Source organism: Terrapene carolina, unplaced genomic scaffold (genome assembly GCF_002925995.2).
Source record: "Terrapene carolina triunguis isolate 2854851 unplaced genomic scaffold, T_m_triunguis-2.0 Scaffold95, whole genome shotgun sequence".
NCBI lineage: Eukaryota > Metazoa > Chordata > Testudines > Emydidae > Terrapene > Terrapene triunguis.
The window spans coordinates 19,386,103-19,458,191 of record NW_020664446.1 but is presented as its reverse complement, the minus strand read 5'-3'; the positions used below and the strand labels follow the sequence as shown (position 1 = coordinate 19,458,191).

At 41.2% G+C, this 72,089-nt stretch overlaps 2 protein-coding genes across 3 annotated transcripts; both read right to left on the bottom strand.

Moving 5' to 3' along the window:
• Window positions 1-40,594: 40,594 nt before the first annotated feature.
• Window positions 40,595-62,757, bottom strand: BUB3 (BUB3 mitotic checkpoint protein). Of its 2 annotated transcripts, XM_024206052.1 has the most exons (8): window positions 62,673-62,757; window positions 58,648-58,842; window positions 53,690-53,759; window positions 51,886-52,037; window positions 47,952-48,110; window positions 45,203-45,380; window positions 44,612-44,828; window positions 40,595-40,947 (listed from the first exon to the last, which is right to left on the bottom strand). In XM_024206052.1, the coding sequence occupies exons 2-8, from the start codon at window positions 58,840-58,842 to the stop codon at window positions 40,938-40,940; spliced, it is 981 nt and encodes a 326-aa protein (XP_024061820.1). In that variant the 5' UTR covers window positions 62,673-62,757; the 3' UTR covers window positions 40,595-40,937. The 2 variants fall into 2 exon arrangements, with proteins under 2 accessions (XP_024061820.1, XP_024061821.1); XM_024206053.1 differs by lacking the exon at window positions 40,595-40,947 and having other exon boundaries at window positions 44,608-44,828.
• Window positions 62,758-66,958: 4,201 nt separating this feature from the next.
• HMX2 (H6 family homeobox 2) lies at window positions 66,959-68,735 on the bottom strand. Its single transcript, XM_024206055.1, has 2 exons — window positions 68,456-68,735; window positions 66,959-67,506 (listed from the first exon to the last, which is right to left on the bottom strand). Exons 1-2 carry the CDS (start codon window positions 68,733-68,735, stop codon window positions 66,959-66,961), a joined length of 828 nt encoding a protein of 275 aa, XP_024061823.1.
• Between the last annotated feature and the right edge of the window lie 3,354 nt (window positions 68,736-72,089).

Below are 72,089 nucleotides of genomic sequence, written 5' to 3'. Positions count from 1 at the left end.
CTTAGCCTGACAATCCCATGTAAAAATGTTTTCTCCTACCATTTTAGAGCTTTTCTGGGTTTCCGCTGTACTACATCTATTAGCATCTGTGGTAATCACTGGGAAAATCCTGCACAACTCTTTCAGAACTCTACATGCTCCATAATATCTGTAGCACAATGGGGTGCCTGGGGTAGCCCTCACTGAAAATGCCAAGGTCAGGGCAGGAAGCAAAAGGGAGAGCAGATACTCCCAAGACTGGTAGGAAGTTAAACTCCCCAACTAGTCACAAACTGTGCGTCTGATCCCCACACTGGTTATCAAGAAGCAAAAAAAGAAATCACAGAGCCCCCTCTATTGCATTCCAGTTCTCTGGCTCCCAATCAGCACCTAGGTGCAGTACAGTGAGAAGTTATTTTAAAAACTCTGCTCACATATACAAAATGTTCTTCTGACCCCAAAGGGTCAGCCACGTTACCAGGTCAGTATAGGTTTGGGACGTACCCAAAACACCACGCTGCCAGCCAATCCTTTAGTGGCTAAAACTAAACGTTTGTTATAAAGGGGGAAAAGAACAAGAAGAGAGTTGTTAAATGATAAAGCAATCAAATACATACAGAGACTTTAAAGCCCATATAGCCGATTCTTAGCAGTATTAATGAGTTTGCTGGCTTGAAAGTCCCTCTGGAATACATCCACAGGTTGGATGGGTCATTCAGTCCTTTCTTCAGAGCTTCGTTTGTAGAAAAGTTACTCCAGAGGTAAGAAGCAGGAATGAAGACAAAATGGAGAAAATGTAGCTTCCTTTTATAGTCGTTTGCCATGTGTCTTGTACTTCCTTTGCCCCAAACAAGCTGCCCAGCACATGGCATGGAAGCCTTAGAGTTCTCTGTTCACAGGCATATCACATGCCTTGCTGAATCATAAGGTGTATCCCCTGGTTCCTTTCAATGGGTTCAGTGTACAGTTGTTGACTCTTGATGGGCCATCGAACAGGCTAGGCAGTGCTGATGCCAATCTGTCTGGGGGTGTCACTCAGAAACACAGCACAAGTTTGGAAATATAGATATACCATACATATCTATAATTCATAATACGAAGGTGATGCAAACATATAAACAAAATTATCACATTTGGCAAATTATAATGTTTTCACAGATACCTTACATGGCATATCTGGCACAATTCATTGCAATTTTATAATTATGATATTACTGATACCAGTAAGTGTCGCCCATATTCCAAACAGCGTCACAATATCAATGCAGGGTGTGTGTAAAGACCGCATTGTATGGTCATGTGGACAGTTGTGACTTTGTCTGAGGCATAGATGGTGAATGAAATGCTGGCAAATTTTCAAAAAGACTTCTTAATACACATAGCAAATTTTGTTGGATGTCTCTGGAGCCCTCATTATGCTTTACCAATAGAGCCAAATTTTGACCATGAAGAGTCCATAAGGAAGGGATTCGCATTTATCAGGCATTTATCAGGTCTCTGTGTATTGTAAAATAGCATGATACCTGAAAAGGTGAACTTTTAATAACAGATGAGGCCAAGATTTTCAAAAGTGACTATTGATTTTTGGAGCCCTGGATTTTGGATGACCAACTTGAGACAACTGAAAGGCACTTGATTTTCAGTGTGGGTGCTCAGCACTTTCTGAAAATGAGACCCTTTTAAGGCATCCCAGATTGGGCACCCACAAACAGACACATCCCAAATCACTTTTGAAAATCTTGGCTGAACATGCATTTCCTTCTCTCCATGGTCTAATGAATAATTATGCTAATCCTATAAATGCCAGCTCTATGATCGCTATCAACCGTTAGAGGAAAGCAGTTGGCAAACATCTAATACATTATGGGAAAGAGGGAGAGCTTGCACTTCAGGATCAAAGGAAAAGGAACTAAGTGTCATGTTACTGTTATCCTCTATGTCTATGTGGAAAGGGAAAGACACGATGATTTATTCTTTAAACAAATTTTGGTACTCTCTGTCTTGTAATTTTTCCCTGGAAGTACATAGCCTTGCATGGAAATACTATATGAAGTAGTTTTTAGAATTTTCTGATGTGGGGACAGGACTTGCAAAAGTCCTCTGTGCTGCCTGAACTCTGCTCCCCATTCAAGTCAATGATAAAACTAGCATTGCTTTCTAGGCCAATGCTGTGTTGCTTTTGAAAATTCTGTCCATTAGTTACAACTTTTCTCTCACCTTGACACCTGTACAGTGGGACTCATGGTAACTAAGACAAGTAGGAAAAAAACACCTGCCTACAACATTTCTAACATAATGTTTCTGTAAAATTGTCGCTTCTACGGAATACATGATGGTTTGGAGTGGCAAACAGGTTAGATGGTAGCTGTTCCAATTTCAATAGACTCATGGGAGTTTTGCCAGGCGGACAGAGTAGGAAAAAAATCAGGCTGTAACCACCGTATAGATAGAGTGGAAGATCAACATTTGCCTTGAGGTTGGAAAGAAATAATTTGTCTTCCAGCTTTACTAAGGGAACTGACAAGCTAAGAACCAGAAACAGTAGTTGCTGCCTGATCTAGAGAGAATGGATAACCCAAATAAAAGAAGAGGAAGAAATATGCAAGGATAGTAAATTGCATTGATAAAGGATAGAACTGTTTTTAGAAATGTATATGCATGTAAGTTAGTGAAATATTATTGGTACTTGATGGTGACCATGCCTGAACAAATTTTTATAGAACTTTGGATTTTTTAAATTTATTATTTAAAAAAATTGCAGCTGAGTTTTTCCACTTTCCTTGCAGTACTTGGATCAGTACAATTGCAGTGCTTAAAATGACATTTATATGACTGCTTTAATGGCTGATCAATTAATGAGATAGGGTGCAGATAAAAGGTCCAATTAGGCTTTAACTGTTTGCTTAATAGAAAGACCTGTTAGTAAAAAAGGATTGGCCAGTGAGCAGAATAACAGAACTTTTTCAGGTGGCAGATTATAAGTATTCTTTAGATTCACACATAAACAAGACTGAAATGCAATTACATATTCCACAAGGACCAAAATGCTTTTAATCTTTTCAAGGTAAAAATAAGTAAATAAATAAAATACAGATCCTGACACTGATGTTGAAACAGGTCCAAATGGATTTTTTTTTGTTAAGTTTTTTTGTTTTGTTTTTTTCATTTTAATAATGATGTAGTCTGTTTCACAGTCTGTGGCCTCTTCTGGTCTTAAAGATACTGAGACAGCAGATGCTTCCTAAATGGAAAGGAAATTGTAATGATGTAAATCCCTATTCACATTATTTTTCAAATAGGTTTGAGCACTACAAGTTGTATAGGGCAGGTGGGATAGTGCTGCTGACTGCTTAAAAAGGTAAACTTGAATACAAATAGACAAATCGAGCACACATGTTGATTTGAAAGTTTATCATCGGTTCCTCAATACACTGCAGTTAAAATAAAGCCATTACCATCACTGAGTGTCCTTCTCAGCAGCAAAAAGCTAGGAATTAACTTAATTGCTGAACTGCACCTAAAAACAGCTGCTATAAACATTACAATTTGGCTTTTAGTCTCATCAAAATTCCAAATATGTTAAAAAACTAATTTGCAAACGTGCTTAAATTAACACTTTGAAACCACAATATTTAACCTGATGTCTAATCTGATGTCAAGTGAAAACAAGCCAAACAACATGGAAATTGTATATAGTACAAAAAGTCTGAGCAATTTAATTGAAAATCTTAATTATAGAGGTGCCATCAGAAATGCTGTCATTCTATTGATGTTTCATTACAGGTCCTAGTTTTTTTCCACATACTAAAACTCAGATGAATTAATCTGAATCAAGATGAGATTTAAGTGTTTGGAAATGTTGTTTCATTTTTGTTTGCTTTGGAAAAATATAATGAATTTTACAAATATTCGTAGCTTCATGTAAACAGTTGACGTTTGCTTCAAGAGGCTAATTGGTGCAATGTGTTACCGTATTGATCTTTCCTCAGGTGGAAAGTATTCTTGTATCTTTATCCTTGTCTTAGATCACAAGTGAAAATGTGCTTGATATCTCCATGCCAGTCCTTGCTTGTCATCTGTAGGGCTCGTCAACAAACCAGGAAAAATACTTCAGAAGAATGTTTAGGTTTTTTTTAATTTAAAATTTTCACAAGAAGGTGAAATGTCTTGATCATTGACTATTTCAACCAGCTCTATACGTGATCAAAAAACCTGAAAAAAATTCAATGAAAAAAAAATTGGGGCAGGGGGATTGACAATCAATTTTTAGACAAAAAATTAATCAAAAACTCAAAAATTGTAACATTTTAATCAACTCTAGCCATATGTACATATCACATAATCACTTGTCAAGAAAGGCCCAGGACTACTATTACAGGCGTCTCAAACGCAAAGCAGATACTCATTTGCATGGGTGCAAATATGCAACTGCCTAGGGACAGAATGCCAGGGCTGCAAAATTTCCTTCACATGTTTTACAAATGGGGACCTGCCTGTGCAAGATTTGTACAAATCTGCACTTCAGAAACACAGAGTTAGCATCCAGGTACAGACTATCCCCTTACCTGAGACAGATGTAATCATTTGTCAGGCCTCCTTCTGACTTCAAAACATAGAATGGGCTTGAGATGAAGTGGGAATTTTCTATAATATTTTTATGAATGATGTGCATAGTAATGACTTACTTGACCGGGGATTCCTACTCCGTGGGTGCAAAGGGTTAAAAAGCTGCTCTTAGGGCAGAGCTGGAAACCTGAGGTGTTTGTTTCATGGAACTGTCTCACGTGGTATGAACTGGTCATTAAAGGTCCTGATGAAAATGACCAGTATCAAGAGAGGATTCCGAAAGACAATGGGAGCCCCAGGGAATGAACAATCAATACTTGTTCATGGGAAACTCCAACAGGCAGAACAGGTGAACTCAGCATAGGTCTGCAGGAAGAGAACAATGGACCCAGAGGTGACAAGAGGCTATGACATGAGCTGGCCTTTGGAGAGGCACAACGGCTGACTTGGGACTGACAGACTAGGGACAGAGACAGACAGAAGAAACCAAGATGTTTCAAAGAGAGGTCTGGCTTGGCCAGCATGGACTATGTGTCTTAACCTTTCCTTCTCTATGCTAACCTAAGGACTTCCCAATGCTGTGTTCCAGTTAACTAATAAATCCTATTCTGTTTTGAAATGGCTGCCTGGTGTCACTGGAAGTACTTGTGGAGGTGCACTGATCCCTGAGGAGGGCAAATACTTTATAAACAGGAGTATATCTCAGTTGGACTTGCTGGGCAGAACTCAAAGGAGTGCTGGAGCCAGAGGCTCAGTCTCATGGCATTATGACCAGGTGGCCTACTCTTAGTGAAGAGTGGGACAATACGGGGGGGTCTGGCACCCTGAAAGGGCTCCACCAAAGGACTGTTTAAAAGCAGAGGCATAGCACAGATCCTGTGGATCCATGACAGGACTTTCTCCTAATTATCTTCCCTGAAAGTGCACTGATTTTTTTCCCTAACTGGAAATAAAATTATCTGTTTCTGCCAAAGATCAGGATCCCAAATGTAATTGAAATGATTGGCGTTCCTGAGAGTATTTACCAGAATTGCCACATATCACAAATACAGACCACCCATACTAATTACATAACTGATTATTATTTATATACATAAAATAGACACCTGGATAAAGAAGAACCAAATGATACCCTTCATTTGGACCCACAGAAAGCCTTTGACAAAGTCACAAGAGCCAATTAAGGAAACTAAGGAGTCATGGGGCAAAGTATTATCACGGATTAGAAATTGGCTGAGACTGAAATCAAAAAGGGGAAATAAATGGTCAATTTTTAACATGGCAAAAGGTTACCAGCGGGGTGTTCCAAGGTTCCACACTGGGAAACGTGCTGCTTAGTGTATTAATTAATGATCCAAAGAAGGGGGTGAACAGTGAAGTGGCAAAATTTGCAGATACTACAAAATTATTTAAATTAGTCAAGATCAGAGTAGGTTATTGAGGGACTTCAGAGAGTTAGATAGAGGTAGATAAACTGGCCGCATGATGGCAGGTAAAAGATAATGTTGACAAATGCAAGGTAATGCACATTGGAAGGAATAATCTGAACTCATACAACATGCTGAGTTTTAAGTTAATTGTAATCACATATTAAAAAAAGACCTGATGCCACTGTGGCAGCCCATTTTTAATTTTTTTTTAAATCTACTCAATATACAGTAAGCAGTGGTGGTAAATATGTACATAAGATCTAAAAGGAATAGTATAGAAAATACTGGACATATTATAAAGACTTTATACAAATTGATAGCATGACCGTACCTGGAGTACTGTATACAGTTATGGTCACCAAATCTCAAAATAGATATAGCAGAAATAGAGAGGGGTGATGGAAATGATGAGTGGGCAGGAAAGACTGCCATGCGAATAGAGATTGAAATGATTGGAACTATTTAGCTTTGAGAGGAGATGAATAAAAGGGGACATGATTGAAAAAATACAAAATGATGGCATACAGAAGAAGATAAATTGGATGCTCTATTTACCCCTTTCCATAATATGAGAACAAAGGGGCATTCAATTAAATAGCCATATAACAAATTTAAGCTTGAAAAAAAGACTTTTTTTAGCAAAAGGGAACTTGGTTTATGATGCAAAAGGCCTACCGAAAATCTCCCTAAAATTATCAGCTACCACCATGCAGAGCTTTGATTTAGCTGAGAAAAGTGTAAAAGCAGATATAGCCAGCAAATTCCCTTGTGACACATCTGAGCTGATCAAGCATATAACATATTCCTATAGGTCTCATAACATTTCAGGGCAATTACTACATGTCCATACTGAGATTTGTTTCATGACTAATTGACTAATTATACAGCATAGGATCACTGGGTCTGAAACGTCTTCATCTGATGTGTCTCACACAAGGTATGTCTCAAAAGTATTTTTGTAACAATATTATGTTTTCAAAGGCCTTGGGCCCCTCATCATTCTGTGCAATTTCAGCTTTGCAAGTGCAACTCATCTTCATGTATAATTCTTCGTGTTATCACTTGTGCACCCAAATGATGGAATTTATAAAGCCAAAACCAGTTTGTGCTTGATTTGCTCTTTACTTGCACATGAAACTGGATTATTTGTGTGCACAAGTGACAGCATGCAGAAATTTTGCATGGAAAGTTGTGCAAACACACAGGACATGTGTTGAAAATTCAATCCATCGGGTCAAAATGAGGTGTACATTTCGTACAGTGACCATGATTTAATGGTTATCTTGTCCATTTACTTTATCATCAATGAGAGACTCCTTGTTTAACTTGAGATATAACTTGTGTTTAGCATTTTCTATTTTTATTATGGACAAAAATGGCAGTTGCATATGGGCAAGATACTAAAATAAATGTAAGTATTTGACTTAAATGATAGCAACAAAATGCAATCCCATATGGCTATGAAGCTCACCAAATTATGTCTAGGTAATGCAGTCCATATTTTTACATGAAATCTTATTCTCGTTTCTGAGGTTCCTGAAACAAAAGAAGGAGCTGGAAGTGTAAGAGCAAACTCAGACCTTAATCCTTAAACCCTTATGCATATAAATAACTTTACTCACTTAAGTAAGTATACTAAGAGCAATGAGGCTAGTTCATGGTCACATACATAACTATTTGCAGAATCAAACTCTTAATAAGCAGCTGAGACTAAAAAAATTCTGTGTCCATAATTGGAGGATCCCTATGGAACTGAAAATTCTCATGGATTTTTTTACTTTATAATCTTGCATTGACAGAGAAATGAACAAGACTTCCTAGTAAATCTTTTCTTGCTTTTATTTATGTGATTCTATGAGATCCTGATTCTTTACCAAATCAGATTCGTAATTCTGAAGGTCAGAAATTATTCTTGTTCATTCCCCAAAATCTTTATAATTTTTCATTCTGAGGCAAATTCTTAAGTAGGTACTTATAGCACATAACATATAGATACAGTATTTGGAAAATGTACTAAACTTTCCCATTTCATGAGTTTTATAGAAATTGTGTTGACAAGATACATGAATTTTATACACTCATCTCCTTTCAGAATATTTATTTTAATACACCTCTACCCTGATATAACGCTGTCCTCGGGAGCCAAAAAATCTTACCGCGTTATAGGTGAAACTGCGTTATATCGAACTTGCTTTGATCCGACGGAGTGCGCAGCCCCGCCCCTGGGGAGCACTGCTTTACCACGTTATATCCAAATTCGTGTTATATCAGGTCGCGTTATATCGGGGTAGAGGTGTATGTGCATATGGGCTAGTTGGATCTCACGGCATTTCTTTTTTTATAACAAATGATCACAGCTGAAGCCATTGTTAACCTATTGTGTAATGGTATTTCAATGTTTGAGAGATGAATTGCTTTCGGTGTAAAATATGGCAGTGGATCTATACTCCTAAGCACTGCTAATTAGTTTCTAACGTAACAACAATTTTTTTGAAGAGAGGTTTTTCAATTTCAAATCTCTCTAAAAGCATCCCTTAGGCCGAAATTAAGTTGTAAAGGGTGTCACTGAAGTCTGTGCTGAGGTACTGGGACAAGCTCAGGTTACTCTCCAACCCCACATGACTCAGGATCAGTGGGACTGAAAATTCACTAGCCAAGCCTCCCCCAGCCATGATTATACTATGTGTGCAGCTACTGAGGCAAAGGGTGAAAATACCCTTCATCACAAAACATGACACCAAACTAATGGTTACAAATGTGTTTTCAGGGGGGGGAAGCTTTAGAATATTCTGCTGTATATAAGAACTTTTGTCTATGCAAGACACGGTATTTTTAAACAGCTCTAAAGATTTTCGGGTTCAATGTTGCTATGTTTAGAACTGGCGGTGAAGCTGATAGGGATTCGTTTTCTATGCCAAAATTGACAGCAAGATTTTGTAAGCGATGGCCAATACAGAACACGGAAAGAAAATGTAAACACTAACAAAGTCAATTTAACACACAGTTGGTTTTATGATAACAATTCCTAGAGATGGGTTTAGTTTGGTTTTTCCTGTTGCTTTCATTGCTTATTCCTTTGAGGTCCTATTTCAGTTTCACAGTGCTACAGCTGATATTTTGAATACTCAGCATCATTTAGTAGTGGTGAGAAGCTACAAGAATGATCAAAAATTTTCCATAAGCCTGATCAAACAGAAATAGGAGACCAGATAAATATACATGGCCCATTTCTGGCTGAGTTGGTTCAGACATATATGCTGGAGAAACTGTAGTAAAAGCACAGGGCAGAAACAGGATGCTTCCTATCCCAGAGACTGCAGGTTCTCTCAGGTGTAGGGTATTGCAAGGCATGGCATTAGATTCAGGAGGAATGTTTATGGGTAGATGTATATGTAGCCACTCTGCCCAGGGAATGATGCCTATACACAGCCCTCTCCTTCCACTCTCCAATTATTCATGCCATCAGCAGAAAGGTAAAAGAATGAGGAGGGTCTTTGCAAAGTCTCAGCCAACTAATTAGCCCACGTTAACACAGGGTTAGCAGCATATTGTCATACCAGTTAGTACCATTTTAAGAATCTGGCCTGTGACTATTATTTGTAAATCTATTAGGCTCAAAATCATAGGCCTAGTCGTAGGAAAGTAATTGTTCTTACTGATGTCCCAGAATACTGCTCTCAAACTCCATGACTTTTTGGGGGAGTCAGGATCAGATTGCAACAAATGAACCCCATCATGGTTCTCCTCCTGGCCACCTCCTCCTCTGTTTTTGCACAAGTAGATAAGCTAGGCAGAATTTGGTTCCAAAGTTATAAACATCACCAATAGCTTTTTCTAAATCCCCAGACACCAGATGATGGAATGCAACTTGCCAATATTCCATCGATAGCTATAGAGGGCCAGATCGCTGGCCATGTTAAAGCTGCTTCATGCCATTCCAGTGATGCAATGCTGATTTAAGTGGAAAGAGGAGGATTTGCTCTTCATAAGGGAATGAATACTCCTGCGAGGTGGGGCATTTCCTTACGATCAGCCCCTTTCCCCCTTTTGCAAACCCTTAATTCAGTTTTTAAAATAAAAGATTTTTTTATTAGTATTTAGAAAATCATTACCCAAAACTTTGATGTTTCCTTCTTCACTGATGTTTGATGTGTTATATACAAAAATTGTACCCAACATTTTGCAAAAGGGAAGTTAGATCACAAGGGCAGACGTTATCAACTGAGCTTGCCAGGGGTGAAATCTTAGCCCCATTGAAGTAATGGGAAAACCCCTATTGACTTCACTGGTGGTTAATGACATTCTAAAAGACAAGTAAGAAATCAGAGGGCAAAATTCCAGATGGTGACAATGTAAACTCTCATAGTTCCATTAATGTCTATCAGGGATGGTCTAAACAGTATTTGGTCCTGCCATGCGGGCAGGGGACTGGACTCGATGACCTCTCGAGGTCCCTTCCAGTCCTAGAATCTATGTATGTATCTATGTATCTATATGTATTGAAGTCAAAGGAACTATGACCACTGACACCAGCTGATGATCTGACTCCTGAACTTGAACCTACATGTCACAAGGTTCTCTGAGTTCATCATATTATTTGGGAGTCACTCCAGTCTTCAGACTGAATGACACAGCACATCTACTAGCTGCTTCTTCTTCTTCTCTGATACAAACATTTGCTTGTGAGGGCTGTCCCAGACTGACTACATCTGGTTTCCCCTAACCATAATATTGAGTACTTGGGAAAGGATATAGAGGGGCTTTTTGGTGAAGACAAGTTGGCTGCACAATGAAAAGCTAGAAGAATCAAGCACAGGAAGTGCTTTTTCTCTTTTTTTTCCCCCTCCCAGCTAGATCAAATCACCCTAGAGGCAGGAAGCCACTGCCTTGAAAGCAATGTCATGTGCAATTCATTCTTCGGTAGTAGTGCATTCACAATGAGATGTAAAGTGACATCCAGCTTGATTTAAAGCTGCTCATGAGCCATCAGGATGCTGAGCAGATCTTGGAAACAATCCAAAAGTGATGATTGTGCACTGACAGGCTTTAGAAACATGTCCCAAGATCACAGCTCTCTCCTGTCTGCCAATAAGTAAAATATGTCCCAGAGGCTTCTTTTGTTATACAGCAATCAGGGTCTCCAAATCCATTTGCTGAATTCAGTGCATCTCATTTTCCTGTTCTTTCTCTCCTGAGGAGCTTACAGGTCCAATCCCTATAGCTGCATCCCAGCCAAAATTAAACTTTCTGCAGTAACACTAAGCTACAGAAAGGTGAAGGCCTACGAAACATTAAAGACAAGTCCTCTACAATTCCACCCAACTTTAACATAGCAATTGGAGGTTATCTTTGATGCTAGCTCTTACCTCTTTTCACAGGTACTATTGAGAGCTATTTGGTTTAAGCTAACTCATATATTTCTGCTCAGTATTTTTTTCTGTTGAACTTTTAGTCTGGCTTCAAGATCACTTGTAAATAAGGCACAGAATTTATCCAGGACATGCTAGGCAACCAGCTACTCCGGAAGTGTATGCATTACATCAAAATTGAACTCTGTGTTTATTTATTTTTAAATACATCTCATTATTTTTTTGGTGCATGCATGTTGCACTTCCATATTATCTCAGTTTAGAACTGCTGGGGAAAATCTTCGAAATGGGCAACATTGGCAATGCAATAAGACAGACAGACTGTCTGCAGTAAAACTATTTAATTTGAGCTGGTTGCCCTTTCTGAAAAATGATGTCGACAGAAGATAAGGAGACAGGCAGTTTTAAATTGTTCTATCAGAACCATTTGCCTGTTACGAAGCTTTTTCGAGGCAATTCAAAACTGTTCACTTTTTATAAGGCAACTGTCCATCATGAAGACTGTTTGTAACCAAAGTACAGGCTAAAATGGTTTATACAGCACAAGCAGCTACTGGGGAATTGTATATATTCTGTGCAACTAGATTGTATGTGCATATTCCTCCTATTTTGACTCCTTTTTAGTTTGCTGTTGAACTTTTTGTCCATCTGGGAAATTGTTTAGCACTAAAAAACAGATTTTTGTATTAATATTCTTTTCAAGGACAGCTCGTACAAATAACTCTAGAAAGGTCCTTGCCTATTCAGTTAGGCTGTGTGATAATGCAGGGCCTAATCCTGCCAGAGCATTAATGAGGTAAACGTCCCATTGATATCAGGGAGTTTTGTCTGAGGTGGGAGTTTTGCTTTGGGCACCTCCTCTTCATTTCTAAATTTCAGTGTAGTGGTCTATCCTGTTTAACCTGCTTTACGGTAAAGGGTGGTTGCATTTATTTTAGAGATATCTGTACATATGGGACTGATTTTCCAGTATATTATTCCAGTGTTACTCTGGTGTAAGTACACTGAAACAAATGGAATTACACCAGCATAAAACTGGAGATTGATAAATCCAATCCAACTTGTTCTGGAGACCGTATGCCTCAGAGCAGCATTTCTCAAATTGGGGTCCGAGAAGGTACTCCAGGGGGTGCATGGGCCCCCTGATTAACTCCTCCCCCTCCCTCCCTTAACTCTACCCTTCCCTCCTAGTTCCCCAGCATGAAGGAGGCTCTGGGAGAGAGGGGTAGGAGCGGGGATGGGGTGTGCCTGGGGCAGAGAGCGGAATCATGTCCAGGCCGCTGGCTCCGCTGATCAACTCCACCCCCTCCCTTCCAGCGCCTCCTGCACACCGGGAACAGCTGTTCCCCAGCATGCTTGTGCAGTAGGCACTGGGAGGGAGGGGAGATGGGGCACTCGGGATAGGGGGCGGAAAGAGGGGGGGAAGAGGAGGGGCAGAGGTGGAGCAGAGGTGAGGCGGGGTGGGGCCTTGGGGGAAGGGGTGGAGTGGGAGCAGGGCCTGAACCTGGGGGTCCGTAGCAAAATTTTAAATCAAAATGGGGGTCCTCAGGTTACTAAAGTTTGAGAACTGCTGCCTCAGAGGATTGACAATGGGCTTTAGCTCTACGTCACTGGTTCAAATGTGGTCCCAAGAGGTAATGACCAGGGATCTGCTACCCAGGGGGCATTCAACAGTTTGAATTTTGGGTTCACAAAATGACACCAGTTCAAGTCTGCAACCCCTTTTTCCCCTGTAATTGAAGGTTTTCAAGCCAATAGCAGATGAACAACCTCCCCAAAAGCTAGACCGACACTGACACATTGGGGTTGCCTATATAAGGTATATATGTCCTGGGCTAAATCCTGGGTCTGGCTGAGCTGCAGTCAGACACAGGACCTGGGGTGAGGGATAAAGGTGTCTCTAAGTCCCCTGCATATCTTAGAGCAGCCTAAGGACAGCTCTAAATTACACCAGGTAGCACAGCACTTGAGGAACCCTCTGCCAGCTGAGGATCGCCAGAGCAGTGCAAAGGGGGTGGAGCTGGGGACCAGGAACTGGCCTACTGTTTTTAACATTTTTCCCTTGAGTTTCTTCCCTCCCCTGCCCATATGCTTTTTTCCCAGTCTGTTTATTTTTCATTCTGTCCATTTTTCCTCCCATTTTTTTTCCTCCTATTTTTTTTCTTTCTACTCCACCTCTGCTCCTTCGTTAGTCTTCTCCTCTGAGGAACATTAACCTGTTACTATTTTCTGTTTGCAGAAAAATCTTTCAAACCCATAGTGTTCAAGTAGGATCAGACTGAGGCAAAACAAATTCACTTAGTCCTAGTATTGGCTGAACATTACTCCCATCTGCAGGCCTTTTGGGGGCCTCCAGGAAACAAGTATGTGGTTTCCATCAGGTTTCTAGTAGACAAGCACTGATGTCAGAAAAATCGCTACCACCAGTCTCACTAGAGAAGCAAAGACCGAATGGAGGAAGAACTATTGTCCTACCCTTAAGATATCCTCTTGCCTTCCTGTATCAGAGCCGAGGAGGTGCATTGACAAAGCAGCAGGATAACATTTGCCCAGATTGGCCCATTTGCCTGAGAAAGGAACCTCACCGTCTGGATACACACAGCACAATGTACCTGACAGAAAGAATATGAGCCTCCAAAACTGTCAGCAGAGTCCCCTACAACATGAGCACTCACCCAGCCCCCTCCTCTGCTTCTCAAGCAGAGTGCTGCTGGACAGATAGTCTGACCCTCTGAGCACAGTGCTGCACTACTGCTGTCTATGGGAGTTTTCTCATCAGTGAGGGTAGGGTCAAGCCTTGTCAAAAACTCAGAGAGAGATACAAAGATGTCAGTCATTCCTCTGGAAATATCTTCCTGTTTAAAGGCAATTGATATAGTGGAAGGATATTGCAAATCACTCTCATCACCATGAACACAGTCCTTTAGTCGTGATAGGTTGTTCCGCTACCCACACCTCAGCCAGATGGAAAAAACTATAAAATATATTTGTACAGAAAGGAAAGATTTCTGCAGACTACACGTTACGCTAATGCCTAGCTAACCCCATGGGCAGAAGCTGCAAATTTAAAAACCAGTGTTGGTCCCCTTGAAATCAATTGTGAAATAGCCACTGATTTCAGTGTAGCAGGATAGACTGAGTCTTAATAAAGAGCAGATGCACCCAAAAACATTTCATTTAGGCAAGTGACATAAGTTTGAGGTATAATCTAGAAATGAAAGGCCAATTTTTTATCCACCAACATGCTAGCACTTGTGAAGTGGATGTGAATTCTGGTTCCCCTCAGAAGCACATAAGTTCTCTGTCAGAGAAAGTTGTTAAACCATGTTTTAAAACATTGATTGATTTGAAGGTCATTTGCACGTTTGCTGCAAACCCTAAAACAATTGTGTTTTTTGGTAAAAGTGCATGTCAGTCTCTTGGAGCCCATTTGCCATCATTATAATTGTCACGTAACAGCTTATTGTAGAGCCAAACCGTCTGCAACACTTCAGCACTTTATTAAGACATTAAACCTTACCACAGCTGCAATTAACTCTTTGCAGTCTGTTTTTGAACAGCGAGGCTAAGTCCATTCCTCTTTTATATTACCACAGCGCCAAACAACTATCCTGTTTGTTCTCAAAACCACAATGTGGGCCAGATACAATCCTGACTTCGGGCAACTTTGCATTGGTCCACCTGCACAAAGTGCCCTGGAGTCATCTGACCCAGCCACAGAAGGATCTGCCCCACATAGGGAGATTCTCAAGTGGTGTAGAATTGCTTTAGAAGCTTCTATGCCACCACCACCATCTGCCCATACCTGAAATCATCGAGGGGGCATGGCTGGGGGAAAGGAGAAATGATTGGGGTATCCATGTGAACATGTGCATTTTCTCCCCATGAAAGAATTTATCCACAATAATCATATCACCTCTCTTCCTTCTTTTTGATAAGCTAAACAGATTGAGCTCTTTAAGTCTCTCACTGAAAGGCATTTTCCCCAGCCCTCGAATCATGTTTGTGGCTCTTTTCTGCACCCCCTCTCCAATTTCAATGTCCTTTTAAAAATACTTGAAGTCACCATTGCACTCCCCTGCTCTCCAGCTGCCCTGAAGCTTTTGGGCCCATTTGAGCATCTGGCCCTGTATTTTTAGGGACTATTATCAACCAAGTACACACCGGTAGAATACACAGTCCAGATACAAGTTCAGTCTGTGCCCTCCCTTTATCCCCTTCCTTAAATAGATGAAAGTAAATACCCAAATTCTAGATGAAAAGGCCACATAAGCAGTTTGTTCTGTGTGACACTGCAAAAATTCCAGATTTAGAATAGAATAGAGCTAGGGGTTAGATCCCAGGCCCTGCACAGGCTCCAGCAGTGCAAAGCAGCCTTACATTTGGTAGATTCTCCTTGGGGGAATCCTCGGGTCCCAGTCCCCATGGGAAAATGAGGCATGGACAAGTCATCTAATATCCCCCAGCAATGCCCAGCTCCCAGAATAGGCCCTAGAGACTTTTGTCACAACAGCTGGTTAAAATTAAACCTTGGGCCCTTCCTTTGCTTATATTTTTCTCTCATTTGGTGGGAGCCACTTTATTTTAACTTGTTCTTATGTGTTAACCGGATAGTACATTTAAACTGTTGTTGCTGGTTATTTGAAATGAATGCAATATGCAGAAGTATCTGATTTTTGAATCGGTACAAAACTTTTTAGATATAGGTCACCTTTATTACAACTCCTGTTCTGTTTTCTCTTGGTGGGATTGTTTCCTATTTCATCCCTAAAAGGATTTAAAGGCTGGGGGCGGGGGGAATGCCTTACAGTGAGACACTTAAGAAGCTGGATGTTTAGCTTATAGAAAAGAAGATCAAGAGGTGACTTGATGATTATGCTATATAAGTACTTTCTCAGGCAAAAAATATCAAGTAATGAAAGGCTCCTTAATCTAGCAGAGAAAGGCATAACAAGAACCAGTAACTAGAAGCTGAAGTGAGACAAATTCCAATTAGGAATAAGTTACACATTTTGTAACAGTGTGAGGATGACTAACCATTGGAACAAACTCTGAAGGGAAGTGGAGGATTCTGCAGCTCTTGATGACTGGATGCATTTCAGGAAAGTATGCTTTTGTCAAACACAAATTATTGATCTCAATGTGGGAATATCTGAGTGAAATTCTATGGCCTCAGGCCATCAGAAAAGATGATCTAATGGTGCCTTCGGGCCTTATAATCTATGAATAATATCACCATGACAAAGGCTACCAAAAAGAGATGCAATATTATTGAGACAAGTGATGAAAGTGAAATAGACATAGGGTTTGATTCTGCATCGACTGAATTCAATGAGAGCAGGATTGGTCCTGAGATCTTTCCGGTTCAGATGCCAGCTATTAATTTGGATGGTGGTTATTTGATTCAAAAGAAAGCCAGCAGAATCAAGTTAAATAGACAAAGATATATTCACATCTCCTTAAACCGGGAGACATCACAACTCACTGATAACCTAAATTAGATTGAGCTAGTACTATCTGTAATTAAGATCTTTCGCTATGAACAAGGATGGTGGACAAAGTGAATTAGGAAAGGAAACAGTCCATATGTTCATTCAAAACAATAGCCAGAAATTTTAACTATTATGTTGCTATATTATGTAGCAGGCAAAAAATAACATTTCAAAAATACATTTTACCAATGGAAATCTGAAAAATATTCAGAGTTAAAGAGACTCACAAGAAATGCTGGTAATATTTATTAATAAATTAGCTAAATGACCGCATCGTTTTTATACACAATTTTCTTTAATAAATATTTCATGAATTGCACATAATTATTAGTAACATCAACTTTAGTGAATTAATTACTGCCAATTCCTATTAATAAAATTCATCTTGTAATAAATAATGTTAGTTTATTACAAAGTACTGGTCTCAGAGGTATTCACATCTGTCAGTTGCCTTCTACTTCAGGCTAAAAGAAAGGTAATCAAATAACTGTAATTATTGTACTAAATGCATCACCGTTTGTTTAAAATGTCAATGGGAATGGATAAAGGCATTTATAACTATCTGAACTGAATATTCTAATCTGCAGCAGTGTAAGTGCAGATGACAAAGAGGGAATGTTAACATCAGGATAATGATTGACGTTCTTCAGGATAACAGACAGAAATGTCAGCAAGTGGTTACCTTGATGGCTTGGTAACAGCCTTTCATTTGTAGGTCACTGGCCCAAGTTAATAACTAACAGTGATCACAGTATGAGGGCTGCTAATTGGCCCATGTGAAATGAGTGGTGGTCTCAGACCAATTCATAGAGACAGGTCTCTACAGCATAAGAACTTCCATCCTAACTGTCATTGTATTACGTCTTCACTGGCCATCTCCTCAGAGAGATCAATGGACATGGAGACTGTACTACATTCTCCTGCATAGAGGCGGTCTGTACAGAGCAAGACAAAAGCACATTGGCCAGGTATTGTGGAAAAGTTAGCATTGGCACTGCCCATCTTGCACCTGTCCTGTGGACTTTGGTCCACATGGCAATAGAACGAATAGAAGCACTAAATTCACATTTAAATCTTACTGATTTTAAACACAAATGAAGGAATATCAGCAAGCCCATTTGGAAAGCACACACTCCTTTAGGATGATCATATAAGACTTACCATGCTGAGAGGCAGTGTTACCCAAGGGATAAGGCACTGGACTGGGACTCAGAAAACCTGGGTTGATTTCTTGGTTCTGCCACTGATATGCTGGGAGATCTTGATTAAGTAATTTCCCCTTCCTGTGCCTCTGTTTCACCATCTGTAAAATGGGGATAATGATACTGACCTTTTGCGTAACACATTTTGGGATCTATCGATTAAAAGTGCTAAGAGCTAGGTACTATTATTATTATTTAGTGGTATACTGGCTAAACTCCAGCTCCTCCCCCATGGATGTGGAGGTTCTTCAGACACAGAATGGTTGTGGTTTTGCAGTGCAATGGGGGCTTGTAAGGAGGACATGCAGGAGGTGTACACATCTTTTGTGGGTGGAGCTGAGCTCTTCATGAGCCTTCTTCAGGACAAGGTTCTCCAATGAGAGACAGGACTGAGGCCATGCTAAGAAATCCACTACTGAGCAGTTCCTCCCCTTCTCCACTTTGCATTGTGGTATGGAGCCTATTCCAGCTACTGAAAGCATCTGCCCCCATCCACACAACTACCAAATACCCAATGTGGCGGCTTTGGCTAATCACTGGGCTGAGGATTCAGTAAGACAGACTGAACTCCCACTACTGCTCCATGGAGGACAGCTAGGAATCCAGGCATGGTTAAGATGAATTTAGATTTTCATTTGCAGTCAGTGATATGCTGACGTTGCTGCAATGCTTATTATACCCTCATACCCCCATTAGCTAGATGGCAGGATATTAGGCTTACAGAACTTGAAAACTCCACTGGCGACATCTGTCAAACTTCCAGAGTCTTTGGAAGAGCTGCATGTGGCTCCTGGAGTTTATAAGCTCCATCAGGTATATCTTCAATGACAGAGTGCTCAGGGCAAGTTTAGCCTCATCCCGGTAGTCCACACCGCTTGTAAGAGTCCAGGCTTAGGCCACATCTTGTGGCTTTATGCTGCCCTCAAGCTGTTCATGGTTTAGAAAGATTTTTGTCAAACTTATAAGAATCCCCTTGTGCTCGATACTTCAGAAGAGCAGGGGACAATTGCAGCTCTAAAAGGAACAAACAGCTTTTAGCCTTGGCATAGTCCTTCCCTCCACTCTTCTCTGCCAGATCCCCAAACCAAGTGCGGTTTGGGCTCTTGCATGCTTTGCTTTCCCCATGCACACCATGCAATGCTGTCCCATTTTCCAGGCTTCTGGAGTTTTATGGACAGAATGTCTCAGTGGATTGACATGCTGCTGGGCTGTCATGCAGCCATCTGTGAGCGGCACTGCAGGCTCTTGTTCTGCTCTGGGAGGAGGTGGGGGGACTTCTCCCTTTCTGCCCAGGCCACGTCTTGCCAGTGGGTATTGTATTATCTTGTCAGCTGCCTGCAGTCATTGGCCAGGTAATGTAATTATGCACTTGTCCTCCGTTTCTGACAAGTGATTTATGTAACCAAATGCCTGCATGACGCCAGACTCACCTTGTGCATCAACATATTTCAGAGGGATGAGCACAGCTTGGTCCAGTTTCTGTAGCAGCTCCACCGCCCATGGGAGACAGTTTATGAGTTCCCAAGCTGTCTATGATCATCTGAGCTAGCTTCCAATTGGAACCAGCCGGTGGTGGGCTCTGGTGATCTTCCCCTGAAATGCGACCCCTTTTTGGAATCCTCTCACTATTTCTATATATATACTGAAGAGTCTAATTACGTGCAAACAGTTACTCCTGCTCTTGAGTTGCCTGGCAGCTTGATAACACATCTTCAGGCAGAGCAGGGGGAGCATGAAGATTTGGAGTCACGTGGGAACAGATTAGCAAAGTAATGAATATGTTTTTATTGAATTAAACATTAAAACAAATAATATGCTGTATTGATTGCTATTTATCTGTGCCAGGCCCCACACGGATGCACAAAGGGTGCTCCTTCGCGGGAGCCAGGCACAGCTGCAGTCCTTGCATTCAGGGAGCACTAGGGCTGCCCAAAACTAGCCCCCTTGAAAGGGAAGTGCAGCAGCCTTTACAAAGGGACAAGTCATGCCAGGGAAGAGATGCTGCATCTTTGGAAAGAGCCGTGCAGTAGCTGCATCTCTTGGAGTTCCAGAGGCCACTGTGTCTGTGCCTCCCCCGAGGCAGGGCTGTACCATACTGCCACAGCCAGTCAGCAGAGGATCCCAGCATTATAAAAGATGGGGGGGGTGGGGCGGTGACAGGGCATTCCTTGTGAGGGCTCTGGAACTTGCTCCCCCACTTGGTTTGAAATAACCCAATTTGGTGGCCTTCTGGACAGGCTAAAGCCTTCAATTTGACAGGGGCTTTGGAGAGGGCTAAGGGTACCTCTTGGGGGTCCCTTCCACCTAGGGTGACCAGATAGCAAGTGTAAAAAATCGGGACAGGGGGTGGGGGGTAATAGGTGCCTATACAAGCAAAAGCCCCCAAAATCGGGACTGTCCCTATAAAATCGGGACATCTGGTCACCCTACTTCCACCTCTAAATTTCTATGTTTTCTGGAATGATGAAGGGGTAGGAGGAGGTTGATGTAGGTGGTTGGCGGGCTAGCAGAGATCTTGCCTGTGTTATTAGTATTTTAATGCCATTATGCCTTTTGCTGGAGTGTTAATGTGTGCTCAGGTGTCTTAAGCTTTGTTTAGGCATCTTTTATTGTTATTTAAATCAAAATTAGTAAAGGTACAATAGATCCCTCGGTTCTCAAAAGAAAATTTCATTTTTTTCCATCTGAAGAAGAAATTGCAACTCACCACAGAATTCCATGTTAAACCGCCAGATAACCTGGGTCCAGCTTGCTACAGAATACAAGGGCCCCTGACCATAGGGAATGACCCTTCACTAGCTGCAGCAAGGAGCAGAGGACTCTAAAGTTTAGCTGAATGCTTCCTCTGTGCTATACATTGCTTCCCTTTGATGGTGTCAATAGGTGGCTAACAATAGTAATACCACTGTTAATTGGCACATAGCTAGCATCTTAAGAACTTTAAATAAACTTGGCGCTTCTCATTATGGTTTCGAAGAGCAATTACCTGAAATGAAGGAGAAAAGGGCAGAAGTCACCATTAAGCCCACTTTATCTTGTAGATTTAATTTACCTGGGAAACAATGTGATGGGTGCTTTGGAAAACCAATAGATACAATAGGTAGATTATATAGACAGAAGGGGAAGGGTAGGCTTGTCATTAAGGCTGGGACTCAGGAGATCTAGGTTCAGTTCTTGATTCTGCCACAGACTGTGTGACCTGGGAAAAGTCACTTCATCTCTCTGTACCACCAGTCCCCATCTGTAAAATGGGGATAATATTTCTCTTCTCCTATCTTTTGTCTGTCTTGTCTATTCAACCTTCAGGGCAGCACTGCTGCATGTTTTTGTACAGAGCTAAGCATAATGAAGCCCAGATCTCAGCTGGGCTTTCTAAGCACTACAGTAATATAAGTCATGGTCGATGGCTGAAGCTTTCACTATCACACCTAATTTGGGAATTTGAAATGAAGTAATGTTTCTTTTTTAATTTCTGCGTTGTATTCCACCATAAAAGATTCTGTTGCCTATCATTCAACTTAACATAATGAGCAGTTCATTATCGCAGTCTCTGGCTTAATGTTAAAGCTTGTGAAAAGTTTTTAAACTTGAGTCACACCTAAGATTTCATTATGTGGCTTGTTCTCATTTCTGAACATTTCATGATTAGGTTTTGGATATCTGCACATTGACTAATGTCACACAGGTGTTTTAAATCAAACAATATGGATCTGCCATTCTTGAATCTTACATTTCCACTCATACACACATCACTGTTGTATCTAAGGACTTATCCAACTCCTCCTTTCACTCATTTTTATTAGTGGATTTGATCTGGTTTCTTTAGAATTATATACTGAATGGCAGCTGTAAAGAAAAGAGGTTTTGAAAGACTTTGCAGGGGGGTCTTTTATTTCGCTGCACTTTGCAGTATAGCACACCAAAAAAAAAATATGTGAGACACAGATTTTTGAAAGTTTGGAGGAAAGAGCTGGAAAGAAATTGGAGAAAATCTAGTTTAACTGCTCTCTCAATTTTGGAAATTGCAATTTGACAGCAATCCGGTGGGCTAGGAAATAAACTTCTATACTTTTGCCTTCTAGGTTATTTGATTGGTGTCAAATTGCTTAGATGAAATAAAGATTGAGATGCAGTCATATTTTTCCAGCTCTATACTATAGAATTGGGGTCATAGTATTTGGGGTCAAAAAGTGACTTATGAAGCTTATTCTCCACTGCTGATAGCACTTAAGCGTCTCTCTAAACTCTTGGTTTTATCATGTAGATGTGCTTTTGAATTCAGATCTTTGCTGTATCTTGTAGTTCTCTGCTATGCAGTCTTTAATATAGTGTTCTATTACTTGTGGGCCATAATGCTATAAGGCACTGAACATCCTGGCCATGATCCAGCAAAGCCCTAAATAATGATTTAACTTTCAAGCACACAAGTAATCCTGTTGCCTTTAATGTGTATAAAGTACTTTTATCAGTTTGGATATTTACATCCTCAGATGCAGGGGTGTTCTTCCACAGCTGACAAAACAGCACCTACGCTCACAGCCCCAAAATGGTAGAGTCTTTCCTTATGACAAGTCCACCTCTATGGTCAGCCATGAAAAGCCATTTATTACAGCCCTCAATATCTCATTCTCCTGGTATTGATGGGGAGGTCCTTATAAACACCTCTCCCTGACTGACCTTAGAATCCCATCAGTGGGGGGGGAGCAAGAAAGGGAACATACAAGTATGAAATATTACAGCACCAGAATTCCCCTTCCCTTCCCCTCCCCTTCTCCCCGAAAAAAGCCCCAGGTACCCTAGAGCAAGATAAGGACCTCCTCCAACACTGTGAGTCAGATTTTAAGCCAAGTTTGTCTGCCCACTATCACCGGTGTAGACACACAGAGTTGCTTTCCATCTGGGAGCCACAGTAATTTCTCTTTGTGGTATGGCGCTGACGAAGCCAGAGGAGCAGCAACTGTCTGTCACGGAGAGGGCGATGGAAAGAAGAATTCTGGGAATTTCAATCCACGACCATGAAGTGATCAGACAGCAGAGTGGAGTGCAGGACATCACTGTTGAGAGCAGGCATAGTAACATGCAATGGGACCAGGGCCGGCTCCAGGGTTTTGGCCGCCCCAAGCAGCCAAACAAAAAAAACAAAACAAAACAAAAAAGCCGCGATCGCAATCGCGATCTGCGGCGGCAATTCGGCGGGAGGTCCTTCGCTCCAAGCAGGAGTGAGGGACCGTCCGCCGAGTAGCCGCCGAACAGCTGGACGTGCCGCCCCTCTCCGAAGTGGCTGCCCCAAGCACCTGCTTGGTAAGCTGGTGCCTGGAGCCGGCCCTGAATGGGACGAGCATATAGCGAGGCTCACTGACAATCAATGGACTGCAGCTGTCACCAAGTGGTACCCAGGGGAACTGAACTGACCACTCGGCCGACCTCCAGAGAGATGGGAAGACTTTATCGTAAAAAGACATGGAGAAGGAAGGCCAGGATACGAAAAGAATGGAAGACGTATTGTGATCGGCCCAGTCTATACGAGGGCTGAAGGACCAATTGATCAAGGTGTGAAAAGCCTTCCCCATACCTTGGATAAGGTGGCAAGGTGTCCAAGGTATGGGTAAGGTTTTTCTAATAATAGTAATAAAATAAATAATAATAATAATATATCTAGCTCTTATATAGCACATTTCATCAGTAGATCTTAAAGCACTTTACAAAGAACATCAGAATCATTACCCCTATTTTACAGAGGAAGAAACTGAAGTACAGAGGTGAAGAGACTTGCTCAAGGTTATCCAGTAGGCCAGTGGCAGAGCCAGGAACAGACTCCAGCTCTTCTGAGTTCCAGTCCTGTGCTCTATTCACCAGACCACACTCAAATGGATGAGCTGCAAAGCACAGCAAGGCTGGAGCTCATTCTCAACAACGGATCTACTGAACTGCTGTTACTCATAGAGCTCATGATTTTTATGAGCTGTCTTCTACAAGCAGTTCCCCTTTTACCACATCCAAAGGACTTGTTCTCTCTTCACAGCCTAGAGGATCACCATGGATATTTTCTTCTGTACAGGGGGCCATAACGCAGAAAACAAATAAACCTCCTAAATTAATAAATAATAATAATTAAAACATATATAATATGCAAAAACTGCTCATACACATGCACATATTATATGTGAATGTCAAGAAAATATGTTAAGAAGAGTAGCTGTTCAAGACGCTAACAGTTATCAAACATATGAATATATTTATTTATTCTTTATTTGGATTTAGATTTAAAGTTACCATCTGTTTTTCTGGGCACTGAACAGGTTAAAAACAAATCTTAATGTGCCAAAATGCCCAGAATGGCTGGTGTAGGGCAATGATTTTCAACCTGCAGTCCGCAAACCCCTGGGATTCGGAGACTATGTCTAAGATTTCCAAAGGAGTCCGTGCCTCCATTTGAAATTTTTTAGGGGGTCCGCAAATGAAAAAAGGTTGAAAACCATTGGTACAGGGTAAAGCCCTTAAGTGACTTGTAATAACACTTAGACTTCTATGTGTCTGAGATACATTTGAAAATGGGATTAGGCTCCTAAGTCACTTAGATGCTTTTGAAAATTTTACCCATACTCTTTATCGTAAACAATAACCCCTTCATAATTTTGCACAACATTTCTATTTAAAAAGAACCAGACAATTAATCAGAAACATCTTGTCTGTGCAATATTAAAAGAGGGACACAGACAAGAGACAGAAAAAGCAAAGTTAAAGCTGACATTCTCTTCTATGCTGCTGCTGTGTGGCTTTTTTTTTACTTTATTTTATTTGACTGCAGAAAATGTTAAATATAATGTCAATATTAACTTTGAATTTCCTGGCTTTTATTAGTTCATTCCACCAACTTAAATTTTATTCAGATGTAAGGGGTTTAAAAAAATAATAATTGTATTGTAACACACACACACAAAATAAAATTAGCACCTATGATGAGGGGGAAAATATAATTACCAGATATAAAAAGCAGCTAACAAGAACATTCTACATTGAGCATTATCCAGAAAAACTACACCTATGTTGCTGCTTCAATATCACCGAATACTGGGAATTGTCAGAAAAACATCGATTCTATGAATAATAGCCCAACAGTCCCCCAAAGGACATCAGTACATGAGTAAGGAGGGGAAAAAAACCTTTGCCAAAATGGTGCTAATGCTCCACTGAAACTTAATTTTATAATTTACTGGCAGTCAAGATGGCAGGAAATAAAATAATTTGCTGTATTCTGCACAACAACCCCCTCCCTCCCTGCTTTTCCCGGGAAGGGTAATTATCCCTAAAGAAAAAAAAAGGAGAAGAAGAAGAAAAAAAAAATACGACATCTCATATTAAGCTAAAGTCTCATCAAGAAGAGAAAGAGTGCCTCATTACATGTAATTACCAGGGAATTAGAAACATCATTTAACTAAATGAGCGAATAATGCTCAGGATATTGAAGAAACTTGCCTGCACTTCTGCAGAGCACTCTAAGTCCCATTACAAAAATTGCACCTCTTTAATGGAATAATTTTAGGCCTTGTCTGCCTTGCTTTAAAAATAAAGAGCCTCAGAGAGGCAGAAAGAGGCTGAAACTACCATAAACAACTGTTGAAAAGAGCTGCAGAGTAGGAGTAGTCTCTACTGGAGACCCTGATTTAAAATGACTCATAATCTAACATAATCATGAAAATTAAACCTGAGGATTTGGGGGTGGCACAAGGTGGGGATGGGGAATGAATTATACTTCTTTAATTGTACTTACTTGGGACTGCTATGTATTTATAATTATATATTACAGATAACAAATGAAAGATTCTAGGTTAAAGGTAACTCTTATAGACTGGAATACAAAGGTTGTGGCATTAGAAGTTAACCTAAAAACAAAACAAATTGTTGTATACCTGCCAGATTTATATTTACTGCCCCTATAATGCAATCATTTTCCAACCATATGAGACTTATCAGGGGATTTCAACACTGGCCATGGTTTAAGGCAGTGTTTCCCAAACTTGGGATGCCACTTGTTTAGGGAAAGCCTGTCAGGCCGGGCCGGTTTGTTTACCTGCCGCGTCCGCAGGTCCGGACGATCGCGGCTCCCACTGGCCGCGGTTCGCTGTTCCAGGCCAATGGGAGCTGCTGGAAGCGGCACGGGCAGAGGGACGTACAGGCTGCTGCTTCCAGCAGCTCCCATTGGCCTGGAGCAGCGAACCACAGCCAGTGGGAGCCACGATCAGCCGGACCTGCGGACGCGGCAGGTAAACAAACCGACCCGGCCCGACAGGGGCTTTCCCTAAACAAGCGGCGTCCCAAGTTTGGGAAACACTGGTTTAAGGTAATGCATTAATAAGTGTCCACCTTTTTTAGAACTATGGTCTTCAGTCTATCATGTATCTGCTAAATTGATTGGGGTGATGCCATGATGGCAGTATCATGAAACATATTAAGAAAAAACATCCGGAAAAAAATACTATTTTTGGCAACACCAATAAGTGGATTGATCTGGTACCATAAGAACAAGGGTTCTCCTTACCACATATGAAACCTGGCTATAGGAGTGGTTGAAAGGTCTGATCAAAAGGCCAAATAGAAAGATTCACACTGAGTTCAATGGGCTTTGGGTCAGGTCCTCAATCTTAGGCCTACGTCATGTGTGTGCGTATGTGCGTGAGGGGAATGGTATGACACTACAACAAAGTCCACTAAAGGGAGCAAAGCTTTAATTTTACTCACCCAGCAATCCATTCTGGCTGAATCATGGTCATTGGAGAGAGGGACATGGTTAGTGAGTGGAATCTGATGTCATTTAATGTTGAAAGGAAGAGTATGGGTGGAGTTATGAATCATTAAGGAAACATCCAGATCCAGACTAACACGGCTACCCCTCTGATACTTAAGGAAACATGGTTTGCCAGAATCTAGAAATGTCTGGAAAAAAGAGAATGGCGTCTTGTAACTTGAATGTATATAATACTGACTAGCTCATCTTATTTTTCAGTCTTCTGTGTTTAGTGTGGAAATCGTTAGATAGTTGTTTCTCAATTCTAATTGTAGTACATGTAAAAGCTGCTGATCAATACTGTAAATATGTGATTGGTGTTTAGTGATTACAGATAATTGTATTAATTTTTCTTACTCAACATGACTAAAGTTGAAGAAAGTACTACAAGAAATGATTAAATGGACTGAACAAAAATTTGTAAAGTAAAATGGCAAGAGTTGTTAAGTAGCAAGATGAAAAGTGTTGAGTTCATCTAAAAAAATGCAGAAAATGTTTCTTCAAGATTAAATGTGCCACTGAATGAAACTTCAGCATCACCTTCATTTAGAAACAGTCTTTGTTCATCTTCAACTTCCAAACAATGGCATAGATCAATCAGTGATTTATGTTCTGAGAATAACTGAAAGGCAAAGCCTAGAACTTGATAAGAAAGTTAAAACTTTATTTGTACAGTGGTGCTTTCAATGTATTTTTTTTCTTTTAGAGGTTTTTAAGGTCAGGCTTGACAAAGCCCTAGCTGGGATGATTTAGTTGGGGATTGGTCCTGCTTTGAGCAGGGGGTTGGACTAGATGACCTCCTGAGGTCCCTTCCAACCTTGATATTCTATGATTCTATGTAACAGAAAATGAGCAATAAAAAAAATTGGTGCAACTGTCTTAATGTACTCCTCCAGATAGATATAAACTCCTGTGTCTACTCCTGGCTGCTCCTAGTAAGGAAACACAGGTGTGTCTGGAGAGGGGAGAATTGAAGGAAGAACCAATTAAATCAACATTGACAACAACAACAACAGATTGTTAGTTAACACTAAAAAAGACCTGATAATGGCTACAAGCATTCATATAGGAAAACATATGTTCCTATCATTGCTACTGATTCCACATCTGAAAAGCATGCCCCAGAATATAATGCCCATGTTGTTGAAGATACCGTACAAGAATGCAGAGAAAAAGATAAGACTGAAGGTCTTTGTCATTTGCTCAGGTAATAAAAACAAAATGACTAAGACAAGTACACTTCTCAAGTGCCATTGTCCTAAACTTCTGGCAGTGGCACCATTTAAACCTCACTGGAAAGAAAAAAAGCAATGGCTAACATAGTGCTAAAAGACGCTATGGACACTCAAAACATCTGCAATCCCTGCCATCCCAATGGCTGCCTGCTTGTAAGAAGGCGGCTGATAAGCCTGCTTCGCAATGACACAGGGAAACTTCCAGAAAGACTGTGGGGGAAATCCTGGCCTCACTGGAGTCCATGGAACCTCAGCCATTGGCTTCAATGGGGCCAGGATTTCACTCTGACTCCCTACAGTGACATCCAACTGCCATAAATATGTTAAACTTTATACTGAGCATGAGGATTGATCAAGACATTTGATGCAAGAAGGGATTCTACACAGAGGCAGTCTGACAAACGTAAGTGAAGGGGATTTCAGAGGGCCTTGACTTTAATCAGGTATCTCACTATTTGGTTAAATCCAACCTGTATGTAGACACCCTGGGACTAATGCAAGGAGAGAAGGAAAAAGAAAAAGTGGAGTTGAGACTGTGGGGCTATAGAAGGAATTTGCTGCTGGCCTCGATTTGTATCTTACTGCCTCCTCTCTAATCCCCTGAGCTCCTGGCCCCCACCATAAAAGCTTTTCAAAAGTGTAAATTTGCCACCCTTTACATCTCACGTCTAACCCCCTGACCTACATAATTAGGTTTTAGGTGTTTAAAATTTAGTCACATCTTTTGGGAGACTGCACATTTCAATCACAATTATGTGCTGAATATTTCATGATATATATCTTTTGTATATAATTAGGAATAAAAAATTTAATCCTAAAAAGTTGTTTAATAATTTAAACTATTGAGGATTTGATTAAGGGCACTTGGGAAATAGCTGGGGAAGGATTTAATTGTGGCCAAGGGATAAATTCAAGGACTTCAAAGATCATTTTTTTAAAAAAAATTTAAACCAAGTACTGTGATTTTAAAAACCAGGATTTTAAATCTGTATGGAACAAGGAATTTCCCCAGGTAAATCCCCATCATTTAATTAGTGGAATAGGACATGAGTTTTTGCATAACAAACCATTTCTCTGAGGTTTGATTTCAAAAGTTTATCTAAAATACTTCCCATAACTGTTCCCTCCAAATTCTCCCTAGCAGACACTAATGTTGTCAGACAGAAATAAAGCACGTTCCTTATTGTACTGCAGAGGCAACACTCTCCTTCCAGTGATCCTATGCTTAGGGGTTGCTAAGTGAAACCTACAAATGGAACCAAACACTCCCCCAACCAGGGAACCCTACCAGCCCTCTTTCCTATACACCGTATCTTCTGTTATGGAACCCTGCTTGCTTTTGGGATTCCTGCTGATACTTGTGCTAGGAAAGGGAATATTGTCATGCAAAGAACAATTAACATAAGCGGAATATTATTTTCCCCTAACTTAGGATGTGATTCTTGGTATTTCTCCTTCAGCAGGATTCTCCTACAAGGATTCCACTGTGCAACATTACAGCCAGAAAAATAAGAAGAGAATAAAACTATTTCCTGCTTTTCTCCTCAGATCAGTTGGTGATGGTGGTATTCAACCAACCGTCAAAATACTCTCACACATAAAGCTCCCTAGATACTTATGGAAAGGGAAACAATCCTTTTAGCAACATACACTGGAGTTTCACTCTCAATAGCAAGTGGCTTACCCACACTAGGAGAACAAACCTAGAGGAGATTCTGCCAACCTTGAGTAGTCAAAAGTTTCCCAACTGCTATTTAATAACACTCATCTTACAAATAGGAGAAATATTCAGGCTATTTAGGATATTTTATTTTATTTTATTTGTCTGACATCCCTGGCTGATACAGAGGATGAGAGGACAGGATGGGATAACTCTGGAGGCAAGCAAAGCAAATCACTTATATAAAGATAGGAGGATTTTTTCCCTTATCCAAAGGACAGGAAATAATCTGTGTCCCCTCAAAGCTCTGAGAGTAGAGGCCTCTCTGTCTCATACCTGCCAAAGCTGCACATTTCTAAGGGAAATACTCCTATATCTTTTCAGCAACTTCTCAGTCACAGACAAGCGTCTCACGGAACAAGCAGCAGCTGCACATGTGGGTGCAAAGCTAAAAAAGGAAGGTGCTTCCAATGACAGCAACTGGCAGCTCTATAGACGGCATATAAAACATTCATATTGGACTCAAGCCTTTGAATTGCTAGTAAGAGACTCCAGAAAATGAGAACAAATAACGTGATAAGAAACTTCTAAATATTCCCCATCTTTCTGCTTCTTTCTTTTGTCTGCTGTTCAGATTATAGCTGTGTAATTTTCTTAAGCTTTACAAAGTGGAATGTGCCGCATGGCCATTTAGGCCAAAATGCAGCAGTTAAGATTTTCTTCTTAATAGTGTTTTTCTTGATGGCCCTTGGTTTGCAGAGCCAGAATTATAATTTTTTCCTCCTACATGGTACTGAATATAATTCCACAGAATTAGAAGCGAGAGAACAACATCTTTCATTTTAAAAAGATACAGACTCTAAATGATGTTACACTTCAGCTTCTCCTTCCTCCCTCCCCCAACCATCCTCTACTATTTCCTACAGCAAATAAGAAAGATAAATCTTAATTTCCTAATGGTCAAATGTGTCTTTTCTTAAATATACCTCAAAATAGTTCCATTGTATGATAATAATTTGCACTTAATACAGCATCTTCCACCCAAGGATCTCAAACTACATAACTAACACTAATATTTCAGCCTCACAATCAATCCTGTGAGGTAAATAAGTTTTATTATACCCATTCTACAGCTAAGGGCAACTGAGGCACAGAGCGAGATTAAGTAACACAAAGTTACACACTAAGTGTGTGACAGAGTCAAGAATGAAACCCATTCTGGGACTTGAGACTCGAGAGAGATGGGTTCAATGCCTGGCTTTGCCACGGACTTCCTGTGTGACCTTATCCAAGTCACTTCCTTTCTCTGTGCCTCAGTTCACCACCTGTAAAATGAGGACAATAATATTTCTCCTCTCTCGACCTTGGTCTGTTTTGTCTATTTAGACAGTAGATACTTCCGAGTAAGGACTGTCTCACAATGTGTCTGTAACAGTGCCCAGCAATCCAGGACCCCAATCCTGGTTGTGAACGGTAGGTACTCCTGGAATACAAAGAATAAATAAGTAACTAGACAGTCCTCTGCTGTCCCATTCTTCCTCCTCATGGCTGCTTAGTTTATCATATTATTTGACTTGGACATGTCATAAAATAGCTATGAAAAGAAGACACTTATGTTAAAAATATGAAAAGAACTGACATGCCCAATTGTATCTAGATTTTGTTTGGAGGTTTTTGGTTCATTTTTGTATACCTTCAGATTCCAAGGGGTTTTGGTGTGATTTAAAAGAAACATGCTAAAGGAACTGTGAGAAAACAAATTGCAAGAATATGTCAAAGTGTATATTAAATTCCACCATAATACATGTGCTATCAAAGCATAAGGAAAAATATATAAGAAAGGTATGAAAGCAAGAGGACATACCAGATGACTGGCTAAAGGCAACAATAGCACCAATCCTTCCTGGAGAAAGGAGATTGTGCCAATCCAAATAATTATAGAGGTATAAACTTATTAGCAGTACTGGGAAAAATCATGATGAAAGCAATTGTCAGTGGATTACGGACAGTTTTAGAGAAGTAGTAGGCAAGGAACAGTGTAGCTTTAAACCAGGCTGAAGTTCCATTGATCAGATAGTCATGTTCCAACAGCTGATGGGAAAAAAGTGAGAATGGGGATTAAAGATCTTTGCTCCTTTCATAGACTTCATGAAGGCACTTGATTTGGTTTGGAGGGCAGCATTGTGGAAAGTATGAAATCACGTGGCTCACTTTTCCTCATGTTCTTAAACTGGACATTAAGAATGGTAGGCGAGTCGGAAGGTGCAACACTGGATAGAGTCTCATAGACTTTAAGGCCAGAAGGAACCATCACGATCATCTAGTCTGACCTCCTGAACATCACAGGCCACAAAACCTCACCCACCCACTCCTGTAATTGACTCATAACCTCTGGCTGAGTTACTGAAGTCCTCAGATCTTGATTTAAAGACTTCATGTCACAGAGAATCCACTATGGTGGAATCCACCATGAACCATAGTTCAAACCAGCAAGTGACCCATGTCTTACGCTGCAGAGGAAGGCGAAAAAAACCCGAGGGTCTCTGCCAGTCTAACCTGGTGGAAAATTCCCTCCCTATCTCAAATATGGCAGCCAGTTAGACCGTGAGTATGGGAGCAAGACCCATCAGCCAAACACCTGGGAATTAATTCTCTGTAGTAACTCGGAGTCCTCCCCATCTAGTGTCCCATATTCGGCCATTGGAGATATTTGCTACTAGCAGTCGTGGATAGACCATTGTAGGCAATCACATCATACCATCCCCTCCATAAACTTATCAGCTCAGTCTTGAAATAAGTTGGAGTTTTTACCCCCACTACTCCTTTTGGAAGGCTGTTCCAGAACTTCACTCCTCTGATGTTAGAAACCTTTGTCTAATTTCAAATCAAATCTTGTTGGTGGCCAGTTTATAGCCATTTGTTCTTGTGCCAATATTGGCCCTTGTCTTAAATAACTCTTTTCCCTCCCTGCTGTGTATCCCTCTGGTGAATATATAGAGAGCAGTCATATTTCCTCTCAGCCTTTGTATGGATAGGCTAAACAAGCCAAACTCCTTAAGTCTCTTCTTTTAAAGTAGGTTCTCTATTGCTCTAATCAGCCTAGTAGCCCTTCTCTGCACCTGTTCCAGATTGAATTCATCTTTCTTAAACAAGAGAAACAGAATTGCACACAGTATTCCAGATGAGGTTTCACCAGTGTCTTGTATAATTATAACATTTCCCTGTCTCTACTGAAAATTCCTCGCCTTACTCATCCTAGGGTTGCATTAGCCTTTTTCACGGCCATATCCCATTGGTGACTCACACAGGTCTCTTGCCTCCTCCATCTCCTCCAGCTGATATGTCCTCAATTTATAGCAAAACTTCTTGTTGTTAGTCCCTAAATTCATGATCTTGCAATTTGCACTATTAAATTTCATTCCATTTCTATTACTCCAGTTTTCAAAGTCATCCGAATCTTCTTGTATGATATTCCAGTCCTCCTCTGTATTAGCAATACCGCCTAACTTTGTGTCATCTGCAAATTTTATTAGCACAGTCCCACTTTAGAGGAACTCCACTCGTAACCTCCCTCCAGCTTGACAGTTCACCTTTCAGTATGACCTGCCTTTAACCAGTTCCTTACCCGCCTTTCAGGTCTCATCTTCTCCAATTTAACTAATAATTTCCCATGTGAAATTGTATCAAATGCTTTACTGAAATCCAGGTAGATTAGATCTACTGCATTTCCTTTGTCTAGAAAATCAGTTATCTTATGAAAGAGATCAGGTTGGTCTGGCACAATCTACCTTTTGTAAAACCATGTTGTATTTTAGCCCAGGTACCATTAACCTTTGTGCCCTTAATTGCTTTCTCTCTCAAAATTTGTTCGAAGACCTTGCATACAATTGAGGTCAAACTACTACCGACCTGTAGTTTCCTGGATCACATTTTTTTCCCCCTTTCTTAAAGATAGTACTATATTTGCAATTCTCCTGTCATAGGGTATTACCCCTGAATGTACAGATTCATTTAAAATCCTTGATATTGGACTTGCAATTTCATGTGCCAGTTACTTTAATATTCTTGGCTGGAGATTATCCAGGGCCCCTGATTTGGTCCCATCAAGCTGTTTGACTTTCACTTCAGATATGATAATTTCTACTTTCATATACTCATTAGCCACCTTGCCACTGTCCCCAAATTCCTCATTACTCTTACTAAAAACTGAGACAGAGTATTCATTTAGGTGTTGGGCTATGCCTAGATTATTTTAAATCTCTACCTCATCCTCAGTACTCAGTGGTCCCACCTCTTCGTGCCTTGGTTTCTCTTTCTTTCTTCTCTTTTTAAATTTATATGGATAAAGAATAGTTCTAATTTCCTTTGCAAAATCCAATTCTGCTTGGCTTTTGGCAGTTCTTACTTTTTTCCTACATTTTCTGACTTCCAAGAGGTGGCTCTCCTTGCTGATCCATCCCATCTTCCATTCCTTGTAGGCTTTCTGCTTTCTCTTTATAACCTGTTTGAGATGTTTTTTCATCCAGCTTGGTCTGCAACCCTTCCCTATGAATTTTTCCACCTCGATTGGGATACAGGCTTCAGATGGCTTCTGCAACTTTGACTTAAAGTAATTCCAAGCCTTCTCCACATTCAGATCCTTGAGTTCTTCAGTCCAGTCCACTTCTCTAATTCCCTTGAGTTTTTAGAAGTTTGCCCTTTTGAAATCAGGGACCCTAGTTGGTGACTAGGTTCCATTTAGTTTAAACTGAATTAGCTCATGATCACTCAAATCAAAGCTGTCCTCTAGAACCTGTTCTTCTATGAGGTTATGGCTACTCACCAGTACTAAACCTAAACTGGCATCACCTCTTGTTGATTCAATGACTATTTGTTGAAGACATCTGTCAGTTATCACATCCAGGAATCTCTGAGCCCTACCATTATTAGTAGCACTTGTCCTCCAATATGTATCTGGGAAATTAGCTTGTGCAGATGACATTGTACAACTGGCAGGCATGTTTCAAATAATGATTATACTCTCCACTACCTTGGAAAATTGATATAGTCAACTTGGACTTACATAAATGCCAAGAAGAGGAAGTAGTTGTATCTTGGAAAAGGGACAATAGATAAAGTTGAAATGCAACAACAGTGAAGTCATAGAACAATAAAATCTGATGTGTACCTAAGAAGTTTTATCAGTGCCAATGGGTCCATCAAGAACGACGTTAAAAAGAGATGTGCTTTAGCTACAGGTGCTGAATAGAAGTTGATGAAATTATGGACTGATGAAAACATTATGTTTGGTACCAAAGTGAAAATTTAGCAACAGTACTAACAGTCTTACCAATGGACTAGAAGCAGCTGCATTAAATGAAACAGACATCAGAAGGCTGGACACAGCAGAGATGAGATTTCTTCAGAAATTGGCTGGCGTAAAGAGGAATGATTTTAAAACAAATGAAGCTAAAAGGAGAGTAGGCTGTGAAATCAGAGTACTGGATTGGCTGCAATAGTAAAATTTACGATGGTAGGAACACTGTAAAAGACAAAGATGATAGGGTGCCAAAGAAAATAATGTGTAAACAACCAAGCTCAGGCTATGTCTACATTACCGTGGTAAGTCGACTTATGCTACGCAACTCCAGCTACGTGAATAACGTAGCTGGAGTCAACATACCTTAGGTTGAGTTACCGCAGGGTCTACACGGTTTGGCGGGTCTTTACTAGATCCGCTAAATCGACCGCCGGTGGATCGATCTCAGAGTGTTAATCCCAGCTGTAGTGTAGACCTGCCCTTAGTCAGACCTAGAGGCTGCCCATGAATCTGATGGCGGGATATGATTGTACAGAGGGGCGTGAACAGGCTGGGCTTAATGGATGAACTAAGCCATGGACAGGAGTGAGTGGCAATGTCTGCAAATATGCTTTTGGATGAGAAGAAAAAGATAATACATGTAAGTGTTCCACTGCTAGGATAAGTGGGTTGAGAATATTTCTTCAAAACCACAAGAGACTCTGAAGATCTATTACACTCCAGTGTTGCTCTCCTATGCTATGCACCCTCACATCTTTCATTCCTATGGGGGGGGGGGAGTCACGCCTAATGTAGTCAAAAAGAAAAATGTCAGTGCATCTACAGTCTCATGAAATACCAGTTACACATTCCACACCAGCATCTGCACATACTAGTCATAAGAGCAACTGGGCTGATTGAGTTCTTCAGACATACAGTATATATTTTACTTTAATGTTAAACAATAATATATAACTAAATGCTTTCCAACAAAGTATAATTTAAATCTGTCAATTTATTTTGTCCCCATAAAGCCAATCATGTTTCATAGTAAGTGTTGCATGGCATGGGGACTAGAAGTTTTTTGTCAGTTGCTTATTGACAGAATAATTACTAGTGCCAGGGTTATGATTTAAATATACCAAGCCACATAACAGCTGCTTATAGTCTAATCATAAGAACAGATGACTGGTACACAGGGGAAATGGGTTCTACTCCAGCCCGCTACTACTGACTCACTGTGTGATGTTGGGCAAGACACTTAGTGGACGCTTTTGAAAATTTTGGCCTAATTAGTGTTGCCTTGGGTTTTGGATACCTACCTTGAGGCACTTGGGGACAGAATTTCATATCTGCTGAGCAAACAACTCCTCAATCCTTGTCTCAAGTTAGGCACTCAAAAACTGAGGTACTCAACATTACTGAGCACTTGAAAATTTATCCTTGACTTCCCTGTGCCTCAGTGAAGTAAAATGAGAACTGTTGGGAGCAAAAGCATATTGTAGGCCTGATGGAAGCTTGCTGTGATTTTTAGCAGTCTGTTCTGATAATGTTTAACAGTTTAAACTTGAGTAGAACTGCACGTGTAAGAAATTGCAGACTAGTCATGTTTGTGAGGAAAATAAAAGCTAAAGTAGCCACAAAGCTAAAAGAAATGGGTTTGAACTAACACTAAAAGTGTACTGATGGGGGAGGAGAATTAACATGGAAACTAATACATAGACATAAGAAAAGGTAACAAAAGTAATAAATAAGTCAGCCTAAATAAAGGAAAGGTGAAGCTGTGCACGCCTGGTGCTGGAGGTGACCGTGAGGCGTTGTCCTCCCACTTGTGAGTAGCTGATCATTATTTACTAGTGTTTTGCCTTAAAGATTTGTTAGACCCATCTGCTGAGCAGTGAATTTCAGTCCAACAGGAATAACTAACTCTCTCTCTATATATATACACACACACACCGCTTTGCACAATATTAATACCAAGGCACTATCAATGGTATTAAATGAACTTAAGCATGTGGTGTGAAGATTTTTCATATTTTAGTTTATAGCAGAGATTAAATTTACCGGGGGGGGGGGGGGGGAACGGGGGCGCAAGGGGAGAACTTCCGTAGGAAGCATAACCATTTTTGTACAGGTGCATTTTGTAATTGCAACAACAGCAAAACAGAACATTGCATGTCTGAGAAATGGCAGGACTACAGGTCTGCACACAGTAGCCATACAGTGATTATCCTCAAGCACTGACCAAGAGAAAAAGTACACTTAATAGTGTGCTATTGTAACATTCAGGGCACAGATGCCACTTGGCTTCTAATACCATGGCATTATAAGGCTCTTGTGAGAGACAACTTGTGATATATTTTCCTGCAAGCTGTCAGTGATGATGGATGATTCTATTAGAATGACGGCAATGACTCCATGTTTTCTATGAGGCCCTCAACATGCAGCAAGAGGCAACGACTTAAAGACCTTTTTTAGATCTCAGTTCTTCTGATCAGGAGTCAGTATATCTTCTTTGTTCAGCTATTTCTCATATAGGTCAGAAAAGGCTTATCTCATATGATTTCTTCGGCTTCCAAATCTTTGCCTTTATCTATATTTCTAGAAGAAAGCTAATAAAAGGCAGATTAATCTCCTCCTTATAAAAGAAATGTCTGTATTCTAACTATATATATTCCTGCCTCAAATACTAACACAGCTGTTGCCCTGGACCAATGTTTCCTTCTACCACTGTTATGTCAGTTTGTCTAATTGTTTTTCCTTCACACCATCTGTTTTGGTTTCAAGCAACTATATAAAACAAGAAAACCTACCCTTTCATAGCGGCCCTACCACGTTGGGCCCCAAACACTAAATATAGGTGGGGAATCCTATCAATTGTCATCCCACATATTTGCTTTGGTAACTGTGATGGGCTATGCATGTTAAAATATTCTGATTCATTAATACATAAGGTACAAGCACGGAAGGTACCTTTGTATTTATAAATGGTAAAGAATTTTGCTGGCAGGGTCATTGCACCTTGGATTTTCCTCGGGTCTACTTAATTATCCAAGTCAATTTGAGTTCCTCTCATTTTCTCCCCTGCCCCATCTCCCTCCTCCATCCCACCTTCTTCCCTCCCTGCTGCCTCTTCCCACCACCCCACCCCCTTCCCATTTCCCCAACCCACCCCCCCTTACCTTGCCCTACCATGGTCACTCACTGTTGTACAGAAACAGGATGGCTCCCAGCACACAGAAAGGGAGCACGACTGGCACTAGGACCCAGGAGATAGCATCTAGCTGCAGAGTCAGCAGAACAGAGCCCACCCTCCTTTAGACAGGTAGCTCTGCACTCGCAGAAAGGGAGGGCAGTGGCATGTAACCCCATTGTCTTACCCCTGGGGGGGACACTATGCCCATGGGCACCCCCACCCCAGCGCAGCTTCCTTTTGCTTCCCGGTCATTTTCTGCAGGGAAGCAAAGAAATTCTATGAATTCTGTTCTCTCGCCGTGGTGCAGAATTCCCTCAGGAGTAAGACAATTGGCAGAATACTGACAATCCAGATCCATTTCAGATCAGAGTACACAGAATCTTGCAAACAACTCTACAATTTGTTTGCCTCTCCTGCTCCATAACAGCCCAAGCTTGTTAGCTTTCAGGTGAACTGCATAGCCCACTACCCCATCTTTTGATTGGTCTGTTAGTGTGTTGTAGGTTTTTGAATGATTGTAAAGGGCTTCTAGAGCATTGGATGAAAGCTTTTTTTATTGGAGTAGTAACAATTCCACCTCTGGGCTAGAAGCATTTGTTCACAAGATGATTCCATAACCTGACTCTTGGATAGCCTCATACAAAGATTTTTCTGGTATTAGTATGTAAAAATGCTTTGTCAATATGACCCTGCATCCCCTTCTGGGACTCTGATGATCCAGATATGGAAGCCATGTGAGTCTGACGTGAATTTTTGAGGACTTACCTGTAATAGGTTTGAGCATTATAGCATCCCCATGACACTAAAGTGCACTAGCACTTATAATTGATGTTATATTTTTAACTATTTTTCATTAAGCAAAATAGGAAATTTCACAGCACAAAGTTTCAAACACTATTTAAATAGCCAGTATCAGAACTCATTGTTTTCTATAAGGTAAAAGAAAAAAGGATAGTGTTTCATCTTCACCATGCAGAAAGAATTTCCACTCATTAGTTAGCTTCCTAGAGATTTCCTTTGAAAAGTTCCAAGAATCAAAAGCAAAACTTGCATAGAAATTGTTCAGACATATTTCAGAAGAGTCAGTATCTGAACTTCTACTATAGATAAGATGACTTTAAGGATGGCATGCAGGTAGGAACACAGGGTTTGGAGTTACCCAAAGCATTGTGTGGCAGATTAGCCAATGTAAATGCCATCAACCTAAAAAAATAGGGCTACTTTTAATGAAAAAAATAATCAGAATGACTGTAAAAGTGGCACTTTAGTAATAATTTTCCTGTGTGCATTATATCTGCTTGCTTTACTGACTAAACTGAGTTTTTAACCACATTTTTACTAGTATTAGTACTGCACAGCCAAATAAGCTACGTGAAAGTGGGCTGGATTCTATTCTAGCTTGAATGTGATCAGCAGAATTATTCTATGTCCACTACAGGTCTCTTGCACATTCCTCTGAAGCATCTGGTAGTTAGCCAATGGTGGACTGGTGGTCTGATCCAATATGGCAATTGTTCTGTAGCTATATAGACTGAAGAATCCTGACAGCAATGAGAGACTGAAAGAGGCTAGCTAAACTGCTTGACACCAGGCTGAGCATGCAAAAGCTGGAAAAAGATATTTCTCTAAGTCAAGATATGATCAGGAAGATAAATATGCAAACATTTTGCTAATTTTACAAAGTCACTTGTAAAATTGGAACTGTATTTTAGTAGTACTATTTCCATATGGGAACTCTTGCTTTTTGGTTTATTCCCCACGAGCAGCTGAATCAAGAAGTCTGCCTGCAGCCTAAACCACTGAACAGCAAGAGTTAGCAGCAAAATAAGCATGAAATCAGGAGAAAGGGGACATTGCCCTCTCCTGAGCAGAATGGGGGTCTCTTTGGAAGAACTGGGTTTCCATTCTTATAAGTTTCCTTTCCCTGCACTTCTTGTGCTGTTCTGTGTCCTCTGGGGTCTCAGGCTGAGCCTGCAACCAAGAGTAGGCCACTTTGCTGCAGCAAAAGCCCCAGTCCCAGCCAACTTCCCTTTCTCCACTCTCAATTGTTCCAAAGCATAACTGATTTCAGGCTTTTCTCTGACCATGCAGTAACTGAAGCACTGACAGTCTGAATTTCATGCACTTCACATAGCCTTTGCTTTTCCTTCAAATGGGAAACTTTTCTGCACTAGCCATCAAGTTGTCACTACAGCCTAGCCTTATTTTGCAAGCATTGTAAGAACAGTGATTGAATAATCAACATCCCTGTGAGGTATGTAGCCCATTTTATTTGATGGGGAAAAAAGAAAAAGGTTAAGTGATTTGCCATAGCCCACATCCTCAGAACTCATGTCCAATGATCCATCCTGGAGGCCACACTGCCACAGAACATGAAAGTTACTACCCAATGCATTTACAGATGAGGTTTTTTGAAAGAGATTTATTGAGCAGTTCAGAGATCACTGGAAGTCCCCAGAGTTAAAAAAATTACAAAATGCAGTAAGTTTGCTTACAGAAAAGAACTAATTTACATTTCAGATTGTGGTTAAAGAAAACATTGATTCTCTGATGTTCTAAATAGAAAAGATATGACAGTAGAGTACAGCATACTGAGGTACATAAATACACAAGTTTTTTGGGTAAAAAGTAAAAGCACTACAAAAAGTTGTTCTTCCCAAAATTATCCTTTAATCACCATTTCAGGTTAGGAGCAGGTAAATAAATCTTTCATAGAGAAAGGAGATTAAGCTTTTTGCGATAACTTTAAGTAGACCTGAAATAAAAAAAAAAAAAGTATGTTTCAACAAGTGACCTTTAGACTTTTTAGAGCATTTATATTTTCAAAATTTCTATACAAAATAAAGATGTTATTAATCCAAAACAGCACAGAAAGGACAACTATTTTACTGTACCAAAAATATGTAGTTGTTTGTCAGAAAGTCATAAGCCTCCCAAATATCCTTTATTTAAAAGGCATTATTTTGCCATGTGTTTAAAATGAAATATCTGCAAATGTAAGATGGTTCACATTAACCTGAGAAAGGAGAAAAAGTCACTAAAAAGCACTACTAACTGAAGCTATTAGGTAGAGAGCTAAGGAAAAGTGCTCCATTTTAGGAGCAAACATTGATATGATGCATTCACACTATAGTATTCGGTACTAAAAATCATTCTTAGTCACCAGAAAGCTGGTGTCCTAAGGTTGGCACAAGCAACTTATAAATGTCAGAAAAGCATATAAACCTTGTTAATGTTTTCAGAAATTCATTTAAAGATAGAAACAGGTCCAAATAGATGCCTGTCTAAATGCATTGCAATTACGTTACAATTATTTTCCAAATACACAGATATGCTCTGTCTTTTCTCAGCTCATTACTGACTCAAACAATTTGCCCTTCTGGGATCAATTGTTTGCTAATAAATAATTGTTTACAGTCTCAAAATGATATTAAGGAGTATTCTGATTAGTTTTCCTTCTACAGCCTAATAAGATTCAAAACTAGCTGATTCCCAAGAGTCTAACCTTAACCTCACTGTGTTTAACAGCCCAGGAAACGATGAACCATCTGTTTCAGAAAATAACGGAGGGCCAAGAGGAAATATTGTTTAATTGTAGATTAACCTCCTCATAAGGCAGAATGAAGCATCTACAGAATTAGCAACCACAACCAACAACAGATAGAAATAGCTGAAAACAGTTCTTACCACTGTAAGCCCCGTAACGGTAAGTATTTTAATTTTACCGTACAGTTACTTATTTTAAAAAATCCCAAGTTTACCACAAGAGGTGTCATCTTCCAACCAACAAAAGACCTATTGACACCAGACAAACCACTGTGGAACATCAATGGACAAAATACTGTTGATTGCTCCTGCCACAACCATGAAGAGGGGACATGTACAAACCCTCGTCCCACCACAGGTTGAACTTTAGGGTAAGGGAATAAACATCCTTGACTAGAAGGAACTGTAACACTATGCTGCTTCGAATTTGGAGAAGGCATAAGGACGGGATCCCCAAGCTACTTAGCTTGGGTTAGCCCTCAAGGACACATAGAGCTTGCATATTAGAGCATCTTCCATTACTTTTTGGAACCTAAGACTGTAACTTGTGTGTCTGTTTACCCGCTTTAACCTTGTAAATTACTAATTTATTTTTCTTAGTTAATAAATCCTTAGATAGTTTATCATAGGATTGGCTACAAGCACGGCCTTTGGTGATAGATCTAAGGTACAATTGAACTGGGGTAAGTGACTGGTTCTTTGGGACTGAGAGTAACCTGAATATTGTTAAAAGCAACAGAGGGTCCTATGGCACCTTTAAGACTAACAGAAGTATTGGGAGCATAAGCTTTCGTGGGTAAGAACCTCACTTCTTCAGATGCAAGTAATGGAAATTTCCAGAGGCAGGTATAAATCAGTATGGAGATAACGAGGTTAGTTCAATCAGGGAGGGTGAGGTGCTCTGCTAGCAGTTGAGGTGTGAACACCAAGGGCGGAGAAACTGCTTCTGTAGTTGGATAGCCATTCACAGTCTTTGTTTAATCCTGATCTGATGGTGTCAAATTTGCAAATGAACTGGAGCTCAGCAGTTTCTCTTTGGAGTCTGGTCCTGAAGTTTTTTTGCTGTAAGATGGCTACCTTTACATCTGCTATTGTGTGGCCAGGGAGGTTGAAGTGTTCTCCTACAGGTTTTTGTATATTGCCATTCCTGATATCTGACTTGTGTCCATTTATCCTCTTGTGTAGTGACTGTCCAGTTTGGCCAATGTACATAGCAGAGGGGCATTGCTGGCACATGATGGCATATATAACATTGGTGGACATGCAGGTGAATGAGCCGGTGATGTTGTAGCTGATCTAGTTAGGTCCAAATCAACATACCCTTAGAGCCTCGACTGGGGTTATTCTATCTACTACCCAAGATCCACAAAACTGGAAATCCTGGACGCCCCATCATCTCGGGCATTGGCACTCTCACTGAAGGACTGTCTGGATATGTGGACTCCCTACTCAGACCCTATGCCACCAGCACTCCCAGCTATCTCCGTGACACCACTGATTTCCTGAGAAAACTACAATGTATTGGTGACCTTCCAGAAAGGGTCCTTCCTTTTTACAGATTCAGACTAACACGGCTACCGCTCTGATACCTGAATATTGTTGTGATTTTTGGTATAAAGGACCATCTATCACACAGGCTGACACTCCATGTTATGGCTGTTATAGTACTTGAGGAGTTCACAATTGAAATTTGGTTGGTGAAATCTAAGTATAGAACACACAACCTGTTTGGAGAGGCTCACAAATGTGGGTGCCAACCTCAGGGCAGACTGTTAAGAAGCAGGGGACAAACCCCAGACACTTTGACAGTTATTCTAGTGTTCTACCCTCAGTGTTACTAAAATAACCATAAAATTGTGATGTTTTAAAACGAGTGTCACTGCATGACAGCCTGTGGAGCAGTGCATTAAAAGAGAAAAAGAACAATGTCAGAGTATCTGTTCCAAAGTGAGATGCAATATTGATTGATTTTAATAAATCACATAATCTTGAGGCTCAAAGGGTCCAAAACTCTGGAGAGTGGCTATACCAAATAGGTAGAATAGTAACTCCTAGAACAAAATGGCTAAAACGTAAATACAAAGCAGTTTGAGATTTAGAAAAGCAAAAAACTAGTGAGCAGTGACAAACCTCGAGAACCTTCCAGACTGTTAATCCTGTGTATTTAACCTAGTGCCAGATCACGTAAACTATAGAGGTTATTCCAGTGTATAATTCTGTATTGTGATGTCAGTTTTTCCATTTAGCTTTCTTTCAAATGGGCATTAACAGAAGCCTATTCTGCCTGGCACCAAAAACATCATTGTTTTCCCTTTGCCAGAAATGGTGGCATAGAGTCTGTTGTTAAAGGGTTAAATACTCAAAATATAAAGAGATTGTTCTCCAAGATACAGAGGATGGGGACCCCTTTACTTGATTTTATGCATTCCCTAGAACCAGTTCAATGCATTTGCTTTGAAGGGGAAAGGTTAAGATGTATTATCAGTGTTTAAAGAAAAGATTAATAGTTCAAAGTCTTAAAGATACAATACAGCAACATTTGCTGGAAATGAATTATTCTTGAAATCTTCAACTTAATTTTGAAGAAGTGAGTTAGCAATAACTCCATAGCTTCAAATAAAAGTGCTTATTCAAAAAGAATGGGAGTTTGACATTCTCCTGTTACAAAACAACTAGACACAATTTTAGCCATCAGACATCTATCAACCTACGGATATTGAAAGCTTGGGAGAACAAGATAAAATCAACTCCAACCCTACTGTCAAGCTGCACTATCTACTAGGCATCAATAATGCTATTCATGACTTTAGGAAAATTAATAAATCCTGGGATGAATGCTAGAAAAGGTTGAAATACAGGTAAAGCAGACTCACTTGGGTTTTGTTTCTGCATCTGTCACTTGGCGAATGAAGATACCATCTTCAGGATGTTCAATGTCATCCATTTCATACATATATGACGATGCTATTGCAAGGGTGGTTCCATCATTACTAAAGGCAAGCGATGCTATGCTGGTGGGATACCGGTGGAACTGGCACAGTCGCTTCTTATTAAATGGATCCCAAATGTTTACAAATCCATCGGAGCCACCTACAAATGGATTTTGGAAAAAAAGAGTTAAGATATTGTAACTGGAAGAAAACCAAACCGTTATAGAATTTAATGCAACCAGACAGTGACAAACGCTATAATGAATTATTTTGTCACTTGTCCAAGGACACTATGAAGCAGTTTTGTAACACAGAAGAGTCCACAATTAATGTGTTAAAGAAATAAACCTGTTAAGGTTAGGTCCCACTGCATCAAAAGAAAAATTACAACATCTTGTTAAAAGCACTAAGTATAGTGTATCAAATGTTCCAGTAACAGCTGAAACCTCTTAATTGAAGCCTAACAAGAACTAGATGTACTTAAACATCTTTAGTACCAATAATGTTATACAACCTGATAAGTATCTACTGTACCTGTAGCAAATGTGTTGTGGATGTTATGGAAAGAAATGGCATTAACTGGATAAATTTGCTCAATATTATTCTCCTTTAATCTGTGACATTTGAATGCATACTTCTTCTTCTGTATTTCAGGACTTGGATCCAAATATTCTACTGCAACGCGGCCTTCAATAGAGCTTAAAACATAACCCTGCCAAAAAAAAAAAAAAAAATACACCTATTGTCAGATTTATATGCAGAAGTTTTCATAACTATGATTAATCTTATACATTTCTAGAACCAGACACAAGAAACACTTTTCACAAAAATTTATGAATATTTGCTTTCATATTTATGGTTCCCATGTATACAACTCAGGGTCCATCCACACAATTTAATAATTAAAAAGTCTCAGGAAAAAAAGCTTTCCTGCAACTTCAACTGCACCTCAAATAAAAGCTTGGTGAGTCTAGAACTGGTCAGCAAGTTACAGAGTTGAACACTCCATATCTGGCCACCTGTCCCAAGCACCCTACTGATCACAACTTTCACAGAAACTCAGAGGGTGACAGGTCATATTTCCAGTATATTATTTCATTAAAACTAGTTCAGGTTAGCAACTAAATTCACAAATGCATTCAACTAAATGCACAAAATAAATCAGAATAGTAATTTCAAAGCATGCCACTTGCACTCCAAAAAAGCATCTGCTTCTCTACCTAACTATAGTACTGGCACGTAGCAAATTTAAATAATTCTTTTTTCTGTAACTTTGCCATGGGTTTAATATAAAAGTTTCTCAGAAATAGGAAAATAATCAGGCTTACCTGAAGCAAAATTATTTAAATCCCAAACTACATTATAGTTTGAAGTGTCAAGTTGTAACTGGACCACCACCACAAGTATCAGAGAAGGAAAAATATAGCTTTCTAAACTGCTGGGGGAATTCTGCGCCACTGCATGTGCACAGAATTAATGTCCCCCACAGATTTTTTTTTCTTCCCCGCAGAAAAATGACTTTCTGACAAGGAAGCAAAGGGAAGCTGCAAGAGCAGTCATACACCACTCCCTAGCTGTACAGGTACATCATTTCAGGCACCTGGAGCAGCCGGCAGAGAGGTAAATCACCATAGGGCTGGGGATACCCTAGCCAATGGCTCCTACCCTGAGCCAGGAAGCTACTAGTCTCGGCTGAGCTGGAGGCAGGAGACGACTTCCTCTTCCCCTGCAAGGAGTGGTTGGGGCTGTGTCAGACCCACCCCTAGAAATCTCTCCCAGCTGCAGGAAGCTCAGCATCCTCCCCTGCTTCCTGCCCCCATCACTCCTCAACTGCAGGGGAGGGGTCACTGTATGGGGAGCTGCTCCCCCATCCGCCCAACCCCCATTCATCTGGTCCTCCCATACCCAGACACCTCTGCCAAGCCTCACCCCATACACCCAGAACCCCCTAGCCCTCCATACCTGAACCCCAACCCACTGAACCTCAACCCCTGCATCTGGAGCCCCCCTGCCTCTGGACCCCCACCCCTGCACCGAGACCACCCCCCCACTGAGCTCCCTGCACTCAAACCCCCATCCTCCTGCACCACCCTGAGCCCCCACATCCAGACCCCCCACATCAGACCCCCACCTAGCTGCACCCAAACACCCATCCCAAGCCACACTCCCCCAGCACCCAGACCCCCTGCTAAGACCCCACACCCAAACCCTCCGCTGAGCCCCAACCACTTTCACCTGGAAGTCCCTGCAGAGTCTCATTGCCCCTACACCTGGAACCACCCCCCCTCCACCCCCAAACGAGCCTCTGGGCATCCAGATCCCCCACACACCTAGACCCCCCACTGAGCTGCCTCCACCCAGGTTGTCCCACACAGAATCCTTTCACCCCACATTGAGCCCCTCCACACTTGGATCCTGCCTGGTTGAGCCTACCTGCCCCACACCTGGTGCGCCTGGCATATTTCTACTCATACTAGCTCTAGAATGAATAACTAGGCCTCCCACTGCATGTATTATCCAGCTCTCACTACCTTGCACCTGAAAAGTTTGTTCCAAATTGTTCCTTGCTTTCCACTCCAGGAGCGCCGCAGAGGCACCCCATTAAACCCTTGGGAAGGGAATGATGGAAGGAAAGATGACCTTACTTATTCTTATGCAATTCCCTCTGGCATACAAGGCATGGCCTTCAAAGACTCTAGAGGGAACCCAGTAGAATAAGGTGTCAAAACAGTGATGGAGCAAGTAGTAAATAAGCTTACAACAATTTTTAGTTAAATATGCTGCACAATACTACACTTATCTATATCCCAGGCCACACTATTGTTGCAGAATTGAGCACCTCTTGAGGAACTAATGGCATAAATGCCTAAAAGTCACACAGCAACAGTAAGTCTTCTCTTCTCTCTCCTCCTCTGCCTCTTTTGCTATTTTGGAAAGGCTTAATTGTCAGTGTTCTGATGCATTAACTAGCACCTTTTAAAAAGGATGATTAAGAGGGGAAGATTAAGAGAAGAAGAGTGAAGATAGCAAAGAAAAAAGGGTTGGGGCATTTTTAAGTGAACATTTTAAAACTACACCAGTGTTTGCTAAAGAACATGGGAACAAGTAGCTCAATATCGGTCATTAATTTTAAGAGATTAAACTATGAATTCTACAAGTTAAATAACTTTTTAAATGAGTAAAAAATGTACTGAGCTGAGTAAGAAATCAAAACAGATCCATTTTTGCTACAGAAGATTAAGTTATCTGAATCAGGGATAGAGTTACTGCACAGCATACATACCTGCTTGTTTGGGAACGCTCTGATGCAACGGGTCTGATACTTCAGACTTGACTCTCTTCTTTGCTGGACATAACCCATGTTCCGCAAATCCCACACCAAAACTCGACGACCTGCAGTCCCCACAATAAGTCTATCTCCAGACACAGAGAGAGTGTACACCTTTTCAAAAGAAGTTTACAAAAATATTACTAGTTTGATTAGCCTGGATATCCACCTTTTATCATCAAGTGATGAATTAACTGGAACATGCAATTAAAAAACAGATGACCTCTGCAATTAAATATAGCTATAGACTTTTTCTTCTTTTTTCAGCCTGTAATTTAAGTGCTGGATGAGTTGCAGTAGTCTGTAGGAGCATAGCTGATCTGGCAGTACACGACATGAAGATGCAAATTCTACCTTAACTCTGAGCCTTAGTGCATACCTTAAAATGCAGCTTAATATCGTAGCATTGTATATGCAGAATTGAACTTTGTGCTGTATTTTAGCTAATATGTACATATGACATTTCAGGCTTTAATCACTTAGTCAATTTTATTCAAAATTATCTTATTCCTTATCTCAGTGAGATCCACACAACAAGCCAAGTTTGATATTTCTGCCTTCAGCTACTGTGTTACCCATGTGCAAAATTTCTGAGTAAAAAGAGAAAGTTTCTTTATGTACATAAATGGAAAATTTCAGACCAAAAAAAGAAATTTGCAAAAATTATAAGTAACTGAAAGAGAGAAAAGGTTATTCAAATTGGAACTCGTCTTTACTTATAATGTGCACAAACCTGCAGCCACTATCATATTAACCCTGTAGAGCAATAACACAGTACTCTACCAAATATTTTCCTTTTATTTTCTTCCCCCTTATAATCCCATGTTTCTTTAAAAAAAAAAAAAAAATCCTCTCTCAGACATGAGCTTTGTTAATCAAAAGGGAGTATCATTAAGGGGTACGCTGCCAAGAAAAGAAATATTAAAACCTGTTTTCAGAGATGTTGAGCAAGCACAATTCTAAATTAAGTCAATCAGAGCAGAGCTACTTGGCACATCTGGGAAAAAAAAAAAAAAAAAGAGCCCATGAAGTGCAATGCTACTCTGATAAATGACATCATAAGGGTTCATGTTTATTGTTTCCTCAATAACTTTCACAGAATCTTTTAAGTTTGCAAGAGATTGGGTTTCTAACTACTAGATGTGTACATTCAACCTGGGATCTGAAAAAAATAAAATAAAATCAAGCTTGGGCTTTTTTTGTCTCCCATTGTCAGTTCAGATTCTGCAATCAGAATTCTGCAATCAGAATTCAATTAAGCATTCTGATGACGCATAGCCAGGACAAAATCTAGCTAACACATAGCTGTGCTGCTGCCACCAGAATGTTAGTAAGGGTGGCAAGTAGTAAAAACAAGCTTTTGCTAAAGCAAGTTAACATGGCTAAATATATAACATTCTACTTACGTTGTCAGCCTCTCATTAGAACTAAAAAAAGTTAAATACATTTTTCACCACTTATGCTGTTTAATTTTGACATCTATTTGTACAGTAAAACTAGAGAAGTCAACTTCATTTTCTGGTTTCGTGTACTACCCATGATGCTGCTGAGTTTTGCTAATACCAGGAAATGCTTAAATAAAATCAATTTTTCATTTAATTTAATGAACACATTTCCATATATGTCAGGGTTTGTAAAAGTGTTTTTACAAAACCATCTTTGGTCCTAAACTACCTGACATGATCTTTCTATGTATTATGCTACCTACATTCAGGCACGCTGTCTTGCTAATTAACTTTGTTTCTAAAAACATGCTTGAATATTTGAAGTTTGTTCTCGTTTTTTAATGGGTTGGCTCTCTAATGTTCAGTCTACCTAAGATTTATCAGAAATTTCTGAAGAAATCTAATGGCCCAATCCCACTTGTCTTCCTTTTATGAAGAGGGCAAGAAAAATAGGAGCGCAAAGCAAGGACAAGCATTTGAATAAGATTTAGTTTTAAATATGAATTAAATACTTCCCAATAGTTTTACAGGACAGTCAAGAAACTACTCTGCTTCAGATTGTATAATGAAAAGAATTTAATAGTCTACATTTATACTGACAATCACAAGGAGTTATGCATTTTAAATAATGATCATTTTTGACTATTACATAAAATTTGATGCAGGTATAAACAGACATTCACACAAACAATATAAATTTTCACATACATAGGAACAACCACATTAAGAACGTTAAACATCCTAAATCTTCTTTACAAACTGTTGTCACACCTGTATAATAAGCATTCTTTCTACACCTCGCAATCATAAATCAAATGAAACCACTACCATGTAGTTGACTAGATGTATTCATTTATCAAAGACAATATTAAAAAAGTGACATAATGAATCTTGCTGAACCAATAAGCAGCTTGATTCAGTGTGGCTGTCCATTATACGATATTCTGTCAGCAATTTATCATAGTTCTTTACATGCTACATACAACTATAAATAAAAAACTAGAAATAATGCAATTATTCTATTCAGAATAAAGTTCTTACCAGAAGTAGATTCAACTGTGTTGTGGCAAAAATAATAGCTATTTAGATGCAACGTGGAACATACTGATAGCTCTAACTACAACTGGACAACATGTATAATCTAAAGAAATGGATGAAATCAACAGTAATGCAAAACTGTAAAGTGTTCTTTAAAATTAGCTACCATCTGGTTATGAAGATAGAATGATATGATATGATATATATAATCTCCATGTATATCCACTGAGACTGTTGCCTAGAGTGAAAAGGTTAGCATTCTATGTGACTAAAGCTTACAATGCCATATTTTATTCTTTTCTTTCTACGCTTGTCAGCAGCAGAGTTGCATATTAATAACAGCAAAGAGATGGCAGCATGTATTCTGTGCTAATGCTGACTAAAATTCAACTCATTCCAAAAATGATTAAATGATTTAGTCCCATCTTTCACACAAAGTAAATTTTTCTTTCATATACTAATTTCTCCCACCATCCAATTTTCTGCACATCATACCAAAAATTCAAAACTACTGGGGGCTTTGGTCTGTAAAATCCCAGAATTTGAACAGCAGAGGTGCAGCAGATCACTACTGGGGCACAGTGGTAGAATTGTTTGGGGAAGTTTGCACAGCACATCCTTCAATACATCTCACTGAAGCCAGTGATATTAGTCCTACTTTCATGAGCTCTACGTTTTCTTCAAATTTGTCTCGATGTACAAGAATTTGATTTGTTTACCAAAGACTACAAAAGACGTGTTGAGAATAAAGTCCTACTTTCCTAATGAAAGCTGGAATCATTAAACTAAGGATTACTGTACTAATCTTCACAGACTAGCTAAGGATTTATACTATACACAGAACACTATACACCAAAGCATATGTTTCCACTTAGCCCTGGTCTACACTACAAAATTATTGCAGTATAACTACGTTACTCAGGGGGGTGAATAATCCACACTCCCTGAGCGATGTAGTTATACCAACCTAAGCATTGTAGAGAGCACTATGTCGGCAGCACAGCTTCTTCCACCAACATAGCTACCCCCTCTCGTGGAGGTGGAATTATTAAGCCGATGGGAGAGCTCTCTCCCGTCAGCTTAGAGCATCTTCACCAGAAGCACAACAGCGCAGCTGCTGTAAATTTGTAGTGTAGACTTGTCCTCAGTGTTTATTTCTCATATATCAGCTAGCATACAAGTTTCAGATCTTATAATAGCCATAGTGTCAAGGCAGAACATTTCCTCAGGGCCCTTGACAGTGCCACAAGACATCCTCTCACCCAGTAGACTAACTAAAAGGAAATGCCTTGCTTGGAGGACATTCATTCTCAACCAGTCACTGTATGCATTATATATATAGTTTAACAGATGATAGTATACAGTTAGTATTAATGTATATAATTAGTTATTGTTTAAATACAAACCTTTTCAGGTTGAGAGAAAGTTCCTGCATTGCAAGGAGTTCTGGGATCCCACAATTTGACTGTCTGATCCCAACTTCCAGTCACCATTACATTCACCTCTGGACAATATTCAACACATCTGATAGGAGCATCATGCGCGCCAACTAGATTTTCTACAAGAGAATAGATTTATATGTAACTTTACTGGTTCCATTAAAATCCACAATTTCTTGAATGAAAAGCGCAGAACAATATTCATATAGAAGTAACAAACTATAATCTGCCATTCACTAATGTGTTGGCATGCTGAGATATCTTTTAAAGAGTGCTTGGTCTTCTGATCTTTGCAATCAATACACTTTTTAAAAGTGTTAAATGTAGACTGTCTAGATACCAGCTGAGATTTTCAAGGGAGCTTAAGGGCATTAGGCAGCCATGTGGAGATTTTCAGAGGCACAAAGGGGCGGTAGGTGCCCAACTGTGATTGACTCTCAGTAGGAGCTGAGCACCTAAATCTTAGGCTCTTTTGAAAATCTCAGACATTGACTGTGTATTACAAAAGTTTAATCAACGTAAGTGTAGGACAGCCATATTAACTCAGGGCTTTGCCACTTGTTAGTAATTAGGCACTCCTAACAAAAGGCGACAATGAAACGGTCATAGCACACCATTATTCATTTCACACTACCTACCACATAATACAGAAAAACAGTATGAGGTTTTTAAAGTTGTATTGGTACTCTCTCTATAAAACCTGGCTCCTTTTGTTACCCTAATTCAAACATCTTTGAACAGAAAGGAAAATTGTAACTAGTAAGATTATAGAAACTTCTAGAGTTCCCTTAAATAGCCTTCCGTGACATAAGGTCCCATTCTGAAAAACCTTCCATGTGTCCTGCTGGAAAGCTGGGAACCACTCCTTCCCAATGTCACACTGCACCCATTTTGGCCTCACTATGTCATGAGAAGCCAAATCTTAATCACATTCCTGGAGCAGGACTCAATATTGCCCATCTTCCTACAACTCCAACAAGGGTAGTTTGGAAAACAAAGGGGGAAGAAAACATTTTTCTGGCAGGTTCTTTTTAAAAGGAAAATGGCAAGCTGTTTGTCATTGCTTAGAAGTTTGAATGTTCCCTCACAGAAACTGATTAGTAGGCAGAGTGCATGTGAGGCCGTAAAGGGGGAATGATAAAATTGCATTTAACACAAGTACCACCACCACAGGTGGCATGCATGCATATACTCATTAGATGTATAAAACTGAATGTTATGATAGAGTTGAAAATGTAAACATCAGACAAAAGAAAAGATTATGGTTATTGTAGGCTAAGCTGGTACCACAAGTAACTTTAATATTGGCATTTCCTAACTTCTGTGTGCTTGACTTTGCAACCTTAATAACGTAGGGTTTTTTGGTATATATGTCACCGCACTGCACATATTAATGCAGTGGTATGAAGCCAGTGGATAAATAACTTTATGCAGCTCTCTTGAGACCATAGGTTTCATTCGGCTTAGAGTTGTCCATGGCTAATTAAAGGTTTAATTTATCTAATACATGCACAAAGTATATAATAATGTATGAAAGTAAATGGAACTTCTCCTATTATATCTGCGACTGCTTTCTAAAACACTACACTTAAATACAAAGAGAGTTCATGAATCAAACAGCTTTTATTCTTTAAGCCAGTATCCACCATCTAAAAAACCACAGCCATATATTTATTTGAATTTTAGAATTATAAATTAATTGAAAATAAACAAATTCCACACATTATTTGTTCACTTAAAAATCATCTATTACAGTATTCAGCCAGCTTACCTTGGTCCGTGTTCAAATCATGCATTTTCAACTGCTGATCTAATCCTCCACTCCAGGCATGTGTAGGATCCTGTGAAGTAAGAAATTCTGCTTTATTGTATATGTTCAGTTTTCTGGGCTTAAATAAGTTAAGTGTCGAGGTGTCACACTTAACCTCCTGGACACACTCCAAAGTACCTCCTTTCTTGCTGGAAATTAAGAAAGATGGAGATTCATAGGTAGAGGTGGTGGAGGTTAAGGTCCTGAACCTACAATCAGATCCACACAGGTAGAACATGCACCCATTCAGAACTTCTGAAATCAAGGGTCTGAGAATATTTTGGAATGAAAGGGTTTTACAATATTAGGTGGAGTGCTTTAATTTCTGTAGAAGAAAATAATAATTAATTAGAAATTGCAATTTGATATATTGTACAAATAAACTTTATTTTTTCCATTTTCTATCTGAATTAGTGACACATGCAGATTCTTCAAATTACTGTCAATGCAGGTTAATCATCCTATTAACTTCTGGTGTGTCCATGTACAAGGGGCACCATGACCTCCCAAGCACCCTCTTGTAGCTGAGTGTGGCATTGAGGTGGCCTGCTTAAGTTTTCCCCTGTCAATGAGATCACTATAACAGCCCGGTCAAGGAGAAACCAAAGTCTACTTGACAGCAATACCTCTTCCTTCAATAAAGCCTTCTGAAAGGAGCATTTGTATAACGGTATTAAGGCTCTTACTTCAGAGACCAGATAAACAAAGTCCCAAAACAGAAGTCTGTGGGGTCTGGCAGCAACTCCTTCTGCTTTATAGTCTCAGGCTTCTCCACTGCCACAAGAGCTTTTGTAGTCTTGTTCAAGGTCTCTCCTAGGTCTCCCTACCTGGAGAGCTTTTGCCTAGTTCAGGTTCCCTGGGAGCTCCTCTCCTACAGAGCCTCCCTTCTCCTCAGAAACTTCCCCAACTGAGTTCTCCAAAGCCTTTTATTAGGCCCAGATGCTCCTTAGTTAATTGCCTTCCAGTTACTTGGGCCTTGTCTATACTACACAGTGTGCTTTGTCAGCAAAAGGCAGCTTTTGTCGACTAAACAGTGGAGGTGTATACACTAAAATGCTCCACCTGCCAACAAAATAAAACCACCTTGAGAAGAGGCACAGAGCTTTTTGCGGCAAAGTTAGATTGACAAAGTGTCAGCATAGACGCTGCATTCATCACATCATCATAACTGGCCTCTAGGAAGTATCCCATAATGCCCACCGTGACCACTCTGCTCACTGTTTTGAACTCTGCTGCCCTGCATCCAGCTAGACAGGCAAGCGCCGCTCCCCTTTCAAAGCCCCAGGAAGTTCTGAAACTGCTCAGTGTGGAGAGCTCACATAAGACCGCAGTAGTTGGCAGACAGGGCAGGCTGCTGCTGCGGGAGGTGGGGAGAGAAGAGAGCGACTGCTCTGCTGTGCGGAGCTGGGGAAGCAGGCAGGGGCTGATGTTACGGTGTCCTCTCTCTCCACCGGTGTAGCAGTCTCTGCTGAGCTGGAATCTGAGGATAGGGGAACACCAGCTGACTGTGCACCAGCTTCTGCCTCAGGATTGGTTGCTTCCGGCTGCTGTCTAAACTTAAAGAGACAGCATGCCAACACACACACTCCCTCAACATACACACTGTCTCTCTCTCTCTCACACACACTCATTACACACACACACACACACACACACACACATCTGTGGGCTTCTTGTGTTAGTGCTCAGCAGTGTCAGTTTGGTCATATTACCAAGTGCTACTTTAAAAAGTGATTTTAAGTGTTACTTTTCAGGCACACACAGCAATTATTACAAGGTTCATAGCACAGTTCAAACAAACAATGCTAGGCTCAGCATACTACAGCAACACACATTACTGAAGCTCAGTGTTAATATGCTCCTTCAAGGCATCCCCCAGCCAAATAGCCCCCCCATTGGGCTCCTCTTATAGCACAGCACAATACTGAACAGCAGTGCAGGATCCATGCTTTCTGGCAAACATGGGTGGGTTGCAGGTTACCAGGGCAGTTGAAAAACGGCTGGCAATCTAGGACATCCATGGAACTATGGAATTGAGAAACCTTCATATTGTGATGTTGTACCTGCCCCCATGAGCCATTGCAAACCCTTCCCAAAGCACCCTGTGGCCGTTGCACGGTGGGATAGCTACCCACAGTGCACTGCTATCTGTGTCGATGCAAGAGCTCCTATTGCGGATGCACTCCACCGACACAAGGAGCACAGTGTGGGCATGCAACAGCAGTTTAATTATAGCGATGGCTGTATGTCGGCATAACTTGCGTCGACAAAACTCGGTAGTGTAGACAAAGCCTTAGGCAGTTAATTATCCCCTGGCAGACCAAGGTTGGCTCATGCCCTTCAGTGGAGCCTGTCACAAGTACACTGGGCATCTGACACCCAATAAAAGGGCAAACCATGTGACAGTCTCTTTTAAAATAAAGCTGAAAACCAGAACCACAAATGACTGTGTGTTAAATTTGATTAGAACCAAGGATATACTATAGAAGGCTTAGGTGTAAGTTTAATTAGTCTTAACTGGAAGTCCTTCCAAGAATGCATCAATATCGTGGCAGTAGAGTATGCTTATGTATGGGGCAGGACATTCAAAATAGTTTGCTCTCTTTTAATGTATTCCAGAACACCAAAAAGAGAATATAAATTTAACTGCTTTCCCCTAAAGAATATCATAAATAGCAGTGACAACTGGATAGACATTTTAAAGGATGCTTGATTCCTGTGCATGTTCTCAGTAAAGTAAAGCACAGGTCAAATAGCAACACAGGAATTGTTATACCAGATTAAACCAGCAGCCTATATAATGCAGTATCCTGTTTCCAATACTGGCCAAAACCAGACGTAGGTGCAAAGAAACCCTGCAACAGGCAGATATGGAATAACCTGCCCAATGGCATGTTTCTTCCCCAACCCCATTAATTAGAAACGTCTTCTATCCTGAGGGTTTCTATCACTTCCAAAAAAAAATCTGGAATCCATCCACATCCACACCATTCTGACTCAATGTTAGTTATCCATATAAAAGCCCAATCCTTTTTTTTAATTCTGCTAAGTTTTAGCCACATTGACATCTGATTGTCATGCCAGTTGATTGTTGTATTAAAATGTTTTTTTATTTGTTTTAAATTTACCGCCTTTCAATTTCATTGAATACCCCTTTGTAGTTGTACTATGAGAAAGGGTAAACAGAAATGCCTGACCTATCTTCTAATTAGTTCCTATATTAAGTGAACACAGTTTACCAGTTTATTTCAAAGAGAACTTCCGAAGTTTAGTTAAAGGGTTCCCCCCAAAATACACAAATAGTAGAATTACCATAAATTCTCTAGAATGCACCTATTGTTTTCCCTACAAGATTAATTAAGAAACTTCCTGACCTAAAGATTAGTCAGATGCAAGTGATTATTTCAACCTTCTCCTGTGTCAAGAATTAATGATCTTTTTAAGGAAAGATATTCTGAACACAAGATACTTGTACTCCTCTACCCCGATATAACACGAATTTGGATATAACGCAGTAAAGCAGTGCTCCGGGGAGGGGGGGGGGGGAGGAAGGGTGGAGGGCTGCGCGCTTCGGCGGATCAAAGCAAGTTTGATATAACGCGGTTTCACCTATAATGTGGTAAGATTTTTTGGCTCCCGAGGACAGCGTTATATCGGGGTAGAGGTGTACTAGCTATAACTATTCATAATACACTAACTTCTCACATATACCTACTAGCTGCCTTCATGCTTAACTTTCCAGAACTGGACAATAAACTGAGGAACTGCACTGTTAAATAGTTGGTCTGCAGCTATGGTGGATGGGCACACAGCACATCACAAGGTGGAGGGAAAAAAGAGAAGATGCATAGAGGCAGTAGGTCAGTCTCTCATTGCAAATCAGGGCATTCCTATATCAACTGCAGATGGTCCCAAAGGGCTGTTATGGCAGTCAGGGATTACTAGAATGCAGGAGCTCCCCACATCTATGTCCCACACCCTGCAGAAAGACAGGGTGATATAGGAACTCTGCATTACTAAACCATACTGTACCAATGCTGCTACGCCGCTGTAAGATTGTTCATGTAGCCGCTTTATGCTGACAGGAGAGAGATCTCCCGTCAACATAATAAAACCACCTCCACGAGCAGCAGTAGCTATGTCAGCGGGAGAAGCTCTCCTGCTGACATAGTGCTGTGAACACTACCACTTATGCGGGTGAAACTTATGTTGCTCACGGGTGTGACGGTGTAGACATGGCCCAAGTGACTCCCCAGGGATGATCCTGTTATGTCTAGATAAGGCATCTTTAATGCAGCTTTGCACACCAGAGAATCTGAAGCAGCTCTAGCATATCTGAGGCTCGGGGGCTAAATATTTAATAACAGATGGTAAAGTTGATTTGCTTTTTAAAGCAATTTTTAATAGTTTAAAAGACAATTTTAGAATATGAATAATGTAACTGAGTTTCAGAATTGTTACAACCCCTCAATATTACAGCAAGATCAGTGCCTCCAGTTGGTTCTGGCAGGCCCAAGGCCATCTGCCCTGAACTTTAAAAAAAAAAAAAAAAAAAAATCCACATCTGCCTGAATGTTACCTAAAAGAAGCAACCAGGATCACTGAGACAAAAACTAGAGCAACATTCTCTATATTTCAGTTTGTTGGCTTTGTATATGATTGCACTTTCTGTATAATCCATTTCACTACAATCAATTACCTCTGTTTGTATGGATCTTTGACACAGCGATAGAAAGAATAAATTTTAAAAGTCAAAAAACCACAAAAATAGTAGGGGCAATTGTAGCTTTTTTTACACTTTTAAAAAGCGGACTGCATTTCAAGCAGCCACTGTCCCCTTTAATTTAAGAGATTAAAGTACTCCCTTTGTAGCTTTGGTATATAACTGGAATCCAACATAGACAAGATGACATACTTACATAAAATGCACAGTCGAGCACTGCTCCTGAATGTTGATACTTGAGTCTCATGGTGTTGGCAGGCACATCATAGAGACGGACAGAAGTATCCCAAGATGAAACAAGCAGAAACTGAGATGTATTAGGACTAAACTTTACGGATGAAATACCATCTTCTGGCGGTTGGTTTAATTTAAATTCGTTTGATCCAGTCATCTGAATTAAGATTATAAAAAAGTTAGTTGTCATTACAATAATTAATAGGAGTTAGAAGTGGCAAGTTTGTGGAATAGTCAATACATCTAAAAGCTAACAACATACTATAGGAAAATTGTAGAAAATAGTTCTGTTTATTATTTTATAGCACCTAAATGTGTGCTAGGCACTACATAGAAATCAAAGAAAGGCATAGTCCAGGGATGGCCAAACTGTGGCTCGCGAGCCACTTTTGCCATTAAAGTGCAGCTCATAGAGCCCCTCACGCCCCCACCTCATTCTCCAGCTACCAGACTAGGGGTGAGGAGCTCAGGACTGCCTTGCAGTGGGGTAATGGCTTCTGCCCAGCGCAGAGGAGGTTCTCGGGGCTTCAACCCCACTGGGCACACATGCCGGGGCTCAGGGCTTCAGCAGGAGTGGGGCTGAAGCCCTGCGCCCCATTGAACACCTCCGGGGGGGAAACTGAAGCCACAAGCCCCAGCAGGCACCTCCCACGGGGCTGAAGCCCTGGGCCCCGACAGGTGTGCGCCAGCTCTCAAACTTCTGAAGATTGTCATATGCAGCTCGGAGAGTTAGTAAGTTTGGCCACCCTGGCACAGTCCCTGACCCAAACTGCTTGCCATCCAAAGCTTTGATCCTTAAGCATGTGCATAGTCCTCACTGAATTCACTGGGTTCAAAAAAGAATTGGATAAATTCATGGATAATAGGTCCATCAACAGCTATTAGCCAAGATGGTCAGGGACACAACACCATGCTCTGTGTGTCCCTAAACTTCCAGCTGCTAGAGCAGGGGTTCTTAAACTGGGGGTTGGGACCCCTCAGGTGGTCACGAGGTTATTACATTGGGGGTCATGAGTGGTCAGCCTCCACCCCAAATCCCGCTTTGCCTCCAGCATATATAATTGTGTTAGATATATAAAAAAGTGTTTTTAATTTATAAGGGGCAGTCGCACTCAGAGGCTTGCTATGTGAAAGGGGTCACCAGTACAAAAGTTTGAGAACCACTGTGCTAGAGGCTGGGACTGGACAACAGGGGATGAATCACTCAATAATTGTCAGGTTCTGTTCATTCCCGCTGAAGCATCTGGCACTGGCCATTGTCAGAAGACTGGATATTGGGCTAGATGGACCACTGGCCTGACCCAGTGTGGCCTTTCTTATGTTCTTATAACATATAGAAGTATTTTCAAATTCAGGGATTAAATATCAGGAATGACAGAAGTGATAATCAATAGGGATTGAATAGGGAAAAAAAACAAGTTTTACAGCTGCATAACTCAATTTAAGCACCTGCACATTATGGTGGTGCTGGTAAAGGGTTTTTTTAGCTTCTCCTTCCCACACAATAAACATAAAAAAATAAGAGTAAATATCCTTGCCTCACTTATTGTGGCACCCCAGAGGAGGTAAGTTTTGCAGAATTTAAATAAGGTGTAAGAGTAGCTTGGTGGACCACCAGAGGAAGGGCATGCCACAAATACATAGGAGGTTGCATAAAAAAAGTAACAGGAGACAAAGACCAGCATCTTTGATAGAATGGAGGGCAATACAATACTGTATTGTTTATTGGAAGAAAACTACCAAAAAAGACAGGGGGGAAAAAAAGTCACCGATTGGGGTCAAAGTATACAAAATGCCTCAAAAGCTGGTACCATTCCCATAAGCTTCAAGGAAGTTTAGTTACACTATTTATAAGAGCAATTCTAACTTGTCTACACTGCTGCTTCAATAAGTTCTAAGACCGTTTTAACTTTTTGGTAATTTCCATAGTATAGACAGTCAGATAAGTAGAGAGAGACAGTTATGTAGGTAGGCAGCGAAGGGGAGGTCAGCGAGTCTAAATTTGATTCAGTGGAGAAGAGTCAGAGATTCAAGGTACAATCAATGGTTTATGAAGATAATTTTAGCAGCTACATTTTGGGTAAACTGAATATGGGCTATGTAGATATCAGGAAACCCAAGGAAGAAGTAGTTGCAATAATCAAGCCAGAAGATGAGGGAATGGACAATACTTTTATCTGTTGGGGAACAGAGGAACAATTGGATCTTGTGAATACTGTAGTGTAGATGAAGAAACAACAATAAGTTTTAATACCTCAGATAGCTTAATACATAAACACACATGTATGTACGCAAACACTACACTTTCTAATCATTTATTAAATAAATATCCTTTGCCAAGGGAGGGGACACCAAAAGATATTTCCTGAAAGAGGGACTGATTTGTGTTTAGACTCCTTGGAGGAAAGGAAATGGTAAGACTGGGAGTTATTTGGGGGGAAGGAGACAGGGAGAGTGCTTAGAGACTGTTTTGAAGTAGAGAAATTCCTGGGGATGGGAAAGTGTGTTGAGGCTGCTTGAGGAAGGAAGCTTGGGAAGGCTGTTTGTGGGTGAAACACTGGGCGGGGCCGAGAGCACCCAGGATGGGATCAGAGGGACCATGTGCAGAGGTTGGGGGCACTCAGGATAGGATTTGGGGACTGTGTGTGGAGGCTGGCAGAAGTGCCCCAGGCATGGGCCTGGGATAGCATTTGAGAGCTGTGTGTGGAGGCTGCCAGGAAGGCTGAGGCTAGACTGGGGGACCACCCAGGATGGGATGGGGGGAGGGTGCCCAAGCAATGGGACAGGGGGCCTGTCAGCATGCAATGGGGGGCAGGAAAGAGGGCATCTCCAGAGACTGAAGCTGGGAACCAGAAGGCCCGCCCACAATTGAGGGTGTGGGAGCACAGGCTGGGGACCAAGGGGAGAGAGGGGGGAGGCCCTGCCTGGGACGAGAGGCAAAACCTAAAAGGGCGTGCACCCAAGATAGGAATCGGGCAGTGTACAGAAGCTGGAATGACCTGCACCCAGAACAGGAATCGGGGGGTCAGGCACCTGGGACAGCACTGAGGGGTCATCTGCAGAGGATGGCACGGGGGCACAAGAGAGACTGTGTGTGGAGCTCAGGAACGTCAGAGTGTGACCTAGAACAGCAAGTGTGGAGACTGGGGGGCAGCCCCACCCATCCCAGTGACTGGATTGGAAGGGCCACCTGTAGAGGCTGAGGATGAATGGCACCCAGAATGGCACTGGGGGCCATGTGCGGCAGCTAGGATTCTGCAGGCACCCAGGACTTGATTAGGAGAGTACGCGGGTATGGAGACGGATGGGGGCACCCATGCCCAGGGCGATGGACTCATGTGGAGAGGCTGGGGACAGGGGAGCGTGCTTGTACCCACAACAGGACTAGGAGGCGGGGGCATGTGCAGGGCCAGAAAAGGACTAGGGTCCCTGCGCGGAGGTTGGGTGGCAGGGGGAACTTCGGGGGAAGTTGGGAGCCAGGACCTGAGGAGAGCCGGGCCCTCGTGTAGGGAGCCTCAGGGGAGGTGCCCCCCCCATATGGGGAGCCTCGCGGGGCACAGAGCGGGGCGTGGGGGGGCTGAAGGGTCCGGCCCCAATGTAGGGAGCATCCGGAGGGGACCGGGGAGGCGCCGTGGGGGGGAGCCTCGGGCAGAGGAGCTGGGACCGGGCGGGGAGGTTAGGGGAGCGGGGCAGCACGAGGGGCGGAGAGGCTGAGGGAGCCGCGGGCTCGGGGGGCGGAGGGTCTGGTTTGGATACACTCCCAGCTCGGCGGAGCGAATCGTTCCCCTGCGGGGGCGACAGAAGGGTTGAGGCAGCTCCCGCCCTGAGCCGGCGCGGCCGAGGTGGTGCAGCCAGCCCGGCCCGGCCCGGCCTGCCCGATCTAGGCCCTTTTCCGCTGGCCCCGAAAGAAGCAGGAAACAACTCCCCGCCCCGGGCTCTCCATTCCGCGTCGTTCCCGCCCCCCGGCCCACAGAGAGCCCGGCCTACCTTGCTGGCTGTCCCGTTTACAGCGCCTCCGGGCCTGCCACCAACCGCCACTACTCAGCGCGCGCCGCGGCCGCCTGCCCCCAACACAACCCCGCCCCACCACCGCGCGGGTCCTTCCGATTGGCAGGTTTGAATGACGAAGCTACACAGCCCAGCATACCCCGCGTGCACACGTGCAACTACAACTCCCAGCATGCAACGCGCTAACCGGCACCGGTGGCTTCTCTGTGCGAAGACTACATGTCCCAGTGTGCCATAGAAAAAGCGTACGCCAAAGGAGCCGGTCTCCGGATGGGACATGGCATGCCGGGACTTGCAGTGTGCACGTCTCGGCCACCTTCTGGTGCAGGCGGAGCTACCGTTTGGCCAAGGGATTCTTTGCCTAGGTGCTTTATGGGACATAACGAAGGTGGATTGTGCTGATCTGGCCGGAGTGGCTGCTGCTCTCCCGGGGGAGAGGAGAAGGGAGCTGGTGAACAGTAGTGAAAGGTCAAGGACAAGCAACCAAAGTGGGGATCACTTGCGGGGGGGTTCCCCTGGCCCCACAGACTGTTCTCCTGTGCGGAACTCCACCCGCGCACCAACTCCATGCACCGGCTAGCTCCGGCTTCATCCATGCTCCATTGTTATCAAAGAATCAGTTTTATTCATGCACCCATCCACCCATGGGGAAGACATAGATATAGGTGCGTAGGTAGACCCACTCCATCCCTATACCAGCCCTCGCTCCTTCTTTGCATCATTTATCCATAAACCAGTTCCACTCATGCACCATTTGTCCATGCATGCTTAACTCCATCCGTGTACTAGCTGTCTCCGCGGCCCCCTCCATCCGTACACTCACTATTCCATTCTTGCGTGCGCACACAACGCTGTACAGCAGGCAGGAGATGTACCCCTAAATTCCCCTTGAGCATACTTTTAAAAAGTGCACTTTCCTTTATGGCTCCAATAAGAAATGGAGAAGCATGCAATTAGTGTTCTCCCTTCTCATTCTATTTGCTTTTTCTATTTACTTGTATTTATATATTTTAATTCGGAGTCTTAGCAAAACCAGTTGCATTAAAACTGGCCTTGTAGGATTCTCTGATTTTCCTCCTCCTCTTCTCTTTTCTTTTTAAATAAGTTCCTCAGCTGAAAATGTATCCTTCATTTTTCTCTTCCTCTCTACTGTTACTTAACTCTATAAATAGATGTTATTCAACCTTTTAAAGCTTTGTGGGACACACTTTGTATGATATTCGCTCCTCTAAATAGAATAGTATTTATTCCACCTGTCCTCTTCATGCCTCTGTGAGATAGCTGCGGCATTCCCCTTGCAGTTTTAAGCGATTTCGTTTCTCGCCCACTCTCTTTAGTTCTTGGACATCAAAAGCTCTTCTTGACTTATTTGCATAATCTTATATCGCATTGGGTTTTATTAATGAGAACTGCAAAGGACAATTAGCCTCTGAGAGGAGTCAAATTTGTTTTAATTGGAAATTAATTATAAACGCCTGCTCCTAAAAGTAAGATAGGCAGTTATATAAAATAGTGCCAAGGAACTGAAGCTTACCCACTGATTCATTATATCTTAATACCACAGAGTATCAAAAAGTTTCAAGATTGAAAGAGTGGGAGGAGAGACTCTGATTGTAAAGGTTCCTTCAATCCAATCTGGAATTAGTACTGGCTGCCTTCCGGATCACCCCTAGGAGTAAGCTTCTGCATTTACTAGTGTAAAGAGAGTGGAAAGCAGCCAATTCCACACCGATATAGTCTTTCTGTTGCAAACATGCTGTATATATAATATGACTCAAGATGTCTGCTTCTCACGAAGCTAACAAGGGTAATTACTAATGAACAATAGAAAAGGCGTCCTTTCATTTCTCAAGCTTGGAGGAGTATGTCAAAGGATTATTTTAAAATGTAGGGGGGTTACAAAGGAATCTGAAATGTATTTATTAACAGTGAACCTCGAGTGAGAATATTTGAATTTATTTTTTATTTTCCTTAATATAATGTAATAAAGAAGACTATTTTTGTATGTGTGTATGTACAGAGAAGAGCATGGTATAATTGTGATCATAAAAAGCTTTTGAAATGCAATAATATTGTAGTAAAACTTCACATTCATCTCAGCCTCTTATTTCCGGTGTATTTTAGAAAGATCTGATATTTAGCTGTTAATAATATTAACAGGCAAAATAAATCGAAATTATGGAAGAATCCAAAGTGAAAATGCAAAACATTTCAGTGAATTCTGGTTTTTTTTTAATGCCAACCCTGGGCAAAAATTAAAGATGATAATGTGATTAAATGATCCTGAATCATAGCAAACCATGAGTTTGATTTTCATCTGAGCCATTAAAAATGTTCACCCGAAGCCCTTCACTATAGTTTATTTAATTTGGTACTCCAAAATACTTTAAAATGTTTGGTTTTACATGAAAGGAAACACTCAGGGAGTTTTCATTTCATTTCATTTACCAGGATGATACCGTTATAATCCTCAGGCTCTATTTTTTTTTATCGTAAATGTAATGTCAGTTGAAATGTATTTAGTTATTGCTTCTGAAAATATCTTCCTGTATTCAAATCCTTAACCAAGGAACAGGTGGCTCTGATAAAAATGCAACGGTGCCTGCAATTTAAATAACACTTGATGAAGTATTTACTTTTTGTTTAAACGATTCACTTCATCCTCTGTACAGAGGAAGCTGCAGGTGTTTTTAGCACTTGCAAGAGAAGCTGCTGAGCGCTAAAATCAATCATGGCTCAGAATGTCACATTTCTATTAAAAGGAGCTGGCAAGCACTTTACATGTGATCGTGGCATTTAGCAGAATACACTGCAAACTACATAAAAACACCCCTCATTTCCGGAAACACTTCTCTTCTCTGATCACTTAATAAAGAAGGTTCATCTTATTTCCAGATAAAGACACCAGGACTGCTGTGATTCAAATGTATTTGACATTTGCAAGGTTTGGGGATTACAATCTGTAGGCTACGTTTCCCATTCACGATACTTACAATGGTGGAGGTGAGGAAGAAAAGTACTTCTTCACATGCATAGCCTCAGTATGGTTTTCTGGCGAGAAGTGGGGTGTAAATATGAAATAGAAAAATATCAAACAACAGTGTGCACCTATATAGACAATGCTGATTAGAACCATAGAATAATAGAATATCAGGGTTGGATTAGGGATAGATAGTGGTGGGTGTAACTACATCTAGATATTCTATTTAAAAATTAATTACTAGTTAATTACAGTATTTTTAATATTTAGAGTCTTTACACAAACTAAAATTCACTGGTGTTGATAATTCTGATGCATTTTGCATGGCAAAACCTATATAGGATCGAAAAGACTAACATATTATTACAGTAGTTGCAGGTCTTACAGTGACTTGCCTAGGCTAAGATTTTATTTTCCCACTAGCCTTTTTTTTTACCCTTCCTACATCGCAGCTGCCGGATTACTTCACTTTGAGTTACTCCATATTTCCAGCCCTGTTTTGATCAGTGCACAGTTCATGTTCGGTTGACTTTGCTGCAAATGCCTCCAAAAGTAGGTGGAATCCCGCTGGTGGAAGTCAAGGGCTCTTGTAACTCTAAAGAGAGAATTACAACATTTCCTGAAATCAGTCGGAAACAGCTATTGAAAGTTTCTCGTTCGAACAGAGGCGGCACAAAGCAAGAGGCTTCTGTCCCTCTCCCTGTTAATTGTAACCTCCTTCACGGCTAATACCATAGTTCAACAACAATGCGCTTTGCGTTTTGAACTGAAATATGCAATCAACTTGGCAAAAGTTACAAACGATGTTTAAAATGTTTTATTTTCTTTAAAAATATTTACAGATTTGAAATATGTTTTTTAAATTTTATTTTCAAGTGATAGAATAATATTCAGGAAAAGAGTGGGGGCGGCGGGGGGGTTGAAATTGGCCTATACAATTGCAGAGACAAATAACCAAGCGCCCTGGGCCTTTTCCTACCTGCACATGTAGATAGAGAGACGATTGCAATTTGTTTTGAAAGTCCCGTGAAGCTCAGAAAGTCAGTTATGTCTGGTGGGATAATGCATGGCGATCGTACATAAAAACACTATGCCAGCCTAGAACATAAACAAACAAATCGAGAAGATCCAATAAATAAAAATAATGAATACACATGGTGTATTTCTTAACATTGCAAGAAGCACATTTGTTTTCCTGTGGATACAGACGAGTGAAATCTATGAAAGGTCATCGCGGCTAGCGAGAGCTATACAGAGAAGGAGACAGTGCCATCGGCTTTCAGAGTCAGTAGTCGATCTTGTTGTAGAGATTATAGAGAGGTAAGGCTGACAAGTTGCTGCCTGGGTAGTATAAAGGGGCTGGGAAGGCGATAGACCTGGGCACCGGCACTCTCAGAAGGGAATTGTCTCTGAAAACCAGGGGCATCCCCACTAGTGTCTGAGCTGAGGCATGAGCCATATTGGCCGCCTCCAGTTCTGCCGAGAGTTGCCTTTTCCATTTGTTCCTGCGGTTCTGGAACCAGGTTTTCACCTGGGTCTCCGTCAGCTGCAAACTGGAGGCCAAGCAGGCCCTCTCCGAGCTGCTCAGGTATCGCTTCATGTCAAAGGTAGATTCCAACTGGTACACCTGGCTCCGGGAGAAAACAGTGCGGGTCTTCTTTTTGGCTGAATTAGCCTGTCTGTCCCCTCCGTCCCTTTGTCTGTCCCCGGAAGACGGGGAGTTTGGAGGGAAGTGTTTCTCTTTTTCCTCCTTCAAGTCCTGTTGGGATTGGGAGAGGAACTGCGTCCTGTCTGTATTTACCGTCATTGCTCCTCCATTTCCCTTTGGATTGCCTTGAAGAAAACAAACAAACAAGCAAACAAACAGAGATATTCCGCATCAGACACTCTTCAGCGTATTCAAAAAGCTCTACACATAGAAAATGCTCATTTTTGCCAGCTCCCCAGTGCACAGAGACTAGCTAAAGAAAATCAGTCAATTTCACAGCTGCAATGTGCAGCTCCAAAATTCCAGTTCATTCTATTTCCAAGCTCAAGTGCTGAGGAAAATCAGCCTCCAGAATGGAGGTTCTTTACTTTAAAAATACATCCCTTCTATCCTGAGTGAAGACAGATGAATAACCAGGAGTTGGGGGGGGGTTGTTGTTTTTTTGTTAAAGATCTTTCTTTCCTATAGCAGAAGAACTGGTAGATCTTACTTTATAGCATAACATTTCACAGCCCGTTTATTCCCAAACAATGCTAAGAACTAACATCTTTCTTCCCCTTACTCGGGAGCTGTAAAGAAGAACAATCTAAGAAAACCACAGTTATCAATCATGTTAAACGGATAATCGTTCACAAGGGAAGGAGGAAAATATGCAGGGAAAGGACTAAAAGCTAAGGTATCTCTAAATCCATTGTACCAAATCGGGTAAGACACCGACACGAACTCAGTTTGGCCAGAAATCAGCGCAAATGTTCAGTGAAATACCATCCACAACAAACAAGAAATAAAAGGACATGGTATGTACATGTTACCGTTTGACAATAGATGTTTTCAAAGGGCTTGTACACCCAAACGCCCGAGACACTGGTTTTCCCTGCGTTTAGACATACCTCTATAAACTGGTCACAACATACTGTTTATTCCACGCTAAGATGTAAATGAAAAGGTTTCACCAGCTAAAAGCCCGAGCGAGAAGAGCGAATGCACGGTGGAGAGCTGTCATTCTAGATAGTAACATCTAGCTAGGTGGAGATCTACATACTTCCTAAGGAGGTAAATTTGTCCAGTACTTACTGAGACACGTGAAACTGATGGGCTGGTGTTTGTGGCAAGTTTCTTTGGGGCCCTGCGACTCAGGACAGAAGCAGCCGTGATGTTTCCAGCTCTCCTCCGGCTCCTCTTCCTCTGAGGACACGGACAGACTTCGCTTCCTGCCCGGCCAGGCGGCCGCTGCCTTGGAACTGGGCTCCCTGCCCCCTTCCGAGGTACCGCTGCCCAGGATGGACTGGATGGTAAAACTGGAGATCGGAGCGGCTGCGGGGCAACACTTGCTCGGGTCTTCTTTGTTGCTCATCCTGGGTTCATAAGAAATAAGAGGAAGAAAGCTCTCCCTTTAGAGCCACTCTGGGGGAAGGTGTGTGTGAATGCGTGTGCCTGAGGGTCGGGGGCGGCTGGGGGGGCTCGTCTGGGCTTGTTTTGGTTGTGTTTTGGGGTGTGTTTTTGGCGTGTCTTTGCAGGTTTTCCCTGAGCTTGCCCAGCCTGAATGCATGCTCCTTTCTCTCTCAGATCTCTACTGATCTCCAGGCGGCGGGGTGGCGTGGCTTCATTTGCATGGAGGTTACATCTGCCAGGGCCAATCACAGACTGCTGGCAGCCCCGGAAAGTTTCAAAATTCTAGCCCCCCGCAAGCCCGCTGGTTTTCGGGGGGCTGCTGGCTGAAGCCAACAGAACTGGATCGCAGCCGCTCATTAAACTTACAAGTGGATGACTCAGTTTAAAGCCGGCCGCTAATAGGGATAAAATAGATGCCAAACAAGCGTTTAAGTGTCTTTTCCTTCTCCACCACCGCGTTTGTAACCTTTTAGGTGGGACTGGGGGTGAACTGATGTGGTCTGAATCTCTTATTTAAAACAATGGGATGTTGTTTAAATAAACACATTGTGCATTTCCGTGGGTTTTCACCCTTTTGCTCATGAAACTGATTTGCTAGAGTCTGCTGCCTAACAAGCAACATTTGAGCATAAAGATTTAAAGACAGGAGTTTTGATGCTACATATAAAATGGTAAAGGAGGTCGAGTAAATGACTCCCTTTTCATTTTGTCTTCCCCAGTGTAAAGGGGAAATGCTTTTGTATATTTCCAAATGAACTTTTCAGGAGCCAGAGAGCATTCCTACACCAGAGAGAACACAGTCCCAGCGAAAACAGGCAAACCTGGGAGCAGAATTTTTTTTTATTTATTACCATTATTTAATATAAAAACGCAAGCAAATTAGATCTAGAAAATTCCAGGTGCTAGAGGAGAATTTGGTTTGATTAAGGCACCGGCTTCCATTTTGTAACTAATATCCTCTATATCCGACCTAAAGAAGGGGTAATTTAAACAAGAAGCGTCTGCTGAGTAACTCCCCATCAACGTCCGACTCCTAATTAATTATTGGCTGTTTTCAGTAGGCCCCCCACTAATGTCTAACAACATCCACCGAAAGATCGAAATGGCCCCCGTGCAGGAATGAACCCCCATCCCAAGTTTAACTGCTTGTCTTTAAAACATTGAGCCAGCCAAACGGCTCACGAGTTGTATCAGGCTCACAAAGATCTGACTCCTTTCCGGGAGAGCCAGATTTGCCGCTTGTACACGGCTGGGAGATTGCGGGAGAGATGAAAAGACTAAATGGATTTGAGTTGCCTGGCGCCAAGAAGCCTAGGCAAGGAACATTTAGTAAAGGTATCAATGGTAGGATGCAATCCAACCTACGAAACGCATTTCCTAGCCCCAAAACGATGCAGGTACATCCCCAACCTTCCCCGTGGGATGTAATAAGTCTTTGTGGTGCAGCCGGATACCTATAGCTATATTTAAATCCTGTTCAGATGGCATTTCTATTGGGATTTACAAAATTCATTGCTATCATTGTAACTACACTGGCACTCGTTTCACTTCCTCTGGGGTTGTACATCCTTCATCCAAGACATGAAATTGGAAAGGAAAACTCTCTCTTTCAAAGTCTTAAAATCATTTCCTCCAGAGGAGTACAATGATAACATGATCATTAAGGATTGCAACCATCCCGCTCCTTAATCCCGTTACAATTGCATTAGGATGGGGGGTTACTTATTGTAAAATGGTACATAACGTGCATTCTAGTTGGCAGAAATGAAAAAGGATGTAACCTGTACTAGTGGCAAATCGGCAGCGATTTGAAAGCTCAATTCAGTGTTGGTTTAATTAAAGCCACTACTTCAGGATTTACACAAATGCACAGTACAGGTACAGAGCAGGGAAGTCTGCATGTTTATAACTTCTTTTCCTTTACCTCCTATAGACATTTCAAAGGGAGCTGGGGGTTTTCCTAAAGTTCAAAGCTAAATGTTGTGGCCCGGGCCCTCTAACAGGAGAACCTCTGCATTAATTTCTGTTTTCCCCGAACTTCCTATTTAACAGTGCTATCACACAGTGAACATGGTATATGTACTCAGTGCTGCAGTATATTATCCGAAGATCATATTCTCACTTGATTTGGATAGCACCATGTCACCGTTGGCATATGAAACCTTTGAAAGCAATATGATCAGGCGAATTTCCAAATCTTATTTAGCTACTGAATTGCATCTGACACGGAAGCACAACAGTCATAAACAGGTGTGGGAAAACCACACTGAAATCTCCGCGTCCAACTGGGAAGCTATTCTGCTAAGAGAAATGCGTGGATAACTATTCTCCAACTAGAAGTCCCTGTGCGTTAGGTTACATACATTTTCCGATATACTTATTGGCTTGTGGATGGGCTCACAACATTTTTTCAACCCAATCTTACACTGTCCCTAGTAATCAGGTTGCATAGGGGAAAGAGATCCATGTCTTCCGCCTTCAAGCAAAATGGATCCCATCAAAAAGGGCTCAGGTGAGAGGAGGAAATGGGTTTCTCTTTCCTCTGGTCACATATACTGGGGACCCCCTGCTTCAATCTGTTGATTCTTTTAATAATATGTATGTTCACCCCCCTCCAAAAATAAAAAAACAAATCCGGGCGCGGGGTGGGGGCGAGTGAATGAGATGGAAATATACAAATCAATATAGACAAATGTCAAGACGTTTTAAAATGACATTTTCATTAACTCCAAGTCACCGTATTATGTCTGGTATATTGAATAAGGTACTTATAATATAATTAGGTATAGCGAGATGACGACTGTTACCCAGACCAGCTGCATAATCTTTAACTACTTAACTACTTGATAGACTCATTAATGGACTAATTGATTAGGAAAAGTGTTCCAACTCCTCTCCCTGCGAGGGGCAGGTGCTGTCCTGCTTTACCACATTAACCTTTTCCGTGCTTTTCAACGGGGTCGAGACACATTACAAATGGTCAGCTTTAATCATGATGTCAGCTCATTAACCCGGAAAGACCCCTCACTGAAATACAATTTAAGAAATCGGCCTTCATTCAGCTCTGCATCCCAGGTACCACCACAGCCCGGCCAAACTCTGCCTAGAGAGAAATGACAACTTTCCCTGAAGTTACCTAACACACTCGCCAGCCTGTCGTCCTACAAAGGTGGGCAAATTGGCTGTTGGTTTTGGATTAGCCCCGCTTGCCAAGATCCCAAGCCCCCAAGCCACTCGGTTCTAAAACCGGGGTGTCGACGGAAAGGGAAAGAACGCGTGTCGGTACAGAGAAAATTGTTACTTCTGAAATCTCAAG

Excerpts from the sequence above, each read along its gene's own strand:
- BUB3 (XM_024206052.1), bottom strand. The coding sequence starts at position 58,842 with ATGACTGGATCAAACGAATTTAAATTAAACCAACCGCCAGAAGATGGT. Across the intron at positions 52,038-53,689 it reads TGATTTGAACACGGACCAAG|AAAATCTAGTTGGCGCGCAT; the intron begins GTAAGCTGGCTG and ends ATTCTCTTGTAG. Across the intron at positions 48,111-51,885 it reads CTTTCTCTCAACCTGAAAAG|GTGTACACTCTCTCTGTGTC; the intron begins GTTTGTATTTAA and ends TCTTTTGAAAAG.
- HMX2 (XM_024206055.1), bottom strand. The coding sequence starts at position 68,735 with ATGAGCAACAAAGAAGACCCGAGCAAGTGTTGCCCCGCAGCCGCTCCG. Across the intron at positions 67,507-68,455 it reads CATCAGTTTCACGTGTCTCA|GCAATCCAAAGGGAAATGGA; the intron begins GTAAGTACTGGA and ends GTTTTCTTCAAG.